General features: G+C 45.1%; 1 protein-coding gene across 1 annotated transcript; it reads left to right on the top strand.

Moving 5' to 3' along the window:
- The first annotated feature begins 33375 nt into the window (after positions 1 to 33375).
- On the top strand, positions 33376 to 53239 carry MARCO (macrophage receptor with collagenous structure). Its single transcript, XM_065880922.1, has 13 exons — positions 33376 to 33529; positions 33596 to 33727; positions 34633 to 34785; positions 36166 to 36210; positions 41046 to 41144; positions 41252 to 41287; positions 41770 to 41868; positions 41962 to 42024; positions 49373 to 49417; positions 50345 to 50443; positions 51202 to 51246; positions 51734 to 51910; positions 53109 to 53239. Exons 1-13 carry the CDS (start codon positions 33376 to 33378, stop codon positions 53237 to 53239), a joined length of 1278 nt encoding a protein of 425 aa, XP_065736994.1.
- The last annotated feature ends 18850 nt before the right edge of the window (positions 53240 to 72089 follow it).

The following is a 72089-nucleotide window of genomic DNA, read 5'->3' as shown; positions in this document are numbered from 1 at the left end:
AATGTGAACACTCATTTCCCTTTCCTGGGCAAGTGATTCTATAAAATTGACCACTTTGAAAGTGAGTCTAGGAAAATGCAATTACTTCAGCTCCCTCCACCCAGCCTTTAAAAACTCTGCATCAGCACTTCACTTCCTTTCTTATTCATATCCAGTTTGCACAATCATTGTTAGATAACTCCTTTCTGTGATCAGAAATGACACAAGGGAGACAGTAATAGCCTGGGAATTTTGTAGACTAATAATACAGCTCCTTGCATGTATGTTTTACATGGTTTCACCATACTCAGGACAGACTTTAGAATCATGAGACCCAAGACTTCAGCCTCATCTAATGAAAAGCACAGGGTCAAACCAAATGATGGAGGCAAAGTTGTATTGTTTATTTCACATCTTCCTACTCAAAAAATAGTTTAAAAGGAGGGAGGGGCAGAGTTTGGCTTCAGATGACTATAAATGCCTTCATGTGTACATTCAATTTCCCAACAAGGGCAGAGAAGTGAGGAAGTACAGCCTCAGCAAAGACCTTCGGCCTCCAGTCTCTCACCTCTGCAGAAATGTAGTCGGTTGACGGTCTAGGGTCTCTGTTAAAGTGTCCAATTTTTGGGAAGATGAATGTCCAGCATCAGTAGCCACTGTTAATATCCTGGGACTAAGGTTAAGGACCCTGAAGAATGAATCTCAGATGGAATTGGTCATAAAATTCCTTAGAGTTTTCACAAAACAATATTTTGTGCTGGATAAAAGCAAACCACAGGTCCCCACAAAGCCTTTCTGGATCACCATTCTTTTGATCCAATCTAACAAGTTAATAAGAGAATAAAAGGGCCTCTGACCTGCCCTTTCCTCCTGCCTCCTTGCACATATCACAGGGGAGACACACAATTCTGAGTGCTCCTCACAAGCTGTGTGGGAGCCCCTTCTCAGCATCTCGGTGTTTCCCAATCATTTTTTCATTTCTTCACTCTGAGGTAAACTGGGGTTAAAGCAATGGGAATGTGTGGTTCCTGCTCTTGGGGAGCTCACAGCTTAGGGAGGAGACCAATAAGCACAACTACTGGAGTTATTTATACTACCCACAAATCTCTGCAGAATGTACGTTGAAAAGGTGGGTAGGAAGTGTAAGGGTCAGTCCTACTCAATGGGCTTCATAGACCAGGTGCCCTTAGTTGAGTGATGGTCATTTGTCAGATGAGATTTAGGAGTGGGGAAGTCTCTTCAAGCTAAACAAACAGCCTTGGTAAACTGTAGTAATTCAGGACGACCAGAGAAACATGGGTAAATGGAGGAGAGGGCAGTAAGAGTCTAGGAGGTAGACACTGGCACAAGTATAGAGGCCCTTATTTGCCAAGCAAATAAGGAACTTGACCTTATTATTTTCCAAAAGTCTAAACACTAGGGCCTCCTGAAGGTCTAGATTGCTGATTACATCTCTGCAACAGTCCGCAATATTCATTGCAAGCAACAGAAATGGAAATCTGATTTAAGCTGAGAAGGAAATTACTGGAAAAATACTGGGAGCTCATAGAATTGCTGATAAGACTGCAGAACCAGGCCTAGGAGAAGGTCAGGGTCAGGGATACAAGCCAAAATCATACTACAGAACCCTTCCCATGAGGATTCACTTGCTGTTGCCACTCTCCTGCTGCCTGTGCTGCCAGGGAGGGCTGAGATGAAACCCTTGGCATTGCTGCACCTACAGTCCCTTCTCTGGTGTGCAATAATCCCAGCTTCTCCTTTAAAGGAACATGGAGGGTGTGCCTGTTTGGCCACATAACCATGCTTGGCTGCCAGTGAGGCTGGGAATTCAAGTAACTAGACTCATCAGCCTCTTTTAGTAGAACATGATTTCTGCCACCTCTTGACTCTCCAAAGGTGGAAAAGACCCCAGTCACTGAAAAGATCTCAAATGCAGACAGTCTTAACTAAGCAAATGGAAAAATGCCTCATCCAGAGTCTTTGGAGCATTCTTGACTTGATAGTAAGTCATGATTTACAAGAGGGAGGGGCCACCCCTGAGTCATTTCCTAGGGGCTATTTAAAAGGGACACTCTACTCAATACCATCCGATGTTTTTTCTGGGTTTTCATTGTTTTTTTTGTTTAAAAATTTTTTTGTTGCTACTTTACTATTGAAAAAATTGTTCCTTTCAGAAATAGGTAAAATTGAGAACTGTCAAAAAAGTATCGATAATCATTGGATTTGAATTGGGTTACTGGGGAGTGAATCAACCATATTAGTTCTGAAAACTATGAGCTTCCCCCCTCCTTCAGCTTGATGTCAGGCTGGCTGGATCCTATAAGGCTAAGGCCTTTGAAGGGGGTACCAGACCCAAAGCACTGGGAATCCAGAAACACGGGGCACATAGACCTGAGAGGTGAGCAGAAAGAGGGTCAGAAGAAGGTCCTGGATGCCCTTTGTGAAAATCTAGGGGAACCTGGGTCCTTTAGGTATACCCAATAAAAATCTATATCAAATCTAGCCAACTTAGCAAGAAGAAATTTATTGGAAGACTGTCAGGGACTTCCAGACTTGACTGAAAGAACTGGGCTTAGAAAAGAGAGAAACTGAGGCAGTTTGAGATGGTAGGTAGCAGGGCAGGGCTAAGGTCAAGTAGCAGGAATGGCCTGCTCAGGACAACACTGCTAGGAAGAAGTAAAACCCCAACTATTTTTAAGCTAACGTTCCTCCAGCTGTGATTTAAATACCAGAAGGGAATCATGCTATTGGCCTCGCTTTCTTTGCTTGCCTACACCTTGGCAGAGTTACTGCAGGTCCCCTGATCACATTGGACTGAATGACAATAGACAAAAGGTAATACAGATGAAAGAAGTAGGGGGGCTCCAGAAAGGGAAAATTGGTGTGGACGGCTCCCACACCCATACTTGTCTACTCTAGCAATCCTGAGCAAGTATCTGGCACAGTAGTATCTGGCACAGTAGTTCTGAGTGGCTACTGTGCCAGCAAGTATCTGGCACAATAGTTCTGAGTGGCTGGAGGGACCTGAGAACTCATCTCTTCTCCACTTGCATCTGAGCTTAGCTCCAGGGGAATAGTCAAATGAGCACTGATTTCACCCCTCCTGACTTCAGCCTATATACGTTACCCTGCTCCTGCTTCAGCTAATGTGGAGTCAAAGTGAAACAGAATTCTATTTAGTTATGTGAAACTAACCATTCACCGTGAGGCAGCAGTCATGTATCATCTGTCTACTCATCTGTTAGTCACCTCAAACAACAACTCACTGTTTCCTTTCTTCCTGAAGCTCTCCAGATGCTCTCTGAGATTGCAAATGAATGCCTCCTCACCCAGTGTTTACAGGCCACATGGCCATTCAGCCCTCCCAGTGCCAGATGTTTGCTGCCAGGGGTGTCCAGAAATATAAGTCAGAAGGAGAAGAGAAACCTAAGCTAATGTTCCATCCCTGGGTATTCTTTCACAGGCTCCCACTTCCCCATGACTTTTTAGGTTCAGATCACTCCACTCATTCCTTGGGTCTCCCAGGAAGTCATATGACACTGACCAGCTAGTAAATGAACCCTGCTTCTACCCAAAGGCAATGTCCTTCTGAACCTAGACTTCCTGGGGACTGTAGGGCAAGGACAAGACTTGAGGGTGAAAAAAGGGGAAGATAGGCTCCCATCCTCCAGATTTATTGTGTGTAGGGCCTGTTACACAGCAAGAGATGTTATTAGGTTATTCTGGCCAGTCTGAGTTACTTTTTTTATTGTGGTAAAATATATATAACAAAATATTTATTTTAACATTTATAAGTATATGTAAGTTTTGGTATGTTATACTTTTGTTTACATTCACCTCTAGGTATTTTATAATTTCCCTTGTGATTTCTTCTTTGACCCATTGGTTGCTTAAGAATATGTTGTTTAATTTCCACATATTTGTGAATTTTCTGGTATTCTTTCTGTTACTGATTTCTAACTTCATCTCATTGGGGTTGGAAAAGATACTTTGTATGATATCTATCTTTTAAAATATGTTGGGACTTGTTTGTGGCTGAACATCCATGTATTCTAGAACATGTCCATGTGTACTTGGGAAGAATGTGTGTCCTACTGCTGTTGGATAGAGTTTCTACATATGTCTTTTTTTTAAAGATTTATTTATTATTAATTTATTTATTTTATTTCTTTTTGGCTGAATTGGGTCTTAGTTGCAGCACATGGGATCTTCATTGAGGCATACGGGATCTTTCACTGCAGTGTGGACTCTTCATTGTGGTGCATAAGCTTCTCTCTAGCTGTGGCATACAGGTTTTCTCTTCTCTAGTTGTGGTATGCAGGCTCCAGCGTACATGGGCTCTGTAGTTGTGACACGTGGGTTCCAGAGTGCATGGGCTCTTTCGTTTGTGGTACTTGGGCTCTAGTTGAGGTGCATAAGCTCATTAGTTGTGGTACATGGGCTTAGTTGTCCCATGGCGTGGGGGATCTTAGTTCCCTTCCCAGGGATCCAACCCACTTTCCCTGCATTGGAAGGTGGATTCTCTACCACTGGGCCACCAGGGAAGTCCCTACATATGTCTTTTTGGTCTAATTGATATACTGTGTTGTCCAAGTCCTCTATTTCCTTACTTATCTTCCTTCTATCTGGTCATTCCATCATTGCTGAAAGCGGGGTTTTGAAGTCTCCAACTATTATTGTTGGATGATCTATTTCTCCCTTCAATTCTGTCCATTTTTGCTTCATATATTTTGAGGGTCTGTTATTATGTCTGCAAGTGTATATTATATATATTCTTGCTGTATTGAACATTTTATTAATATATAATATCCTTCTCTGTCCCTTGTAATTTTTTTAGATTTAAAGTCTATTTTGTCGATATTAGTATACTCACTTCACTTCTCTTCTGATTACCATTTATAGGGAATAACTTTTGCCATCCTTTCACTTTCAATCTGTATTTATCTTTCAATCTAAAATGAGTCTCTCTTTTATTGTTTGTTTTGTTGTTATCTTTGGTTTTTATTTGCTGTTTGTTTTTCTGTTTGTTTTCATTTGTTTTTGTTTTTATTATTTGTCCTGGGTTTTCTTGTTTGTTTTCTTTTTCTTTTTTTGCCATGCTTCATGGTTTGTGGGGTCTTGGTTCCCTGGTCAGGGGTGAAGCCTGAGCGCCTGTGGTGGAAGCACTGCTATCAGAGAACTCCCAGCCCCAGGGAATATCAATTAACATGAGCTCTCCTGGAGGTCCCCATCTCAACATCAAGACTTGGCTCCACCCAATTGCCTGCGAGGTCCAGTGCTGGATGCCTAAGGTCAAACAACCAGCAAGACAGAAACACAGCCCCACCCATCAGGAGACAGGCTGTCTGTAGTCATACTAAGCTCACAGACACCATAAAACACACCTCCTGATGTGGCCTGGCCCATCAAAACAATAGCAAAGACTCAGCTCCACCCCCCAGAGCACAGGCACCAGTCCCTCCCAACAGGAAGTCTACTAAGCCCCTGGACCAACCTCACCCATCAGGGGACAGACACCAGAAGAAAGAGGAACTACAACCCTGCAGCCTGTGGAAAGGAGACCAGAAACATAGTAAGTTAGACAAAATGAGACAACAGAGAAATATGTTGCAGATGAAGAAGCAAGGTAAGAACCCGCAAGACCAAATAAATAAAGGGGAAATAGACAATCTACCTGAAAAAGAATTCAGAGTAATGATAGTAAAGGTGATCCAAGATCTTGGAAATAGAATGGAGTCACAGATGGAGAAGATAAAAGAAATGTTTAACAAGGAACTAGAAGAACTAAAGAAAAAACAGTGATGAACAACACAATAACTGAAATGAAAAATACACTAGAAGGAATCAATACCAGAATAAATGAAGCAGAAGAATGGATAAGGGAGCCTGGAAGATAGAATTGTGGAAATAACTGCCATGGAAGAGAATAAAGAGAAAAGGATGAAAAGAAATGAGGACAGTCTTAGAGACCTCTGGGGCAACATTAAATGCACCAACATTTGAATTACAGGGGTCCCAGAAGAAGAAGAAAAAGAGAAAGCATCTGAGAAAATACTTGAAGAGATTATAGGCTAAAACTTCCTTAACATGGGAAAGAGAATGGTCACCCAAGTCCAGGAAGAGCAGAGAATCCCATACAGGATAATCTGAAGGAGAAACACGTTGAGACATTTATTGATCAAACTAACAAAAATTAAATACAAAGAAAAAATATTAAAAACAGCAAGGAGAAAGCAACAAATAACATACAAGGGAATCCCCATAAGATTATTAGCTAACCTTTCAGCAGAAATTCTGCAGGTCAGAAGGGAGTGGCATGATATATTTACAGTGATGAAAGGGAAAAACTTACAGCCATGATTACTCTACACAGCAAGGATCTCATTCAGACTCAACAGAGAAATCAAAAGCTTTACAGACAAGCAAAAGTAAAGAGAATTCAGCACCACCAAACCAGCTTTACAACAAATGCTAAAGGAACTTTTCAGGGCAGGAAACACAAGAGAAGAAAAAGACCTATAAAAACAAACCCCAAACAACTAAGAAAATGGCAATAGGAACATACATATCAATAATTACCTTAAATGTAAATGGATTAAATGTTCCAACCAAAAGACACAGGCTCACTGAATGGATACAAAAACAAGACCCATATATATGCTGTCTGCAAGATACCCACTTCAGACCTAGGGACACATACAGACTGAAAGTTAGGCGATGGAAAAAGATATTCCAGGCAAATGGAAATCAAAAGAACGCTGGAGTAGCAATACTCATATGAGACAAAATAGACTTTAAAATAAAGACTATTACAAGAGACAAGGAAGGACACTACATAATGATCAAGGAATCAATCCAAGAATAAGATATAATAATTGTAAATATATATGCACCCAACATAGGTGCCCCTCAATATATAAAGCAAATGCTAACAGCCATAAAAGGGGAAATCGATAGTAACAGAAAAATAGTGGGAACTTGAACACCCCACTTACACCAATGGTAGATCATCCAGACAGAAAATGAATAAGGAAACAAAAGCCTTAAATGACACATTAGAACAGATAGACTTAATTGATGTTTATAAGGCATTCCATCCAAAAGCAGCAGAATACATGTTCTTCTCATATACACATGGAATATTCTCCAGGATAGATCACATCTTTGGTCACAAATCAAGGCTCAGTAAATTTAAGAAAATTGAAATCATATCAAGCCTCTTTCCAACCACAATGCTCTGAGATTAGAAATCAATTACAGAAAAATATAAAAGGTAAAAAACACATGGAGGATAAACAATATGTTACTAAATCATCAATGGATCACTGAAGAAATCAAAGGGGAAATCAAATAATACCTAGAGACAAATGAAAACCTATGGGACGCAGCAAAAGCAGTTCTTAGAGGGAAGTTTATAGCAATACAATCCTACCTCAAGAAACAAGAAAAATCTCAAATAAACAACCTATCCTTACACCTAAAGCAACTAGAGAAAGAAGAACAAAGGAAACCCAAAGTTAGTAGAAGGAAAGAAATCATAAAGATCAGAGAAGAAATAAATGAAATAGAGGTGAAGAAAACAATAGCAAAGATCGATGAAACTAAAAACTGGTTCTTTGAGAAGATAAACAAAATTGATAAAGCTTTATCTAGGATCATCAAGAAAAAAATGGGAGAGGATTCAAATCAATAAAGTTAGAAATGAACAAAGAGTACTTACAATGGATACCACAGAAATACAAAGGATCATTAGTGATTACAACAAGCAACTATACACCAGTAAAATGGACAACCTAGAAGAAATGGATAAATTCTTAGAAAGGTACAATCTTCCAAGACTGAATCAGGAAGAAATAGAAAATATGAACAGACCAATCACAAGTATTGAAATTGAAACTGTGATTAAAGATCTTCCATCAAACAAAAGCCCAGGACCAGATGGCTTCACAGGCAAATTCTATCAAACATTTAGAGAAGAGTTAACACCTACTCTTCTGAAACTCTTCCAAAGAATTGCAGAGGAAAGAACACTCCCAAGCTCATTCTACAAAGTCACCATCACCCTGATACCAAAACCTGGCAAAGATAACACACAAAAAAGAAAATTACAGGCCAACATCACTGATGAACATTGATGCAAAAATCCTCAACAAAATACTAACAAACTGAATCCAACAACACATTAAAAGGATCATACACCCTGATGAAGTGGGATTTATCCCAGGGATGCAAGGATTCTTCAATATATGCAAATAAATCAATGTGATACACCACATTAACAAATTGAAGAAAAAAGCCATATGATCATCTCAATAGATGCAGAAAAAGCTTTTGACAAATTCAGCACCAAAGAAAAAGAAAACTCTCCAGAAAGTGGAGTTAGAGGGAACCTATCTCAACATAATAAAAGCCATATATGACAAACCTACAGCTAACATCATACTCAATGGTGAAAAGCTGAAAGCATTTCTTCTAAGATCAGGAACAAGACAAGGATGTCCACTCTCGTCACTTTAGTTTGGGAAGTCCTAGCCATGACTATCAGAGAAGAAAAAGAAATAAAAGGAATCCAAATTGGAAAAGAAGAAGTAAAACTGTCACTGTTTGCAGATGACATGATACTATACATAGAAAATCCTAAAGATGCTACCAGAAAACTACTAGAGCTCATGAATGAATTTGGTAAAGTTGCAGGATACAAAATTAATACACAGAAATCTCTCACATTCCTACACACTAACAATGAAATATCAGAAAGAGAGATTAAGGAAACAATCCCATTTACCACTGTATCAAAAAGAATAAAATACCTAGGAATAAACCTACCTAAGGAGGCCAAAGCACCTATACTCAGAAAACAATAGGATACTGATGAAAGAAATCAAAGATGACACAAACAGTTGGAGAGATATACCATATTCTTGGGTTGGAAGAATTAATATTGTGAAATTGACTGTACCACAGAAAGCAATCTACAGATTCAATGCAATCCTTAGAGAAAATCCAGAGATAAACCCATGCACCTATGGCCACCTAAGCTATGATAAAGGAGGCAAGAATATATAATGGAGAAAAGACAGTGTCTTCAATAAGTGGTGCTTGGAAAACTGGATGACTACATGTAAAAGAATGAAATTAGAACACTCTCTAACACCATACACAAAAATAAACTTAAAATGGATTAAAGACCTAAATGTAAAGCTGGATACTATTAAACTCTTAGAGGAAACTATAGGCAGAACACTCTTTGACATAAATCGCAGCAAGATTTTTTTCAATCCACAACCTAGAGTAAAGAAAATAAAAACAAAGATAAACAAATGGGGCCTAATTAAACTTAAAAGCTTTTGCACAGCAAAGGAAACCATAAACAAAATGAAAAGACAACCCCCAGAATGGGAGAAAATATTTGCAGTCCAAGCAACTGACAAGGGATTAATCTCCAAAATATACAAACAGCGCATGCAACTCAATATCAAAAAAATAAGCCAATCAAAAAATTGGCGGAAGACCTAAATAGACATTTCTCTGAAGAAGACATACAGATGGCCAATAAACACAAGAAAGGCGCTCAACATCACTAATGATTTGAGAAATGCAAATCAAAACTACAATGGGATTTTGATTTGTACCTCACCCTGGTCAGAATGGCCATCATCAAAAAATCTATTGATACAAACAATAAATGCTGGAGAGGGTTTGGAGAAAAGGAACCCTCCTACACTGTTGGTGCTAATGTAATTTGGTACAGCCACTATGGAGAACAGTATGGAGGTTGCTTCAAAAATTAAAGGACTTCCCTGGTGGCACAGTGGTTGAGAGTCTCCCTGCCGATGCAGGGGACACAGGTTCGTGCCCCGGTCTGGGAAGATCCCACATGCCGCGGAGCGGCTGGGCCTGTGAACCATGGCTGCTGTGAACCATGGCTGCTGAGCCTGCGTGTCTGGAGCCTGTGCTCCGCAACAGGAGAGGCCACAACAGTGAGAGGCCCATTTACCACAAAAAAAAAAAAAAAAATTAAAAATAGCACTACCATATGACACAGCAATCCCACTCCTAGGCGTATATCCAGAGAAAACCATAATTCGAAAGGATGCATGCACCCCAATATTCATTGCAGCACTCTTACAATAGCCGGGATATGGAAGCAACCTAAATGCCCATTGACAGAGGAATGGATAAAGAAGATGTGGTACATATATACAATGGAATATTAGTTAGCCATAAAAAGGAACGAAATAGTGCCATTTGCAGAGATGTGGACGAACCTAGAGACTGTCATACAAAGTGAAGTAAGTCAGAAAGAGAAAAACAAATATATAATATCGCTTATATGTAGAATCTAGCAAAATGGTAGAGATGAATGTATTTGCAAAGCAGAAATAGAGTCACAGATGTAGAGAACAAACTTACGGTTACCAAGCGAGAAGGCGGGGTGGGATGAATTGGGAGATTGGGATTGACATATATACATTACTATGGATAAAATAGAAAACTAATGAGAACCTACTGTATGGCACAGGGAACTCTACTCAATGCTCTGTGGTGATCTTAATGGGAAGGAAATCTTAAAAAGAGTAGATATACTTATATGTATGACTGATTCACTTTGCTGTACAGCAGACACTAAGACAACATTGTAAAACAACTATACTCCAATAAAAAAATTATTTGGTCATAGGGCATAAAAATTCATGAAATAAAACATCTCAAGGACAAAAAATAAATTAAAAAATAAAATAAAATGAGTCTCTTGTAGACAACATATAGTTGAATTATGTTTTTTTTAATCCATTCTTCCAAACTCTGCCTTTTTATTGGAGAGTTTAATCCATTTACATTTAAAATAATTACTGAAAGGAGGAATTTATTTCTGCCATTTTGCCATTTGTTTTCTACATGAACTACAGCTTTTTCCCCTCATTTCCTCCATTACTGCCTTCTTTGTGTTTAGTTGATTTTTTATAGTGAAACATTTTGATTTCTACTGTCATTTTCTTATGTGTAAATTCTATTTTCTTTTAGGTTACCATTACATTCAACATCCTAAAATTATAACATTCTAATTAGAATCTATCCCAACTTAATTTCAACAGCATACAAAGACTCTGCTGCTGTAGTGTTGTGTGCTGTCTCACAGAGATCCTTATTGAGGATTCCTTGAAGTCACTTCTGTCTTGCTGCTTTCAAGATTCTTTTCATCTTTTGACAATGTGACTATAATGCATATCACTATGGGTCTCTTTGAGTTTATCCTACATGTTTGTTGAGCTTTTTGGATTTGTAGGTATTAATATATTTCAGCACATTTGGAAAGCTGCCAGCCATTATTTCTTCATATATTCTTTCTGCCATTTCTCTTTTCCTTCTTCCCACAATGTGTATGTTGGTCAGCTTGATGGTGTCCCACAGATCCCTTAAACTCTGCTTAGTTTTTCTTCATTCTTTTTTTTTTTTTCTGTTTAGATTCAGTAATCTCAATGATCATATCTTCAAGTTTTCTGATTCTTTCTTCTGCTTGCTCAGATATGTTTTTGAAACCCTCTAGTGTACTTTTCATTTCACTTATTGTACCTTTCAGCTCCAGAATTTCTTTTTGGTCCATCTTTATATTTTCTACCCCTTTGTTGATATTCTCATTTTGTCCATGCATTGTTTTTCTGTCTTTGTCCATGTGTTCCTTTACCTCTTTGAGCATCTGTAAGAGAATTGCTTTAAAGTTTTTGTATAGTCAATCTGATATCTGGGCTTCCTCAAGTATGTTTCTGTCCATTTATTTTGTTCCTTTGAATGGGCCATATTTTCCTATTTCTTTGTATACCTTCTGATTTTTTTTGGTTGATAGCTGGGACATTTGAATCTTATAATGTGGTAAATCTGTAAATTAGCATCTTCCTCTGGATTGCTGGCTTTTTTTAATTAAAACATTTTTTTTTGTTGTTTTAGTTTTTCAGAAATTGTTCTAGGGTGTCTCTGTGCTGGGGATCAGCCTACAGTGAAAACCTAAGGTTTTCTCAGCTCTCTTTTGAATCTGCCTCCTTCCCTGGACTTGCTTTCTAAATTCCTCCATATATGGGGTTGTTTTTGAATGCCCAAAACAGCAGGTACTGCTCCTGTAAATCTCCTCGAAGCTGATTCAGCTGGTGAGAGTTGAAACAAGGGCATACAGCCTTCATGCCTTCCCTTTAGTAATCTGAAGGAGCAATCTGTAGTCAGAACACAGAACCCCATTTTTGGAGGACAAGGTCCTTATTGCACACTCTGGCTCTATCAAGTCATGCCAGAAATGTGTGTTGCTGTCCCTACAAATGCCTGCCATGGGGTGAGGGGCAGGTAGGAGATGATTAGCTGTCACCATGTTGATGGCTGAAATCAGTAGAAATGAACTGCAATTTATCAGCCAAGCTGTTGCATTGAAGCTGCAAATATTCAAATAAATTTCAGAGTTACAACATAGTCACTTCACACTGTTTCTGTCAGTATAATTGCTGTTCAGCTGGAGAGATAGATTCCTGCTAGTTTCTGCTCCATCATCTTCCCTGACATCATGCCTGACTTATTTATTTATTTTTTTGTGGTACGCGGGCCTCTCACTGCTGTGGCCTCTCCCACCGCGGAGCACAGGCTCCGATGCACAAGCCCAGTGGCCATGGCTCACGGGCCCAGCTGCTCTGTGGCATGTGGGATCCTCCCAGACCGGGGCATGAACCTGCGTCCCCTGTATTGGCAGGCGGACTCTCAACCACTGTGCCACCAGGGAAGCCCTGACTTATGTTTTAAAAGGATAACTCTGGCTGCTATATTGAATGTGGACCATATGGTAGTATGGACACCAGTTAGAAAATTATTGAAGTAGGGATGAAATGCAAAGCATGATTAATATTATTAATGCTGCAGAACCTTATGTACGAAAGTTGTTAAGAGAGTAAATCCTAAGGGTTCTCATCACAAGGGAAAAATTATTTTCTATTTCTTTAATTTTGTATCTATAAGAGATGATGGTTGTTCCCTAAATTTATTGTGGTGATCTTTTCATGATGCATGTAAGTCAAATCATTATGCTGGATACCTTAGACTTATACAGTGCTGTATATCGATTATATCTCAATAAAACTGGAAAGAAAAGAATACTAAATACTAAGTTTGAATATTATATTAATATCTTGTTTCTTCACAAAAAACAAAGTTAGTGAAGTAATTCAGGAGAGAGATTGTGGTGACTTGCACCAGAGTGGTAGTGGGGAGATGATGAGAAGTTTCGAATTCTGGATCTATTTTGGAGGTGAAGCCAAAGGATTTCTTAATGGATTGAATGTGGAGAGAGAAAGAGTGTGAGAGAGAGAAAGGAGTCAAGGTTAGTGTCAGGTTTTTTTTTTTTGTGGTACACGGGCCTCTCACCATTGTGGCCTCTCCCATTGCGGAGCACAGGCTCCGGACGTGCAGGCTCAGCGGCCATGGCTCACGGGCCCAGCCACTCCGCGGCATGTGGGATCTTCCCGGACCGGGGCACGAACCCGTGTCCCCTGCATCGGCAGGCGGACTCTCAACCACTGAGCCACCAGGGAAGCCCAGTGTCAGGTTTTTTGATCAAAACAACTGGAGTGATAAATTTGCCATCAACTAAGATGAAGCAAAATCTGTAGCACATAGAGCTTGAGATATCTATGTAACATGTATGTAGATATAGGCATCTGAAGTTCAAGAGTGAAGTCTGATCTAGAAATATAAATTTGTGAATAATGACACATAGGTGGAATTTAAACATGAGACCAGATAACTTCACCAAAGAAGTGAGTATAAATGGAAAAGACGACAAAGGATCAAATCCTGGGGCACCCTAACATAAATAGGTGAAGAAAGAGAACAAATGAGCAAAATTAACCAAGAGTGACCAGTGAGGTAGGAAAACTATCAAGAAAGTGCTGTGTCTTAACAACTTATTGACCAGAGACACCTTAATACGTCTTTTGTAACCCAAACTTTACTGACTAGAGACATTTCTCTATTCACTTACATAACAAATCTCTGGCCACAGGCACTAGTTTCTGCAAAAATCCGCCAGTCAATAATGTGTTAAAAGACAACATAAAAGATTATTTCAAGGAGGAGAGAGTGAGGAACCCTATGATGTACTTCTGATAAAAAAAAAGGAGAACTAAAATTTGACCATAGGAGGGCACCATGTAGAATCCATTAGTGATTTAATGAAAGTAGTTTTGGTTAAGCGATGGGGATAAAAGTTCCATTGGAGTGGATTTTAAAAGCATGGAAGGAGAGGAATTACTGACAATGGGTATCAACAACAATTTTGAGGAAGTTTTCCACAAAGGAGAGCAAAAATTTAGGTAGTAGGTTGCATGAAGTGGACCAAGAGTAAATGTTTCAGGATGGAAAACTAATAGTATGTATGTTCAGCAGTTGGGAACAATCCAATGGAGACTGTATCATTGATGTTGTAGAGGAGAGAGAAGGAAGGACTGCTGCTGGGAAAATACCCGAAAGTAGGTGAGAGGTGATGGGATTTAGTGCACAGGTTGAAAGAGTGCTTCTTGACAGGAGCTTGGACAGTTCATCTAAGTCATAAGAAGGCAGGAAGATGGCATCTTGGTAGAGATGCCGGCAGTGGTGGGAGTCTGGTGTTCCACTTCTGGTTGCTTGAATTTTCTTAAGAGGAGGGCAAGGTCATCAGCTGAGAGTGAAGACAAGAGATGAAGTGAAGATGAAAGAGTTGTTTGGGAGAGTTACTTGAATAAAGAACTATAGTCTTATCGCCAGACGGGATTAAGGTTCATTTGCAGTCTATGTCACAAGATTAAAATGAGACCAGCACCATGATCACATCATTTACTCCAGTTACATTCCGTTGCACAGAGGGTTGGATCTAACCTCTGCCATGTTTTTTGTCAACTGAGTACAATGAAGCAAAACAGGGGCAAGGGAGTTGAGGGTGTGTACCAGGGGTGATTAAAATGACTGACCATAAATTTAAATGGGAGAAAGGACATGAACTGGGGAATGGACAGTGGAAGAGTGGCAGAAGAACAGATCAGAAGTCCTAGAGGCAAAGGACTGTTAGAAATAGCATACTGAAGGAAGAGCTGTAAAGATCTGTGCTGTGGCCAGAAAGTAGAACGGATGAGTGATTATGAAGGATTTACTATGAGTAAAAATGACAACGTAGGGTATGACTGACAGCATGTGACTAATACAGGGGAAGAACCAGATCATCGGAGAGGGTATGAGTCTGTTTTCTTACCAGTGCAGAGCTTGGGACAGAGTAAAAACTCAGTGAACATCTGTTGAATGAATGGGTGATGACTGACAACCACCTCCAGGCAATTCTGACTGATTTCCTATCTTCTCTGTTCCATCCCAATTGCTCTCAGTCCAGGATTTCTCAGGCAAAATTGTTTCAGATCAATGATAATTAGCACAGGTGACCCTTGGTACAACTTCTAATAGTGACTCTTTTTCTTTTAGTGCATATTTAACATTTTCTTGTGCAGAGTCTTCCAGAATCCAGGGTGGTTCCAACTCTCACCTGCCCCTACTTCTCCAACTCCCAAAACCTTCTCTGGGAAAGGAATAATATTGCTTGTTTACATGTCAGTATGAATAATCTCCAAGAAAGGGATACATTTAAATTGGGGTAATAAAATGTTTGGCCCCTGTGAAAACACTGTAGGTGTCCGGAAGACAGAGGGTGGCATCTTTGGTCAGGAGAATTTGTGTTTTTTAAATCAGGCCAGGGATACACAGCTGCCTCGCTGGCCTTTGTGCTGGGTGTTCCCTGGGTGGGAGTGCTGGGTCAGTGGGAAAGTCCCACCATAGACCAGTCTGCTTCCCTTTTCTTCCCTCTATTCTAAGAACACAGGCTGTAGTCCTGATGCAGCAATCCCAAAATGTGTGTGAGCATCCCTCCACAGGGAAGAGAAGGTGTGGTGCCTCAGCGAGGCCTCACACACACTTCACCCCATCTACACCCTCCAATGGCTCTCAAAGGACAAACTTCTGCGAGGTGGGCCAAGGTCCAACAATAATAATTTTGTCATCTTTTTTCTTTAATTTATGTTTTAATTAACTCTACTTAGGTGTAATTTACATACTGTATATATATATATATATATATATATATATATATATATATATATATATTCAAGAGTAAAATTTGATGAGTTTTGTAACTAACACCCTCATCAAGGCACAAAACACTGCCATCAACCCATAAATTTCCTCTGTGCTCCTCTGCAGTCAATTCCCCCCTACCTCCACCCCTGGAAACTGTGGCTCTGTTTTCTGACACTGTAGATGAGTGTGGCTTGTTCTGGAAACGTATATGACTGAAGTCATACAATATGTTCTCTTGGAGTCTAGCTTATTTCACTCAGCATAATGGCTTTTGTGATTCACCCATGTTCCCGCTTCTTTATTACTGATTAGTATCCCATTGAATGGGTATACCTCAATTTATTTACCTGTTCACCAAATGATGATCATTTGTGTTGTTGATTTTTTTTAATTTTTAAAATGAATCTGCAGTAATTATGCTTCATTAAGTACCATGAATGAAATTATTAAGTAGGTGCTAGGCTAGGCCTGGGAGACACTGACCACTACTGTCATGCACGACTGGCAAGAAAAATAAAGTCAATAGATAGAAATGTTTAATATTTGCCTCCTTTACATTTTCTTCAGCCCAGGTCTCTCTTTCCATTGTCTCCACTGATGAGCTTAAGAAGACGACAGAACAAATGGTCAAACTGCCCGTGAGGTGTGACAGGGACTCGAGGACCATTCCAGAGTCTTGGCTTTTCTGTTCGCTGTGAGGTTTTGTTTGCTTGTTTTGAATACTTTGGTTTGATTTTTGCATCATGTGTTAACATGGTTGCCCCAGTTTTAAGTGGGAATGGGTTTACTCAGGAGTTCTTGGTGATCTGCCAGGTGGCCTATCGACTATGTTAGTTTACAGAGAGTCAAGCTCTGTAGAGGCTACCATGAGTTGGGTTGTGCTTGCCTAGGACTCCAGCCCCATTACCCCTGTCTAATGAAGCCAGTTTGGAGAACATCAGACCTTGATAGAACTACACCAGAACCCCTCTGAAAATGCATTTAAATTCTCCGATGCAATTATATGCACTCCAAAAGAAAAAGAAAGCCAAGCCCTGCATTTCTTGAACAGCATGGTCCCCAAATGCAAGTCGACCACTTCATCTGGTGCTCAAGGGAAGCAACAGCCAGATCTGTGTTCTGGAGATAAAAGTGTCTGAGTGGGACTTAGGAAGAAACTGTGCAATATTCTCCAAATTGTGTGTTTTGCACTTTATGGGAGACTTAAGGTATTTTTAAGGGTGGCATCGACAATGCAGGAGTTTTTACATTATGTGCCGGCTTGGCATAAGAGGTTATTCCCCTGAAAGCCATTTTGTTTACACTTAGACTTTTACTATTTCGTTTGATCCTCACACGCACCCTATGGACAAACAGGGAAACTGTTGGTATCCCATTTTGCAAATGAGGATGCTGAAACACAGAGTAAGGAGCAGGGCTGGGACCAGGTGAGCGGGTGACCAGAGTCATTGCAAAATGCAGCATGGGATCTTTGTGGTTTATTTAAAATGTTGATTTTACAAACACATGAAAGAATGCTCAACATCATTAATCATTAGAGAAATGCAAATCAAAACTACAATGAGATATCATCTCACACCAGTCAGAATGGCCATCATCAAAAAATCTAGAAACAATAAATGCTGGAGAGGGTGTGGAGAAAAGGGGACACTCTTGCACTGCTGGTGGGAATGTGAATTGGTTCAGCCACTGTGGAGAACAGTATGGAGGTTCCTTAAAAAACTACAAATAGAATTACCATATGACCCAGCAATCCCACTACTTGGCATATACCCTGAGAAAACCAAAATTCAAAGAGAGTCATGTACCAAAATGTTCATTGCAGCTCTATATACAATAGCCAGGACATGGAAACAACCTAAGCGCCCATCATCGGATGAATGGATAAAGAAGATGTGGCACATAAACACAATGGAATATTACTCAGCCTTAAAAAGAAATGAAATTGAGCTATTTGTAATGAGATGGATAGACCTAGAATCTGTCATACAGAGTGAAGTAAGTCAGAAAGAAAAAGACAAATACCGTATGCTAACACATATATATGGAATTTAAGGGAAAAAAATGTCATGAAGAACCTAGGGGTAAGATAGGAATAAAGACGCAGACCTACTGGAGAACGGACTTAAGGATATGGGGAGGGGGAAGGGTGAGTTTTGACAGGGCGAGAGAGAGTCATGGACATATACACACTAACAAACGTAGTAAGGTAGATAGCTGGGGGGAAGCAGCCGCAAGGCACAGGGATATTAGCTCGGTGCTTTGTGACAGCCTGGAAGGGTGGGATGGGGAGAGTGGGAGGGAGGGAGACGCAAGAGGGAAGACATATGGGAACATATGTATATGTATAGCTGATTCACTTTGTTGTAAAGCAGAAACTAACACACCATTGTAAAGCAATTATACCCCAATAAAGATGTTTAAAAAAATAAAAAAATAAAATAAAATAAAATAAAATGTTGATTTTGTTTTCTTGATGGGCTTTTTGCATTCATTTTGATTTTTAAAAATTGTGTTAAAATATTACTTAGCTTGATTACTGAATCTTTTGCATACCACGCTAGCGCCTCATGTGCCTAGTCTGGCCCTGCTGACTGGATGGATTAGCTTGAATCCTATGAAGTATGTATTTATCAACTATCAAAAGGGGTGAATATCAGTAATTTCCGATTGTTCAACTGCATGGATCCTCCCAGGATGGAGTCCCGAGGGCTCACACAGGTCTCCGTGCTGCCTGTGACTGCTCTACTATTCTGCACAGCAGTCCTCAGCCTGGCTGTGCATTAGACCAACCATGAGGCTTCTTATTAAAACCAGAATCTCCGGCTGGGGTTAGGGGAATGGCATGTGTGTTTTCAGAAAGCTCATCTGGTATGAACTTCTGGATTATAGCCCTTAGATTAAACTAGATTTAAACCAAGCTGTAGAGGCAGGAAGTCCTGGGTTTTCATTGTGGTGTCATCACTTTCTAACCACAAGATCAGAGGCAAGTTACAAGTTATTGGGAGTTTTGAGCAATGTATATGTGTTAATCCTTCTACGAGCTATTACTTTGTGCTGAGGTTCAGAGAAGCTAAGGCAATCACCCAAGGTCACACAGCAAGTTAATGAAAGAGTTGGGTTTGGGTTCCAAGTCTCTTTGATCCCAGAGCCAGAGCTAAATGACGAAACCTGACATCCACTAAATGCTCCCTCCGAAGAAGGCTACACTCGGTAATTAACACACAGCATTTTCCAAAGTGTCCCTTCTGCACCCCCATGAGTGAGGACTGCCCTTGGTCAGAGCTGAGCTGACCAGGCGGAGAGAGGAGGCACCCCTTTGTCAGGGGATTTCCTGCCGACAGGGGAGGCCCTTACAGTCCCTGCCCTCTTGGGGGGTACCCCCACCTAAACTTGTGACTGGAGCTGCCAGCTGCCTTCATTTCCTCACTGCCAATTCTCTCCTTTAACTTCTTCTGTCCTGGCTTCTGCTCCTATAGCCCTCAGCCCGAACCGGTGACTTCCTGAATGTTGAAATGTGGGCACAATGGGGGCCCCTGCCTTGTGGGGCACTGCCAGTAATGCTCTTTCCTGACTTTCTTACCCCTTTACTTTCTGCCATGCCACAGGCCAAAGAAAGCGACTTGACCTAGCTCAACCTCATCTCCTGCCACCTCACCTCTCACGTCCCAAATAGCCCAGTGGTCCATGGTCCACAAGCATCCGGCCACTGTGAGGCTACACTTGCCATCTTTCCCACTTGCAAGGCCCTCACCTTATTCTGCTCTACAGGTGACCTTCCAAGTCATCCCTTTAAACCCAGATCTGATGGAAAAGCTCCTTGTGGCGTTCCCAGCCCTGCCTTCTCTGCCTCCGGGCCACCTCTGTCCTCCTAGATGGTCCAATCACCAACAGCGATTTTCTGGAATTCAGTTGTATCCACGATCATCCTGCATACTAGACTGAGCTCCTTTAAGGCAAAGCCTGTTTCCTTCATCTCCCTGGACACAGTGGGTTCACAATGTCTCTAGTGATAGCAGCACCATGGTGTCAGTACTCATCCTGGCCACCTTATACCACTTAAATCATTTAATGCACACAAAAATCATTACCACCTTCCTTATTTTACAAACAAGGAAAGTGAGGTGCTCAAAGCTAACATGACTTGCCTGTGGTCACACAGCTGCTTGCAGGAGGTGGAATTGGAACTTAGGCATTCAAGATTTTAGAGTCTGTCTCTTAACTACTGTGCTATACAACCTCCCTGGTGGGGAGTGCCTGGTGTAGGGGGCAGAGCAAAGGGGTTTCTCTTAAGTAGCTCAGATCTTACTGGGGCCAGAGCAAGCACACATGTGCATGCACACAGAGAGAACACGGGAAAGCTATGAGAGGAAACATACTTAAACACTAAAATGTATGGGGTAGAGCCAGGCGCTTCCAACTTGAATGTGTACATACACCACCTGGGGACCTTTTTAAACTGTGGATTTGAATTCAGTCTTTGTGGGGTGAGACCTGAGACTCTGCATTTATAAAAAGTTCCCAAGTGATGTTGACGTTGCTGGTCCGTGGCCCACACTTTGAGTAGCAAGGATGAACTCTAAGGGTTGAAGCAGGTCAGAGGAGGCAGGTTTCACTGTGGGTTGGAGAGGTCCCACAACAATAAACCGGGTCTGGGATGATGGCAGGGCCTGGACAGATGGAGAAAGTGCGGGGGGTCATCGGCTCTGCTCTCAGGGGCCTGGGAGCAAGGAATGGGTTCAAGGACCTGTGACTTGTGTCCCAACTCCCCACACTCCCTTTAACAAGCAGCTGCACTAAGCAGGAGCTCCACATGTGAATAGCCCGTGTTTGAGAAATACCTAAGCCTGATCATGTCAGGAAACATTTTGCAAATTCAGAAATCAGAGCCAAGGGAAATGCTGTGTGCTCCACCAGTAGCAGCAGTAGTTAAAAGGGAACAATCTTTCCCCGAGTGGTTCCTCTTGTGGGGAGCATTTCTGCTGGCTCCAGGACTTTGGCCATCTATAAAACTTAGAATGGAAAATGAGGAAATTCTCAAGGAGAAAGAGCTCTCAGCTATCGCCAGAGAAAGAACGACTCTGGACCAAACCATGCTGTCTACAGTGGAGACCTTTGAAGTTAATGGTAAAGTACTAGTCCCCAGTAATGACATTGCCTGTGATGTAGTCTTTCTCTTGGCGGCATAAGAATAGACAAGTCCATTGAAAGTCTAGGTCTGCACCTTAGAGAGTCAATAATACATTTCTGGAATACCTCCATGCTTCCATTGGAAATTTGTATAATGCTAGTAATAGATGCTGTGTCTTTAGCATACAGGGATTTTTTTAGCTTCGTGACTCCTTTAAACTGTATTTAAATATTTTCCCTTCAATTAATGCTAATGCTTATTATATGTCCCTCCTTTTTATTAGTGTCTCATTCTGACACACAGATTATGTTTGTGACGTGTGTGATGAAAGGACAATGCAAAACAAGAGGGATGAAAAAGTTCCACAAAACTGAAGCCAAGTGTCATATTTATTTAATGCAATTCTGTTAAAACTCTTTAAGATGTCTTCTGTGAAAACTCATGTGTTCCTCGAGGAGTGTGTTCTCCATTTAGTATGGGCTAGGGTATGTTACAGCTTCATAATTAGTCTGTCTTAGATTAAACTCAGATTTTAAAAATTCAGTCAACTGTTGTTTTATTTTCTCCTTCAGTGTTACACAGGTGATGCATTTTTTTAAATCTTCTAGAATTTGTAGCATTCAAAGTCACTGGTGAGTGCTTCCCACAGGAGATCTCTGATTTCCCATTTCAGAATATCCTCTTGGAATTGTCTTCCAAGTTGATCAGTCTTTCCCACTCCCACTCTCTTTTCTGGAGACTGTATGTGCAGGAACAACTGCAGCTCTGTCCCCTGACCTGACTGTCCCTCTCGCCCAGGGTCTGTTTGTTCAGGTCAGTGGCTGGAATTATGGGGGTACAAAGATTAAGGGTCCAGCGTTCTGCCTTTAGGTGTTCACAGTGGGGTAACAGAGAAGGCAGGAGTGCAAATGACTTTAATAATTGTTGGTTATTCAGAACTTTGGAGAAGGCAGTGTTCTGGACACATGCCTTCTTAAGATACTAAAAATGTTCAAGCAAAGTCAGGTGATCAAACAGATTTGGCACCTATTCCATGCTGGACACTGCACTCAGCACTGAGAAAATAGACATGGATCAACCCGGCCTCTGGCCCCAGGGAGCCCACAGTCATGTTGGATGGAAGGCGGCAGAGAGAGCCTATTCATAACCCATTTCTATACAGTTCATTACTGGCTGTCACTGAGATTTGCACAGGACTTTATGGACAGATCTAAGCTGATGTGGGACCCTGGAGGGCAGAGCTGAGACCTCTTCTAAAGTTTAATGGGATAGCAAGGATTCGTTAGAGAAAGGAGATGGAGGCTGGAGCCGGGGTAGGGCACAACCTGCTTATGACACCTTCCCAAGGAATATTCAGAAAAAATACAAATAGCTCCATATTGTTGGGTCAAAATCGGGTGGGGGAGCTCAGTGGGGATTGAGACTAGGACCAATTAATTTGGACTTTATCCTGAGGGTGTCTACTGAAGAAAAAAGAAAAAGCACAATGTGAGAGATGTGAGTTAAGTTTTATTTGGGACAAAATGAGGACTCTAGCCCAGGAGACAACATTTCAGATAGCTCTGAGAAACTGCTCCAAAGAGGCAGGGGGGAAGGGCAGTGTTATATATGACTTTAGTGAAGGGGGGCTGTTCAGTCAAGCACACATGTTGGCAGAGGCTCGTTGCTAGTCAAAAGGAGCAGATGTCACTGTGATGATTTTAGCGCTTTTCTAAATACGAGGAGATGCAAGGATTGGGCTCGTAAAATCTTCTCCTGAAAATATCTAACTCTCTGCAGACCTGCTCTGTCAGTTTTTCCCAGAGCGCAGAGAGCCTCATTCCTGATCTCCACCCTGAACGCCTTTCAGGGGTTGTTGAAGGTCAGCCGCTGCAGCGGCTCCTGATTTAATCCTTGTAGGGGTAGATGGCAAGTGCCAATTTGTAAGTGGCAAGGGCAATGGGGAGCTTTGAAGAGACTGAAGTTGGGCTGAGAGGCAGTGATCTGCACTTGAGGTTACTCACCCTCATAGATGGGCGACGAGCTGGAAAGAGTAACCCTGAGGACAGAGACGAGCTTGGCAGCAAGAGATGATGTGAGGCAGTAGGTGTGTGGAAGGAAAAGAGAATGCTCTGGAGAAATTTTAGAAGTCAAATCAGGGACCTCCCTGGTGGTCAAGTGGCTAAGATTCCATGCTTCCAATGCAGAGGGCCTGGGTTCAATCCCAGGCCAGGGAACTAGATCCCACATGCCACAACCAAGATCCCACATGCAGCAACGAAGATCTCACGTGCTGCAACTAAGACCTGGTGCAGCCAAATAAATAAATACATATATTTTTTTAAAAAGTCAAATCAGTAGGACTATAGTGGGGGGACAAGAGAAGTGAGGATGATACAAGGGTCAAGGGTGAATCCCAGATTTCTGACTGGGGTTATAGATACCACGAAGTAAAAATCTAACCCCAGACCAAAATCGCTCCAGTGTGGATGGGACACTTTCCTAAATGCATTCACAACTTCTACCTCCTCATACAAAGAACATATGGAACTTACTAGATGAGTGCCATCATGGACAGCACTCACTGTGAGGGCTCTGTAACACAGTTACCCCCTCAGGGCTTTACTGAGATGAAAAAACTACTTACTTTAGCACTAAATGGCTCCAGCCTCGTTTACCTGTCTATCTATCTGCCTATCTATCTATCTACCTACCTAGCTCTCTGTAGGCTGAAGATTGCTTTAGTTTTCTGAAGAGGCGCCACAGACTGCTGGCTCTTGCTGCCCTGAAAGTCCAACAAAACCCCAGGTCTTCCCTTATGAACCAGTATCAGCCCCTCTCCCCTTCAACAATGGAGCATTTGAGCCTGAACGAGAGAATTCACATTTGTCCCTGTGGACCGTATCTTTCTGGGATGCGTTCCTTTCACCTTCTTGAAAATATGAGCATTTGTCTGGCTCAGGTCTTCCTGTCAGTCTCCTGATGTGTCTGGTTTCTCAAGTTCTGTTACCACATCGGCAACCTCTTGCCCATCTGTGGAATGTAATCTGGCCCTCTCACCCAAAGCCCTCAACTATTTCAGGTCTCACACATTTCTTCATGATATTTCTTCCCATCAATTTCTATCTGAAGAACATCCTTCTTGACAGAGAAGATCCCCAAAAATACAAATTATGAAAGAAAGTTATGGGTTTTTTTGTCGTTTGTTTTAATTAACACTAAGCATTGGCCCCAACATTGGACCTAGCTGTCCCTTCTTCCTGCTCTGAAGTTAATTTTAAATATTCTCCTAACAAACCTTAACCCTGGAGTCTATGCAGGGTCAGCCTTGCTGATATGACTTCTTTCATTTCATGTCATTGTTCTGACTTTACTTTTTGTCATGTCACTTGTTCTTAGAATTTTTTAAAAATCTGACTTTACCCAGAGGTGTTTTTTCACTTTTTATTGTTAAATAATTGTAAATTGTAAAAATCTGACTTTACCCAGAGGTATTTCTTCACTTTTTTTGTGTGAAATAATTGTAAATTTTTGCAATCGAAAGTTGCAAAAACCAAATGTACAGGGAAGTCTTTGTGACCTTGACCCATTTTCCCCCAGTGATAACATCTTGCATAGCTCTAGTACAATATGACAACCAGGAAACTGATATTGGTACAACCCCCAGAGCTTATTTAGATTTCTTTAGTTTTACACGCACTCATTCGTGTGTGTGAATGTAGTTCTCTACAATTTTATCAGATGTGTATACTTGTGTAACCACCATCAAAATCAAGATATGGATCAGTTCCATCACCACAAAAATCTCCCACATGATACTTTTTCATAGACGCACATACCCTCTCTCCCCGCTCAGCCATCCCTATCCCCCAGCAACCACTAATCAGTTCCTCCTTTCTATAATTTTGCTATTTAAAGAAAGTTATATAAATAGAATTACCCAGCATGTAACTTTTTAAAGACTGGCTTTTTTTCACATAGCATAATTCCCTTGAGATCCATCCAAATTGTTGTATGTATCAGTAGTTGGTTCTTTTATTAATAAGTATTATTAATGAGTATTATTGTATGATATGAATGTACACAGTTGGTTTAACCGTTCACCCATTGAAAGACATTTAGGTTGTTTTTCCAGTTTTGGGCTATTACAAATAAAGCTGCTATGACCATTTACATAAAAGTTTTTGTGTAAGCACAAGTTTTCATTTCCCTGGGATAAATGCCTGAAAGTACAATGGCTGGACTCTAAATATATGTTTAGTATCACAAGAAGCAGCTGATCTGTTTTTCCAGTGTGGATGCACCATTTTACATTCCCACCAGCAGTGTACAACTGATTCACAATCCTTGCCAGCAATTGATATTATTACTATTTTTATTTTAGCCATTTGGATAGACACGTGATAGCGATACATCATTGTAATTTTAATTTGTATTTTCCTAATAGCTAATGACGTTCCTAATAGCTAATATCTTTTCATGTGTCATTTGCTGTTTGTACACCCTCCTCAGTGAAATGTCTCTTCATGCCTTTTGCCAGCGTTTTAATTGGATTGTTTGTTTTTTGACTAATCTAAACTAAAACTAAACATTTTGAGAATTCTTTATATACTCAAGATACAAGTCCTTTGCCAGATACATAATTTGTAAATATTCTCTCTCAGTCTGTAATTTGTCATTTCATCCTCTTAACAAAGTCTTTTGCAAAGCGCAAGTATTTAATTCTATTGAGGTCCAATTCATTGATTTTTCCTTTTATGGATTGTGCTTTTGGTGTCGAGTCTGAGAACTTTTCACTTAGCACTGGGTCCCAAAGATTTCTCCTATGCTTAATTCTAAGAGTTTTACAGTTTTACATTACAATATCGTGGTTCATTTTGTGTTGATTTTTTAATAAGATGTAAAGTTTAGGTCAAGGTTTGTGTGTTTTGCTTATGGATGTCCAATTGCTTCAACACCATCTGCTGAACAGTCTCTTCTTCCTCCAGTAAACTACTTTTGCATCTTTGTCAAAAATCAGTTGGGCATACTTGTGTGCGTCTATTTCTGTGTTCTTTATTCTGTCCCATTAATCTGCATGTCTAACCCTGCACCAATACCACACTGTCTTGATAATGTAGATTTATTGTAACTCTGAACATCAGGTAACATTATTTCTCATAAGTTATTCTTTTTCAAGATGATTTTAGCTATTCTGGGGCTTGTGCCTTTCCATATAAATTTTTGTATAAATTTATACCATTGAAAACCTTGCTGGGATTTTGTAGGAATTATATTACACCTCTAGATCAGTTTGAAAATTGACATCTTTCCATCTTTATGTTCAGTCTTACAATCTGTGAACATGGTATATTTCTGCATTTATTTAGGTCTTTTTTTTTAATGAGGATTCTGTAAATTTCAGCATACAGATCCTGTATACATTTTGTTAAATTTAATATCTAAATATTTCATTTTCTTTGGAGCAATTGTAAATGCCATTTTTTAATATAAATTTATGTATTTGATTTATATATTTTTGGCCGCGTTGGATCTTTGTTGCTGCACGTAGGCTGTCTCTAGTTGCGGTGAGGGGGGACTACTCTTCATTGTGGAGCACGGGTTCTTGGCTCAAGGGCTTCAGCAGTTGTGGCATGCTGGCTCAGTAGTTTTGGCTCGCGGGCTCTAGAGTGCAGGCTCAGTAGTTGCGGTGCACGGGCTTAGTTGCTCCACGGCATGTGAGATCTTACCAGACCAGGGTTCAAACTCATGTCCCCCTGCATTGGTAGGCAGATTCTTAACCACTGCGCCAATGTGTCCCACCATTGTGTTTTAAATTTCGATTTGCACTTGTTTTCCAGTTGTATACAGAAAAAGAGAGTGAGAACAGACATCCTTGCCTTGTTCCCAACCTAAGGAGGAAAGTTTTCTGTCTCACCATTAAGACTGTAAGCTTTAGATAGCTTGTTGATTCTCTCTATTTTTTTTAACTTGAGGATGTTCTCTTCTTTTTTAGTTTGCTGACAGGTTTATTATAAATTTGTTATTACGAGAGTGATAATTATGACAATTTATTATGAATTAGATTTTGTTAAGTGCTTTTCCTGCATCAACTATATGATTATATGATTTTTCTTCTTTAGCCTATTGATAGGTGGATTACATTGATTTTCTAATATTGAACCAGTCTTGTATACCTGGAAATCCCATTTAGTCATGGTATGTAAATCCTTTTTTTTTTTTAAATAAATTTATTTATTTACGTATTTACTTTTGGCTGTGTTGGGTCTTCGTTTCTGTGTGAGAGCTTTCTCCAGTTGCGGCGAGCGGGGGCCACTCTTCATCATGGTGCACGGGCCTCTCACTGTCGTGGCTTCTCATTGCGAAGCACGGCCCCAGACGTGCAGGCTCAGTATTTGTGGCTCACGGGCCCAGTTGCTCCGCAGCATGTGGGATCCTCCCAGACCAGGGCTCGAACCCGTGTCCCCTGCATCGGCAGGCAGACTCTCAACCACTGCGCCACCAGGGAAGCCCCTGTAAATCCTTTCGATGCATTGCTTGATATGGTTTACTGCTATTTTGTTGAGATTTTTGGTATCAAATTTCATGAGAAATATTGATCTTTAGTTTTCTTTTTGTACTTCCTTTGTCTGGTTTCCATATTAGGGTAATACTTATCATATAAAATGAGTTAGGAAGTGTCCTCTACTCTTCTGTTATCCATAAGAGATTGTTTGAACTTGGTGCTAATTCTTTTTTTAAAGGTTTGTTAGGATATTTCAATAAAATCACCTGGACGTGGATATTTCTTTTATAGGAGATTTTAAATTACGAATTAAATTTATTTGAGGGGCATAGATATTTATATTATCTGTTTCATCTTGGTCGAGTGTAGTGTGTGATTTTTGAGGAACTGTTTCGTTTCTTCTAAGTTGTGGGCATAGTTAGTGGTAGTATTTTCTTATTTTGTTTTTAATGGCTGCAGCATCTGTGGTGATATACCCTGTTTTATTATTGATATTGGTGATTTGTGTCTTCTTTCTTTTTATCTTTGTCCGTCTTGCTAGAGCTTTATAAATTTTATTGATTTTATTCAAAGAACCGGATTCCTTTTTACATCTTTATTGGAGTATAATTACTTTACAATGGTGTGTTAGTTTCTGCTTTATAACAAAATACATCAGTTATACATATCCATATGTTCCCATATCTCTTCCCTCTTGCGTCTCCCTCCCTCCCACCCTCCCTATCCCACCCTCCCTATCCCACCCCTCTAGGTGGTCACAAAGCACCGAGCTGATCTCCCTGTGCTATGTGGCTGCTTCCCACTAGCTATCTATTTTACGTTTGGTAGTGTATATATGTCCATGCCACTAAAGAACCAGATTTTTGTTTTTTATTTTCTCTTTTGTAGCCTTATTTTAAGTCTCATTGATTTCTGCTCTGGTGTTTATTATTTCCTTTTTTTCCTGGTTGTTCAGGGTTATTTTCCTCTTCTTTCCTGGTTTCTTGAGGTAAGAACTTAGTTTACTGATTTGAGATCTTTCCTCATTTGTAATGTAAGATTTTAGTGCTGTAAATTTCCCTTCCAGTGCTGCTTTAGATGTAGCCCATAATTTGGTATGTTGTATTTCCACTTTCATTCAGTTCTGTTTAAAATTTCTTTTTTCTTTGAGACTTTCTCTATGACCCATGCATTATTTAGAAGTTTAAAAAAATTTTCCAAGTGTTTGGACATTTTTCTGTCTGTATGCTATTAATTTCTATTTTTATTCCATTATTGTCAGAGAACATCTGTAAAATTTAATTTCTTTTACATTTTGTTGAGGTTTGTTTTATGACCCAGGATATGGTCTTAGTAAATATTCCATGTATGCATGGAAAGAATGTGTATTCTTCTGTTGTTGCATGGAGTATTCTATAAATGTTAATTAGATCCTGTTGGTTGGTGGTGGTGTGCAGTTCTTCTATACCTTTGCTGATTTTCTATCAATTGCTGAGAATGGGGTATTAATGTCCCCAGTTATAATTGGGATTTGCCCATTTCTCCTTTCAGTTGTATCAATTCTGTTTCATGTGAATAGAAGATCTACTGCTTGGTTTCTTATAGACAGCTTATAATTGGGTCATGCTTTTCCATTCACTTTGCCAATTTCTACCCTTTACTTGGTATATTTAGACTATTTACATGAAAGTAATTATAGGTATGTTAGGCTTAAATCTGCCATCCTATTTTGTATTTTCTCTGTTTCTTCTGTTTCCCATTCATCTGTTTCTCTTTTCTTACCTTCCTATGGGTTACTTGAGCACATTTTTTGAATTCTATTTTTAATTATTTATAAGATTTTTGTGGTGCATCTCTTTGAATAGTTTATTTAGTGGTTTCTCTGGGCATTACAATATACATACATAACATATCACAGTCTACTGGTATCAACATTTTATCACTTTGAGTAAAGTGTAGAAATCTTATTTCCATTTATGTCCTTTTATTATCTTCACTTTCTAAAATGAATTGCCTGAGGTATTTCCTCTGCATACACTGAGAACCACATCAGGCAGCATCATAATTTTTGTTTCAACCATCAAATGTGATTTTTTAAAATCATGAGGAGAAGTATGGTCGAATATACAGCCCTGTATTTTACCCATTCTTCTTTCCTTTTTCTTGTTCTTCCTTTCGGAAGTGCCAAGCCTTCTCTTACTATCATTAACACTCTATTTGAAGAACTTCCTTTAGCCATTCTTTAAATGTAGGTTTACTAGCAATAACTTCTATTAGTTTTCCTTCATCTGAGAATCTCTATTTCCCATACCTTGCTAAAGCATGCATTCATAGTTGACAATTCATTTCTTTCATCACACAAAAAATATTGTGCCACTCCTAGCTGATCTCCATGGTTTCAGATGAAAAATCTGCTGATATTCCAAATTAGTATCACTTTATAGGTAATGTGCCATTTTTCTCTGGCTGCTTTCAAAATTTTTTTCTTTTTCTTCAGATTTTAAATTTTCTTTATGTCTAGATTTTTCAGATTTTTGCCTATGTGTCTTGGTATGGATTTCTTTGAATGTACCATGTTTGGGATTTGCCCAACTTCTTGGATCTGTAGGTTTATGTCTTTCCCAAAATTTGAGAAATTTTCAGCTACCATTATTTCTTTGATTATTTTTTCAGCTTCACACTTTTTCTGGGACTTCAATGATATAAGTATTATGTGTTTTTTTTTTTCTTTTTTATTGATCCACCTGTCTCATAGGCTCTGTTTATTTGTTGTTGTTTTTGTTGATGATTTTCTCTGTTTTTCAGATTGGGCAATTTCTATTGTTCTATCATTTAGTTCTATCTATCTATCAGTCACTGAAAGAATTAGTGATTCTTTCCTTTATCATATTTATTACACTATTGAGCCAATGTGGTGACGTTTAAAAATTTTTTTGTGTGTTTTGAAATTATACAATTTCCATTTGGTTCTGTTATATATCTTCTATTTTGTGACATTTAAAAAAAGTTTTATTTGTAATTATTCATTAAAACATTTTTGTGATGGCTGCTTTAAAATCCTTATTGAATAATTCCAATATTTGTGTCATCTCAATGATTTTAGGTTTAGGTTTCTTACATAAACAATTTAGATTTATTAGGTAGATTCTGGTTCATTTTGTGGGCTATGGTTCCAATCACAATTTAATTTTCAGAGCCCTGACCATGCTATTCTAGTCTGTTTTGTTCCCTGTGCTATTGGTGTTCTTGCCCCTTGCTTGTGCTGCCTGCAGGGGCAGGAGACACTGCTCTACATTGCCCAGTGCTACTAAGGAGAGGGTGGGAGACCTCAAACCCACAGGACAGAGACCACTTCCCTGGGCCTCACCAGTAGCTCAGTGCTGGGAATGTGGGGAGAGGGGCTCTCACTTGATTTCCACTAGTGTTACAGTAGGAGAGAAGTACACCTACCAAGCCATATTCTGCCACTTGGTGAGGGGTTGGGAGATGGAAGGCCTGGGAACCCTAAAATTTGTGTGCAGCCTTTTTTCTTCACTGACCTCTTTTATGGAATTGAAATTTTATTTCTCTCTGGAGCCATATTTTCACTGTGAGTCAGACAATAGAGCTGTCAAATTTCTAAAACCTGTTTCCCTAAAATCTCTATCCAGAATAACCATAGTTTACTCCAAGTAAGCTCATTCTTATTCACCTGAAGCTGTTTTTTTTTTTTTTTTTAATTTTCATTCTCTCATCTCAAGCAACTCTTGCTCATTGGTCAACCCCAAACGAGGGTAGGTATTTCCTTGACAGTTTATTCTAACCACTAAGAGATGAAATGATCAACATAAGGGTAAAGAATTTATCAGATCCTCTGCTTTGTATAGAGTGAGTTAGACAAAGCTCACAGATTTGAAGTTCCCAGTTTCTAAAATACCTTGCCTCTAGGCCAGGTGATAGCTCTGAATTAAAAAGCATTCTGGGCTTGAACTACTCCCATCACACTACCATGTCTGTTTTTCCTCTCATCATCCTTACTCAAATGCCTTGCACCATGGTCCTACCATGTAATTTGAAAATATCTTTATCTTCCGTGCTGGCCTTCACCTCCACCTCTGACCTCTATGGTACCTGTGTCTCTGAAGCATAATTTATCTTTCTATTCCCATCGCATGCTATGTTTCATCATGTTTGGTTGCTGTCTATGAGATAGTATTCACCATCCACCATCTTCTATTAAATGTGAGGCTTCCTCTGTATGTTATCCATCTTCACCATCATGACTATATGGACACCTGAGGTCCTAAGTTGCATCCTGATGCTCTCCCAACACTTCAAAATGTTCAACTCTGTACAAGTTCTGCACCCAAACCACTCATTCATCCATTCATCTAGCCCGTCACCATCTTTCCAGCACACCATGTTGGTGCTGGAACACAGCCTAAGAAACTTCCAGGCCATATGGAGGATACTGAAACATATATATAGTTCAGGTGCTCAGGGCCACAGTGGATAAAAATACAGTGATGTGGGGAAGCAGAGCAAGGTCCCACCCAGCCGAGGGGAGTCTGAGCATCTATCTTGGAGCAGGAAAAGATCTACTGTGCTCCCAAAGGATGAGTACGAATTAGTTATGCAGAAAGAAGGGAGGGAGGTTGGGTATTCAGAGGAGATACTCTGCCTGAAGTCTCAAGGGTGTAACCACAGTGGTCTGGCCTGACCATTGGTCAGTGTCAGCGGGGAAGTGAGGTATGGAGGTGTGGCCATAGGAGAGCTGGCTAGAGGCCAGGCTACATGAACCAGCAGGGGGAGCTGTTTGCCCTGAGGGCAGTGAGCTGAAGGGCAGAGGGCAAGGGAGTGACTGGAGCAGGTTGTGTGTTGGAGAACTCACTCAAGCTGCTGTGTGGGCCTAGACTCCAGGGGTGCATGGGGGTGGGGGGACCACCCCGTGCTAGACTGAGCATAACCACGTGTCTTCAAGGAATACGAGGCAACTATTAAAGAGAACAGTTAAATCTCTCTCTACTGAGAAAACTGGAGGGAAGTCCATGGAAAACTCCTTCACTGCAGAAAGCGCAGGTGCTATAATTGATATGTACTGTAATATGTAATTATAACATGATGTCATTAGAGTAAAATTAAAAGGAAAAAAAAAACAAGTCTATCTAGGAGGATGTGAGTTTGTAAGTTTCTGAGAGAAAGGGGAGATGGAAGGAAGGCCACAACCCAGAATGCTAACAAAGCTTACCTCAGCGGGTTAGGACCTCAGGGGATTAATTATAAGATTATTAATCCTTGAAATGCTCTCCATATTGTTTGATGAATTATATTAAGCACGTTTTACTTTTGTAATTAAAAAGAAAACAAAGGCCTAGACGTGATTTCCAGCTCTTGTCTTATAACCTAACAGGTTTTCTCCACTGTTCCAAACCCCCTCATTGTTTGTAAAACAGGAACAATCATCCTCCTCCCCGAATTTTGAAACTGAAATATGCGAATTCATCAATTTCTCTGATGTACATCTATTGAGTGACCCTGTGGCAGGTTCCATGCTGGGGCTTCGTCGGTGAGAAAGGCTGACAGGACTGCGCTCTTCCAGCTAAGGATGTGTGCACAGGGGTTTTTTGCCCGGCCACATAAATGAGGGGCTGACAATGGCACTTCTTGCCTTGTGGCAAGGAGAATCAAGGGGAAGATGATCTGGGGGTCGTGGGCCTTTGTGTCTTTCCCCTCGTGGGACCTCATGGGCAGCTCCCTGCTCATACAGAGGGGATTCGGGCACAGACTGGGGGCCCCCCAGCATCCTGGACAGGATGCTGTCCAGACGAGTGTGATCTCCAAGGACCAAGGTCTGCAGCAACCAGCCAAAGGCCGGGTCTGAGTCACGGAGCCCTCAGACCCTCAGACGTCTGCAGCAGCAGCCGTCTGCCTGGGTTGTGTTTCAGATCCAAAGCCCAAGAAGAGAAATGGGATAAACTGCTTCACGGTCTTGCTGTTCATCTACCTGATTCTGCTCACCGCAGGTGCTGGGCTGCTGGTGGTGCAAGGTAAAGCATCTGGGTCCTGTCTGGTCCCTCCTGGGGTGACAGTGTGGCCCGGCCTGACACAAGGCACAGGTTCACAGGAGAGCCCTTGGGGCCACTGCTGCCTATCTGCTGGGAGAGAGTTCTCAGGTCCCTGGGTGGTCTGCATGGTGGGGGGAGAAGGGGGGAAGCAGAAAGGGGAGTGTGTGTTGCATGTGTGTGTGTGTGTGTGTGTGTGTGTGTGTGTGTGTGAGAGAGAGAGAGAGAGAGAGCGCAAGAGGGAGGGAGGGAGGTAGAGAGAGAGGGAACACATGTGTGAGGCTCTGTGTGTCTGAAGCAGTGAAAGATGCAGTGATCTCACAAGGATGTGCCTCGTGCCTCTCACATCAAGGATTCCCTGCCTCTGAATGGGAAGTAGCTTTGTTGGTCAGAGTGTTTCATTTTAACGTGATTTGACTTTCAAAGTGCTCCCAATCCAAATGGTGAGGTCGTGAAGCAATTCCATCAGCAGATAGTGAAGTCCCTCAAGAATGCCATGTGGCCAGTTGTCATGAACACACGTCACACGCATATGAAAGTTACACATGATTAGGCCAGATCAGCATATTAGCGGCCACGCTTTCATGTCCAAGCATGCACAAAGCTCCTAACCGCATGCAGGTTATTCGTGGGCGCAGTGGTTATACAGGGTGTAGGTACGTTCTGTGGACGTGTAACGTCATATCTGAGTGTGGAGTGCACACATGCAAGATACAGACAAAGTTCTGTGTGCTCACTCTAGGTCCTCACGGTACACTAAACACGTGCTTACCTGTTCAGGACGCAGAGTTATGCACATGTGACACAGAATGTCAGGGTTATGCTCAAGTGCCTAGGACTTTAATGAAGTCCCTAAAAGGATGCTGCAGGCATGGCGGTGGGGTGTCCAGTTCTGAATCTGCAGAAGCGGCTCCGGGCCCTGGAAGTGCCCTACAACAATCAAACACTGGTCCCCGAGCATCTCCTGCAGGCCCAGCTCATCCGCGTCCGCACCAGACAGGAGCACCTACTACGACTGGTGGACAACTTTACTCGGATCCCAGGTTGGCCCCTCCCCCCTGGGCTGGGACTCCCCAGAGAGGACGGGAAAGGGGGAGCGTCTCGTGTGCAGACCAAGGGGCCTTTGGACCTGAATCCCGTTCTCTGGCCTCGTATGAGAGTGTGGAGGCCAAGACAGGGGGTGAAGGCCGTATGGGGAGGGCATGAAGTTACAGGCACCCTGGGTGGCTGCAGACAGCTCTCCGGGAGACAGTGGGGTCAGGGACCTAGGAACCAAGGATGCTGTCCAGACGAGTGTGATCTCCAAGGACCAAGGTCTGCAGCAACCAGCCAAAGGCCGGGTCTGAGTCACGGAGCCCTCAGACTGATCCAGAGTGTGCAGGACAGAGCCCAGGGCGATTTCCAGGACCACTCCCAAGCAGCAAACTAATACTGGTCTGTGGCTGGAGAGAGTAACAGTGGGCACCAAGCCAGTCTGGCCAGTGCCTGGACCTTCGAGGGGAGAGGACAGCGGGCCTGTCCTTGTAGAGGAGAGAGCCCTGGCTCCTCCCACCATGTGAGGACATAGCAAGAGGCTGCAGTCTGCAGCACAGAAGACCTTCCCCAGAACCCAGCCAGGCCATCCCCTGATCTTGGGCTTCCAGCTTCCAGAAGTGGGAGAAGTGAATTTCTGATGTTTAAGGTCCTCCCACCCCGGTCTGTGGTGTGTTGTTATAGCAACCAGAATGGACCAAGGCAAGACAAGGAGCCCTGTCCCGGCCACCCAAGCCTTTGGGAGGCTCTGGTCCACAGAGCAGCCCTGGCAAGGGAGAGATCTGACATAAGTGGCAGCGGTGGTGGGTACCATTTATCAGAGCACGGGTGTGCTTTCCATGCTGGTCTCCACGTGGCGGCCTCAGGACAGCCCTGCATAACTGGTATATGAACCCCATTTCACTGATGAGAAAGCTGATTCTCCAAACAACGAGAGGCTGTGCCCAGGGTCACCCAGCTAAAGTGGCACTGCTGCTGCTCGAACTCAGGTCTGTCTGGCTCAGCCTCCCTCGGGAGTCATCATCCGCACGGCTGTGTTTTGCTTGTTGGGCCAGGAGCTCCTTGGAGGAAGGAGCTCTGTCTTTTCTTGTGTTCCTTCCACCCAGTTTGGCTGGTCCTCGGTGCTCAGTGACACTCGTTAAGTGAATGATGGTGTGAGTGGCATTGTCACCCCCCACCCTTGTTGGTTGGGGCTTTGGTGCCTCTGCCCCTTCTCCTCAAGTCTTCCAGGTCCAAAGGGGCCCTCGCCTCCCCCGTCTGCCAGGGCCACCAGCGGAGAAGGGGGCCCCGGACGAGATGGAGCCGCAGAAACCTGCTTCTGTCTATAGATCCCATGATCCTTTCTCTCATCCTTTGTGCAGGCTACGTTCTGAATTCCTTCTCCTTTCCAGGCCCCCCAGGACCCCAAGGTCCACCAGGAATCAAGGGAGAGGCAGGTGAGCAGGGGCTGGGTGTGTGCTCCAGCGTGCACAGAAGGCTGTCTCGGAGCAGGCACACATGCCATCCCCAGAGTCTGAACACCCGGTGGGGTCTGTATGTGAGGGAGGTCACCTGTAGTGAGACCCTAGATGGGCTGGGTTACTGGGAAGTACCTGCATCCCGGGGAAGACACCTAGGTGTGGCTGGAGGGGTGTGGACACTCCAAGCCCCTCCTTGGTGCTCAGAGTACAAGCCTGTGAGCCTCACCGGGAAGAGTCAAGCTCTTTGGTCCAGACTCCAGAGTCTGACGCATCTGCCTTCACCGTAGACTGGCTCTGTGACTTCGGAAGCATTCCCTTACCTTTCTGAGTCTCAGTTTCTTTGTCTGTAAAATGGGGACAAGAGTGCCTCAGAGGGTTACTAGGAGGTTAAAATAACGATTCAAAGCACATGATGGTCTCTCCCTTTTAGGTTGTGGCCTTAACCTGCCCAGCTGCCTTACAAATGGCCACGGCATAGCTGGGTCAGAGAATGTGACGGCTTGGCTGCCCCCGGGGGGAGGGGGCCTCCATCACTGTTAGAGTCCGCTCTGCTCTTCACTTAGACTCTCAAACCTCCAATCCCTGGAGGGGTTGAGGCTGCTGAGTTGTAAAGGTGCAAAGACAAACGTTACTGGAGGAAAAAGCAAAATGAGAGGATTTGCAAGAAAGGGGGAAATAAACAAACCAAGAGCCTCTCAGCCTCCAGGTCACCGAGACAGAATGAAAAACACCACCAGTTACAGAAGGGAAACTTGATAAAGGGAAACTCATTTTTGAGTAACTAATTTTTTGGAAGGACCTTAAGAGAAGGGGGAATCCCAAACAACCTAGTGCTCTAGGTCACCAGCAGGGTTTTTCCGGGGAGCTTTTCAGGGGGAGGACGAGTAGAAGGAGAGTTTAGGGACACACACAGGCACTCGAACACCCACGGGCTCACACACACGTGTGCACACACATTTATGCAACACAATCACACATGCACCAGCGTACTCGTGCACGTGCTCACATGTGCACATACACTCACATGCATACATGCCCACACACGCACTCACCGCCCAGCCACAAACTCACTCACACACGCTCACTCAACCTTCAGAGCCAGAGTGGGGCAGGGTCACTCAGAGGGTGGTGGGTCACCAGGCATCCCAGGGGCACAGCTGTGGTCCCTTTTGTCCAGGTGAGCCAAGGACAGGAATGGGAAAGCTAAGAGCAAAGTGAGAGGGGGAAGAATTTCCTGCCAGGTACAACGTGTGGCCAGTGGGGACGCAGGCAGTGCTGGGAGCTCAGAGGAGAAGGTGTGGGACCGAAATGGGGCCTGAGGTGGGCCTGGGGAAGGAGGGGAGACCACTGGCAGTGAGGGCTAAGGGGCTGATTCCAGAAGGAGGACTTTAAGCATCTAGAATCTTCCCTTGATGGCCAGCGCTCTCTCTAGAGTAGTGCTTCTCAAGCTACGGGTCATGGATAAGAACCATTTGAGGTGCTTGCTTAAAATGCAGGTCTGTGTTTTAGAGATCGTGGAGGGTTCTGACCCTGGACACGTAGGGGACAGGCTCTGAGAAGCACGGCCCGAGCTCTCCGGCTGTGACCGAGCACCTCGTGTGCTCCTGGTCTCTTGGCCTCCCAAGAGACCACCCTCAGGGTGGCTCTGGGCGCAGCAGGGGAATGAGGCTGTGGAACCAGTAGGCTTGGTCGCCATCCCTGCTCACCTGTGTAACTAGACACGTTACTCGGCCTGTTGAGGTTTAACCTCTTCCTTTCAGCAAAGAATGGCAATTACATTAAAATAATAATAATTACATTATACATGCTTTGCAGGACAGCTATAAGGGTTGGAGATCATGTGTTCAAACTCTGCTACGTGGTAGGTAGTGTTAGTGATCCTGTAAAGTGGAAAGGGAAGGACTGCAGTTCTAAGATCAGACAGATCTGGGTTCTAATACAGCTCTAGCTGTGTAACCTCTCCGAGCCTCAATTTACTCACCTACAAAAGGGGGATAATAATAGCAACCATCAATGAGGATTGATTACAACAGGAATATAAGACAGAAGATCGTGATGCTGTACCTGGCATGTAGGAAATATTTACATTAGAAGAAACGGAGGGTGCTTGCCATCGGGAAGAGAGAGCCCTTATAGGGATGTGTCAGCCATCCTCCAGTATTAGAGAGGTTCCTGTGGAAGAGAAAATAGACTTGCTCTCAGTGGTACCCCACAGAAGAATGGAGGCCAACGGGCAAAGGTTTCTGGAGAACCAATTATGCTGAGGTAAGGGAGGAACAAATAGTTAAGACTTGGGCTGCCACACGATGAAACGGGCAGATGGGGGCTGTGGGGAACTGGGGCTGCAGAATTTTCCTTGGTGGGACTGAAGGGAGATCCTTGCACCAGGCAGGTGGTTGGACAGTTGACCTGTGAGGATGATTCCAAAGGTGGCCCTCCGCATTTCTCTATGGCCCAGACTTTCTCAAGGTGACCCTGCCACCCCCAGAGAGGGGATGACAGCCAGGCTTTTGCCTGTGGAGTCTGAGCCGCACTGCTTCCCATCCCACTCTCACCCACTGCCACGCCCAGACTCAGGCCTGGAAGCAATGTGGCTGGCGAGGGGAAATGATCAGTTTCACTTCTTCAGAAATCAGGACTCTAACCTACCCCTCCTCTTCCCAAATTTCTTTTCCCAAGGTCACCAGATCTCTCTTACCCACTGCTTGCCCAATCCACTGTCAGCGGACAGGGCTAGCAGACCAAGTGGGACCCGCCCCAGCGGTATTGAGGTTTTCTGCTCTTTGCCCCAGCAGATGGGTAAAGCCACATTGATGAGGTTCCAGGGGACACATCTATTTCCCTCACTCCATCTTTAGCTGTGATGACGGGCAGGTTCTGAAGTCAGACGCAGCTGTGATTCCTCAGGCGCCTCCAGACTCTGGTCCTTTCACCGGTACTACTTTGCTTCCCAAGGTTGTAACTTTTGAGAGAGACACGGAAGTCATAGCAATACAGACTCAGGCCCAGACCAGTCTCAAGAAATCTCATACAGGGAATCCTCTGGCGGTCCAGTGGTTAGGACTCCGTGCTCTCACTGCAGAGGGCCTGCGTTCAGTCCCTGGTCAGGGAACTAAGATCTCGCAAGCCACGTGGGGCAGCCAAAATATAAGAAAAAGAAAGAAAGAAACCTCATAGAGCCACACAATTGCCTTAGCGTGATGGCCCTGGCTGGCCCAGAGCCATAGGGCACCACCAATTCCTCCAGGGAAATAATTCCTAGCCTTGTTTAAGAAGTGCCATTTGTCATGAAGGACCTAGGGGTAAGACAGGAATAGACACAGACCTACTGGAGAACGGACTTGAGGATATGGGGACGGGGAAGGGGGAGCTGTGACAAAGCGAGAGAGAGGCATGGACATATATACACTACCAAACGTAAAACAGATAGCTAGTGGGAAGCAGCCGCGTAGCACAGGGAGATCGACTCTGTGCTTTGTGACCACCTGGAGGGGTGGGATAGGAGGGTGGGAGGGAGGGAGATGCAAGAGGGAAGAGATGTGGGAACATATGTATATGTATAACTGATTCACTTTGTTATAAAGCAGAAACTAACACACCATTGTAAAGGAATTATACCCCAATAAAGATGTTAAAAAAAAAAGGAGCGCCATTTGGCCCTTCCACCCACGTGGATGCTGTGAACGACCAAGAACTTGTTTGCTGTTTGCACCTGAGTCTGTTGTAAGGGACTTCAGTTGTAAACATGTTCTTCATGGCTCTTTCGTCTTCCATCAAGGAATAATTATTCTTCAAGTATCCAAACCGCCTCAAAGAAGCTAATTCCCAAGACTTGCACCTAATGTCACTCAAACCTTAGACCCAGAGAGTTCTGTATGACAGTTGCTTCTTTCCCTCCACTCCAGGCCACTCTGTCTACTTTTTCTAAATCACTAGAGAGGAGGCTGGCCCCCTTCTGAGTCCTCTCCAGCTCTGAAATCATGAAAATAATGGAATGGAGCCCTTGAACCAAATTCCATCCCAACAAGCTGGTCCCAGCCCCTGAAGGAGTTGCTTGGGGTGGAACTCTGCTGATGGTGGGACCTGGCTGGCTTCCTAAGCCAGTGGGTCCCGATGAGCAGGCCCTGTGCGAGGAGGCTGGCAGGTTTGGGCAGGGGTTGCCGAGCCCTGCCTAGGGAGGAGCCTCCCTCGATTGATATGCGCTGAGCAGTGGCAGAAAGGAGAGGGAGACACGGAGAATCAGGAGAGGAGAGACTGGGGCGAGCCCGGAATGCTGATGACAGGTGGGAACTCTGAAACCTTGGCCACCAGGAAAGCCAGGCTCTGGACCGCTAGGGGGATAAGTGCCGCTGCAATGTTTCCCTCTCCGGCAGTGCCTCAAAGCTTCTGTTCTCAGCACTTGGGGTCTGCTTTATGGAATATTCAGATTTCAGTTTGGGAAGTTTGAGACAGTAATTCCCCAAATTCACACACTGAAATAAACCAGGCAGTGCTGGATGAGCCTGGGCTGTGGTCCCTCCTCCAGGGACCAGGTCACTAAACAGGGCCCTGAGAGCCCAGCTTCTGGGACTTTCCACTGCGCGTCAGCCAGGCCAGGTCACCTCATCCATTTTTCAGGAGTTTATGTCTGGCCTCTGGGCAAGGTGGTGTGCTCCTCGCGGGCAGCCATTGTATCTTCGACTTCTGGGCACCCAGTAGGAGTTCAAGGAGTCTGAGTTTGGAATTGGGGTGGGACAGGATGTGTCAGAGATGGACGTGGCAGCTGGGTTTGCCCTCTTCCCATGTCTGGCCACAATCCCTTGATTTTTCAGGAAGAAAGGGAGACATAGGCATGAAAGGAGACATGGGGGTCATGGGACCCCCTGGAGCCCCGGGGCATAAAGGTGACTCAGGGATGCCCGGTTCCCCAGGTAGGAGTCTGCACCGTCAGGTCTGTTGTCCTGTGAGTATTCCCTTTTTGTCCGGTGGACTGAGCTAGAGGGGAAAAAAAATCCTTAAAAATCCTTCTCTATTTTAGGTGTGGCTGGAATTCCTGGACTCAAAGGAGATCAAGGTAAGGGTTGTGGGAATCGCTACCGCCGTCCCTGGGCAAAGTCAAGTTCAGGACCTGACTCTACTATGTCTTATTTCATTGTAGTGTTAACCCAGAGCCTCTGGGGTTTTGTAAAACCTGGCCTGTCCTAAGAGGAACAGAGCAGCTTTGGAGGGCAGGCTTAACTGATATTCTTTTTTAGAGCTTCATTCCACCCTGCCACCCAGGGGTATGAAGCAGAATGCTCACACCCAGAGTTCCTAGTAAGTCCATAAACCTCAAATTCTGCAGCAGTGAATGGAAAAAATTAATAAGTTGCTGAGGCTGTAATTTTCCTCCCACTAATAGGGCTAGTTCAAGGCTCCTAGAGTTTAAGCTGCCCAGGGAACATATGAGGTGTTAAGAGATGCATGTGCCATGCAGAGAAGAGGTGTGTTGAAGGGGTAGTCAGCCCGGCCCTCTGCCAACCACTCCCAGCCTTTCATTCATGACTTAACTTTCAGGACAACCCGGAGCCAAGGGTCTTCCAGGCTTTCCAGGAACTGCGGGATCCCCGGGTGCCAAGGGTGAGCCTGGCAGCGCTGGTCCCACTGGGCCAATAGGTGAGGTCCTGGGTCCTGTGGTGGGCGTGGGGACTGATGTCTGAAGATCCACCCAACACAGACCTTACACCCTCCATGGTATCTGTTGTCCAGGACCATCAGGGAGGCCCGGGAGTCCAGGAGCCGAAGGTGTGAAAGGAAGCAAGGGGGACACAGGTAACAGAGGGCGTGGGTAGGCGGGCAGGTGGAGTCGCTGGGTGTCAAGGACGGACAGAGAGGAAGACTGCCTCCCAGCAGGTCCACCAGAAGCAGGCAGAGGGTCTCCTGTGTTCTGGCCCCTGACGCACCTGGATTAAAAAGGGCATTTTCCTCTGCCGGAACCCTTTGAGTCCAAGGCTCTGGGGCTGTTTTTCTCTGCCCAGAGTCCCTGAGAGGCTTTGAATGCCATGACCAAACCTCCACCGTCAAAGAGGAGAGCAGGGGATGCCTCGGCCGCACTGTCTCCTGGCCTGCATTCCAGGGGTCCTCGTAATGCCCTCTCTCTCCCACTGACCTGCGGTGGGGTCCCAAGGGTCAGGGCTCTGGATTTGGACAACAGCTATCGAGAAACCCTTCTTGCACATTCTCCCAGGGGGGCTCAGGCCGAGAGGAGTGACCCACGGTTACCCAACTCACAGAGACTAGCTCATAAACCATCCTGCCAACCTAGTCAAGGTTATAAACTGTTAACGCCAATTTAGTCTAGGTTATAAACCATCATACCAGTGTGATCTACTTTAAAGAACTGTGTGTTTTCTAGTCACTAAGTAAGTCCAGGCACCCACGATGGTCTAGAAAGTCTGGTCCACTGTGTTAGGTACTGGACCCCCATGATGCATAAGACCTGGTTCCTGCCTTCAGATGTGCAGACTGGTGCAGGAGATAGGTAGATGGACTGTTGCCAGATGGTGTCAGGCACACCGTGCTGTGGGTTTTGCATGGAGAAGTGCCACATGCCATTTAGAAAGCCAGGTGCAGGCCAGGAGGTATTGTGGCCAGTGCAGGGTTGTGAGAAAGGGCTGTGTATCTTCCAAGGATGTCTGTGGACAGTCACTGCCAGAGCAGAAGGTCATACTTGAGTTAGACAACCCGGATGCCTTCACCCCAGAACCATGTTAGAGACCTACACCAGGGGCAAGCCCTCTCAGTTTTCATTGAACAAGTGGTCAACGGATTGATTTTTTAAAACAAACGCGACTTGACCCAAATCCTTCAAGTTCACAGTGGCCCCTGGTGGGGTTAGCAAAAGGTAGGCAGTGCAGGAGTGGTGGAAGAGCTCGAGCTGAGTCTTGGAGGATGAGTAGAGCTTAGCCACGTGGGGAGAGGAAGGCAAGTCCAGAGAGAGGGAACCGAGCAGGTGAAGTCTTGGAGGGCGAGGGAGGGCTCTGTAGGTGCATGTCCCTGGAGTCCAGGTCTAGGATGTGGTAGAGGCTCAGGAGCTCTGGCCAGAGAGCTGGGCCATGCCACCTCCTGAGCCTTGGACTCTTTGGAGTTTCCTTGATGCTTGTCAGCAGCCCTGGCACAAGCAACTCCTATATCCTTGCCCTTCCAATGCATCCAGCCTCGGAGCTGATTTCCTTTTCACAGATGGTGGGTAAGTGCAGGCAGGGGCTCTGCTACCTGATGCCATATAAATGCCACTTGAAGGCCACCAGCAAGTCTGGCCTTCCAGAAAGGTTCCATCTGGGTGTGGTGGTCAGGTGACCCCGATTAATTGGCTGCCTCTTTCTGATTTTATACTTCCATCTTCCCTGACTCCAGATCTCAGGGTGCCTGACTCTGAGGCTGTCTTACCACTGAGTTTTCTGCCTGGCTTCATGGAGATGTTGGCTCTTCTCCCTCAGTTATAAACTGGGAGCCCCGCCACCCGACCCCACCACTGCCAGGCTAGTGATTCTTGACTAAGCAAGAGTACTGGTGACAAAACATGATTTTACCCACAAGGGGCACTGCACCCACTCCCCAGGCCCCTGAGCCTGTGTCTCCCACTGAAGGTGGAGAATCCTGCCTGCACTCTGCATCCTGGGAGGGTTTGCATAATAAGAGCAGCTCCTGACGTGATCACTTTAACTCCATTATAGAGTCCCTGTATATCTGGTGAGCACCTTTATGGGAACCTCCATCAATCAGGCCTAGTGGGAAATACCAACCAGGCAGATTCTAAGGGTTATTCCTTCATTCCAGCTGCCCAGGTAAACATGGTGAATAACATTTTCAATTTGGGGCGTGTGATGATTACCACAAATTCCAAATTGCATATGTTTCCCGCTCAAACCCAAACGTTTGTCTCGATCAAGTAGCTGTTGGTCTACATAGACATCTCAGGAGGGAATTCCCTTAGGACCATAAACTGACTAGCTGTAGCCAGGGCTGTATTTCATCCTGAAGTCATTAATGAACTTTTGGAAAGGTCACATTCTGCAGTGGGAGAAGGAAGAGTGGGTGGTGAGTGGGAGCCAGACCATCTCCTCCTGGAAGACAATGCGTACTTGTCAATGTCAGGATGTTGGTATTCCCCAAACTAGAGGTACTGAGGTGTTGGTTCAATTTTGATCATATGAAGCCAGTTTTTCAAACTGATGTATTTCCCATTTTGTAAATAAAATCATTAATCTCACAGGAGACTATCTAGCAGTACGGGATGAAAACAGAGAAATTCTGGTGCCTTGGCTTAACCTAGGTAACAGCTAGATCCCGTTATTGTGCATTAATTACCAAAAGTAAGAGGTCTGTTTAGTACTAATGATGCCTCCAAGCCAGGCACTGTGTTTGGGCCTTTCCTCCCAGGACCTTAGTTCATCCACACAGCTGAGTTTCATCATCCCTACCTTACAACTGAGGAAGCGAAGGTAAAACCTTTCCTCAGGGTCTCACAGTTAATATACACTGAGTCCAGGAGTTAATCCCAAAGTCTGATTCCAAATTTGTGCTTTTCTAAATTTTGTTGTGTAGAATAACATAGAGTATAGGACTCAGAGAAATCAGAATTGCCCGCACCTCTCACCCCACAGTAGATGGGTAAATCCTAGCTTGGTCACCAGATCTTCTCGCTGCTGTGAACGCTCTCTAATCACACTCCAACCCATTCTGGTGGAAGGTTTCCCCACGTTCACACCCCTTGAGAAAGATTAAAGATAAAGATGGCAAAGAGGAGACTCCTTCCATTCTGTTGGGAACATAGACTGCATAGTTGATTTAAGCAGGACATTATCACCGAGAAGAACTTTCTGTAATGGTAGTTTCCTTCACTGTTCATAAAACAAGGTTTTATCAAACCCCGAAAACTTAGTTTTTTCTAACCTTTGATCTTTCAAACGATTGCAGAATCATTTGACTTTGGGGAAAAAAATTGCAAAAAAATCCACAGCAAAACAAATTTTAGCTCTAAATCCTTTGGCCATTTTGAAAAGGAAAATTTGTTTGGAAATAAGGAAGGACTCACTTCAACTTGTGATCATGGCATTTCTCTTTCTACCACCTCACCTCATGAAATGAAGTTAGACACAGCCAAAACACTGAAGCTCCAAAATACCAATCCGATCAAAATTTCTACATCGCAACAATCTTCATGTCTAAAATATAACAAGAATCTGAATTTTCTGTGTCCTTTTATGTTTCTCTTGAGGCAAAGCCAAAGTGCAAATAACTTGAAATCTAGTTTCTCATCTGTATTTTAAGGTGCGTTTTACTTTAAAGATAAGTAACAAAGAATAATCAATAATAGCAATTAAGCCCTATATCATGAATATAATTTCTCAGTTGATTTCATTCCCCATGTCTAAGTATTGACTTAGTCCAAGAATTTATTAAATTCTACCAACTCATATTACTAAATTGTCACTTAGAGTTTTCCTCGTTTTCCTCTAAGTTTCTTAGAGACATCTGAAGAAGTCTACATGCGTCCCAAATTTGGGTCCCCTACCTACCATCTTACTTCTTGTTATACAGCTCAATGTGTTAGGTATTAAATTAACCCAAAATTTGCCAGGCTGCACTTAGCCTGTAAGTTGGGATGGTATTTAAGGAAGTTTCCTAACGTACTGGAAATTTCTACATTAAATCAGAGTGAGGAGGCCTGTGCATCAGTTTGGACTTGCCAACTAGCTAGGTGATGATGGGTTGGTACATGACTTCCAGAGCCTTGGTTTCCTCCTCTGTGGAGTGTGGGGAGAGTTCTAGAATAATACCCAGGTCCCTGCCAATCTGCCAGCACTCTGGGTTTGAAACAAGCAATTTTCCCTTCAAGCAGGGACCTTCTAAGATTTTAGGCAGAGTACCAGCTGAACACAAAACAATAGGAAGGCATGTGCTTTCTAACTAAACTATTTTCTTGGGGGAAAATTGTTTCTATAAATAAGCACCTTGCAAATAAATATTTTGAGCCCTTTCAGCGTGATGAGTCTGTGACACCCAGGGAATCCCAGTTTGCTTGTGGTTAAGAGGACAAACCCCGCATTCATTCCCTTCCAGTGAAGGTTTACAACATGAACTTCTAAATTCTATTTTTCAACCATTTCTCCTTCTCCCTGATCCAATCAGGATGCCGCCTTGATTTATAGTGAAGTCATTACTGGTCCCTGGATCCATGCATAGCCACTCAGCGAACACCTCTCAAGAGTCCAGTCCTGGAGAGAAATCACACCCCCCAAAAATCACACAAAACTCAATTCCAGTTTCCTTGCCTTGAAGAGGGGAGTTTTGAAGACATACACCTACACCTATTATACATATCTCAGAGGGCATTTTATCAAGGGCCAGTGGGTTACGAGAGAGCTCAGACAGGGGAGGGGCCGTGAGTTCCTCAGAGATAGGAAGGCTGCTTGGAGGACGCGGGCTGTCAGCTGGTCCCTGAAGATTGAGTGAGATGTGTTTAGGGCAGTGGTTACTCAAACCATGATCCCTGACCAGCAGCATCAGAAAGACCCAGAAACCTGTTAAAAGTGCAGCGTCTCAGATTCCCAGCCCAGATGCAGTGAATCAGGAACCCCGGGGCGGGGTGGGGGGGGGCGGGACGGGGCTTAGCACGTTGTTTTTAACAAACCCTGTGCTGGCGATTCTGACGCTCACTCTAGTTTGATGACTCATTTAGAAGTAAGAGATGGCCTAAGGCCACTGGGAGTCTTTGGAACGAGGTGGAGAGCCCACGTGAAACTCCAGGAAGTAGTGAGCTGGCATGCTGGTGGCACACAGGCAGCCACAGTGCCCAGTGGGAGGCCAACCCTGGGTCCTAACCCCAACGTCACCACTCCCTCCCTGTGTGACGTGGGATAAATCACCTAGCGTCTCTGAGTGTGGACTCCCTCCTCTGTAAAGAGGGAAATGGCACGACCTCGCTGGGAAGCTGAGAGATGTACGTGAAGCTCCTGGCGTGGTGCCTAGTGCAGGTGCAGGCAGCAGCCGAGGTTGAGTCCCCAAGAGGTGGGGGGCAGGGAGGGAGGGTGTGAGAAATGAGGTGGAAGGGTCAGGCCTTGGGGACCATGGCCCTAGTGAACAGGGGCTCCCCTGGGGCTCCTGTCTGTATAGGACATTTGTTGTTCTGGTGCTCTGGAGACTTCTTCGGTGGCAGAGAGGCAATAAGGGGAGATCACAGTGCCAGGTGTCCCTCAACCTTGGGTCTAGGGACAGGCTCTTAAGGTAGAGATCTGTGCAATATGGGACACTTTAGGATGTGGCAGAGAGGGTCAAGAGTCTAGATATGAACCATTTTTCTATTTAATAACCAAAGACATGTTTCTGAATGTGGTTTCTCCTCCCTCATCTTGACACCTGCAATTCAGGTGCAGGTAAGCAGAGAGGACACATCTACTGCCCGTGCTGGGCCACCTGAGGTCAACAGCAAACATCTGGGGGCGGGGGCTTGCTGGGCAGCAAGCCTGGAGCTCCTGCGGGGGCTTCGGCCCCAGTGTCCCAGGCGCTGTCCACTGGAGGAGAGACAGACACGTGCCGACGGGGCCCCGGGGTCCTCGTGGCACCGCTTGTCAGACACGAGGTTTAGTACGTGACACAGACAACTTCATTTCAGTCTGACAGAGGATCAGAGGAGAAAGGTGAGGCTAAGGGAGAGGGAGCCTGGCTCAAGGTCACAGAGGCAGACGCAAGCCCAGGCTCTCTGACTCTGGCCCCTGTGCTGCCTTGGAAGGAAGTGCGTCAGCCACGGACGAGGCGGGCAGAGAAGGCTTCAGAGGCAGCAACATCTAGCATCTTAGCAGCTTTCACAGCCTTGATCCCATTCTCCAGGGGACCAAAGCAGTGAGGCTTTCCAAACCGAGGGACTGGAGTGGGCACAGCTGGCTGGGGCCTGTCTGCCAGGGCCAACCTCGAAGTTCCCTCCAGCTTTTAGAAGATGCTCTCTGAGCCTCATTCTGGTCCTCAACTCAAACATGAGGGGCAGAACTAGTTGCCCTCTCAGATCTTTCCAGGGCTTCCCGCCTCCCTTGGTGCCCAGGCTTGTAGCAGCAGCTCCTAGCTCCTCGGCCCTCGGGCTCTCCTCCCCAGGCAGCGCCCAGCCTCAGACGAGCCCTCTGAAAGGCTGCCAGGAGCCAAGACTCCTTGCTCATTATTCCAAAAAGGGATCCTGAAGAGGCCCACCAGGCCCCTCGCCTGCCCTCCACTGACCAGCACACAGTATGTGCTCAGGAAAGCCAGGAACTGAAGTGGAAGGCAGGAACTTCCTCCAAGCAATTGGCAATGAGGGTAACCGAGTTCCTTGTGGTCTCTAGTGATCATCAAATGGGTGGGTTCTTGGTTAAGACTGAGCTGGTGTGGTGGGAGGGATACCAGTCAAGAGCATGGTGGGAGTGCATTCCCACTGTTACCCTCTAGTAACTGTTACTTCATGGTCAATAATGAGCTTTAGTTTCCCCAAGTTTGTGTAACTGTCTTGGAGAGTCCTGTTTCTCTGAGAGACCGTGGAGTTGCTAAACCAATAAATTATTATCCCACAATAAATTATGACCCAGCATGGTGCTGGGGATAGTGGGTCTTCCATGTAAGTTAATGAATAAAGAGATGAATGGGAGGAAGGAAGAAGGATGTTTAGCTACACTGGGGGCCACAGTGAAATAAACCAATAAACGCTGTGGAATATCTACTGAGGGTGAGGGCCCCCCCAAAGCTCCTAGTGGCCACTGAGTCTCCTCCACAGTCTTTTAGAAATAAAAATAACTTTATTTTCAAAATATCTCTCAATTCTTTTTCAATAAAATGCAACAGAAAGGAATGGGATTGTATTTAGACACCAAGTCAGGTTATTTCTGGACAAGGAAGGCCAGCCACTGAGTCCGGGGTCTGTCCATCTAACCTAGACTTTCATCCAATACATTTCTATTTCACCCCAACACACGTCCCCATTTATCTGCAGTCTGTCTACATTTATGCTCTGCTAAAGAGGGTTTAAACAATCGTGGAGAACCAATGTACCTTTCCTTCTGCATTAATCAGACAGAAGGTAGAGGTTGTCTGAGATTAAAAGCGTCTAATACCTACATTTTATTATCTTCTCCCATTTTTTGTATTTTGATCTTAGGACTTCAAGGACAGAAAGGAACAAAAGGAGAATCAGGAGTTCCAGGTAAAGTGCCGGCTTCATTTTCATTTCTCACAGCAATGACTGGAAGGGCTTGTGCTCCAAGGGTGGGTCTTGTCGACCCTGAAATCAGGGCGGTAACCTCAGTAACCTTTCCCCAGAGCGTCTCCGCCTGCAGGGCTCTATCGCTCGAGCCTCAGACTCTTTGGGTGACAAACCTGGGGAAGGGGTGTAGAGAGAGGGGTGGGGGCAGAGGGGGTGGAGGGTAAAGAAAGCCGGGACAACTGCCCCTGGTGGTGGCTTCAGGCCGCACAGCCGCCGAGGAGCTGGGCGACCTTCCTCTCCAGTTGCCAGGTTGGTTGCATGGCCTCTATCTGCCTGTCCACATCTGCTTCGGTCCATCTCCCTCTACCCTTTGGCCCTCAAGGCACCCCCCTCTTCCTGTTGCTTCTCACGGGGCTGTCATCAAGGTCCTCGTGGGCCCCCACCTCAGCTAGTGGTTGGTTACTGCGTCCTGCCCACGGCATTTCTAGTCTTCTCGCCAGCCCTACCCTGAGAAGCCAAAGCGACACTCCTCAGACACATTTCCTGAGCAGTCTTTCTTCCACCTGAGCTGGATATTCTATCCCTATTCTAACTTACTGAAGGAGAAATTGAATCCTAGAAATGTTCTAGCAAATTCTCCCAGAATGGCTAGAACGTCCACACAATCATGCCATCCAATGAGGAACAACAGCCTTGGAATACTGTCAGCGATTTTCACCCACTCGTCCTCAACCAGAGTTTACACAGGAGTCGGGGGATCAGGGCAGTGCCCTGCCCACCCGGGCTGAACATTCGAACAGCCCATTGATGGGGGCAGGGCAGGAACCTGGTGGTTTAGGACAACTCATGTACTAAACACCAAGGCCCTTGGTCCCCCTTGGAAAGCAGAGCAGAGCATCTGATGGAGGTGGTCTCTCTCCTCCGCAGGCCCTGCAGGCATGAAGGGAGAGATGGGAAGCCCAGGCCTGGTCGGCCTCAAGGGGGCACCTGGACCAGACGGCCAAAAGGGAGAGCCGGGAGCGAAAGGTAAGGCCTCGGTTTCTGATGTGAGGGTTCTAAGGAGAGGCCTGTCATAAGGTGCTGGGAGTTTTCAGAACCAGAAGGGTAGAAGTTTAGTGGCTCTGTGGCCAAGTCCTGCGCTGGGATCGCCCTCAGCGCTGAGCTTACAGAGGAGAATAAGGCCCGGCCGGGCACTCCGAGTGGCAGGCCAGTGACCATGCGCTGGCACCACGCCCAGTCAGGCCCTGGACCACACAGTCTCCATGACTGATGGCAGGAGAGACTTCTAACTCCATGTCTCTTGACTGTTCCTCTCTAATAGAGCTTAAATCCTTCCTGCTGTGGCTCAGGCCCATTTCTTCTTCCTTTTTTTTTTTTTTTTCCTTGCGGTACACGGGCCTCTCACTGTTGTGGCCTCTCCCGTTGTGGAGCACAGGCTCCGGATACACAGGCTCAGTGGCCATGGCTCACGGGCCCAGCCACTCCGCGGCATGTGGGATCTTCCCAGACTGGGGCACGAACCCATATCCCCTGCGTCGGCAGGCGGGACTCTCAACCACTGCGCCACCAGGGAAGCCCCAGGCCCATTTCTTCTTGCTCACCCATGGGATCCCACGGCACATCCAGTCCCCATGATGCCAGGTGGCTGGCAAAGCTGAAGGAGGGAGCCTGACCCTCACCCCTCCACCCTCCTGCCCGCCCCTCCTCCCCACTGCTGGCAAAGGAGGGCAAGGGGGTCCTGGCTTGGCTTCCTTCGAACTGTGTGGTTTTTCTCCTCATGACAGGATCTTCTGGGCCGAAAGGAGCAAAGGGAGAAAAAGGTCAAAAAGGTAATTGCTATTTCTGTTCTCTTTAATGTGTGTTTCAGAGGTTACTCTGTACTTGAAAATTGTAGGTGTGCCAGGGGGAGAGGCCTTGGTTGTCAGAGAGATTCCTCATTTGGGGGGAAAGCTAAGGGCTTGTCCCTTGAATAAGCCTGCCCGTGGCACAGAGCCACAGATAACACCTTCCTCCCTCCCTCCCTCCTTTCCTCCCCCTTTTTTATCGACAACACAAGGCTAAACATGGTAGGCTGGATTTGCAAGGCCAGCTGCAGAGGGACCTGCCCCCATGGCCTCGCACCTGCAGGCCCAGGTGCACAGAGCCGCTGGTTGTGCTGGTGCCAGCATGTGGGATCTTCCCAGCTGTGGTGGCAGCCAAGCAGGAGGCTTCTTTTCCCTAACTATAAGACTTCCAGAAATGAAATGGTAGAGCCTACATTCACACAAAGCCCTGGGCTGCTTCCCTCACCTCTCCCATGTGTGTTTTGTCATCCAGGCGAATCCCCGGTATCCGTCCGGATTGCTGGCTCTAGGAACCGAGGCCGGGCTGAAATTTACTATAATGGTGCCTGGGGGACAATTTGCGATGATGACTGGGACAATTCAGATGCCACCGTCTTCTGCCGCATGCTGGGTTTCTCTTCGGGAACTGCCGTTTTCAACGTGGGAGCTGGTAAGTGAATCGATCCTCAACCAGGAGCCTCTTTCCTTGAGGTGCTGATGTGGGCTTTCTCTCCCTGGTAGGGTGTTGGCAACCATTGGTTGCAAGTGACTCAGCTTGGTTGCGTTAAAAGAAAAGGATTGGTTCAAGCAACTGAAAAGTTCTGCAGCCCAGGGCCCCAGCTTACATCCTTCAGACTTGGCAGCCCCGGGAGAAAGAAGGCTCTCTTCCCCAAAGGGACAGCAAAGGCTTGTTTGAGTTGCTGTCTGTCCAGCCCTAAAGCCAGAATGCCATGTGTCGGAGGGTGTTTGTGAGGGACACTCTCTGGACAGCTGAGGGGCTGGAGCTGGGAGAACAGAGAAGGATGCAGGGCGGGCAGCACAGCAGTCATCCCAGCTCTCTGGAACCTGACAGTCTAGGTGGCCCAAGCTTGATCATCTTCAAGGAGAAGGTGGAAGGGAAGAGAAAACGAATCAGAGCAGGGACCTCCTAAAATCAGTTTTGGAAAGATGTCCTGGGGTGCTAGAGACTCAGCTATGTCTTGCAGCAAAAGGTTTAGACTTTCAACAAAAGAGTTAAGCCCCAGGCCTGAGACCATTTCTGAGCTGACCTGGCAGGGACACTAGGCCCGTTTCTCCTGCCCCCACCCCAAAATGTTCTCTGCCCTTACCCCTCCCCACAACCCCACCAAAATGCATACCTACTTTTCAATCTGAGTCCAGTTGGATTACAAAACTCCTTTAAAATACACATTCTCCTCAAACAGATTAAGCCTCTATAGATGGTCACACTGTAGTGTAAATTATGGAAATCAAATAATCCGGTAATTCCTCGGAGCTCCTGATCTGAAATCAATTATATCAGAAGGAAGGGGGTTTGAGGAAGGTGTGAGTGCTTTAGAACACGTGAATGGCCTGTTTACAAAGGCATTTAAGGAAGAGACAAACCCTAGAGATCCCTAGGAGGGGATTTCAAATCATGCTTGGGTTACATATTAAATACTCGGATGAGACTTTTGTCAAAGGGTAGAAAGAAGAACTGAGGCAGAGCCATCGTAAGAGAGCCGACCAGCCATCAGCAGGGTGGGCCTGTGCCCACGTGGGAGAAATTGGCAGTCTAGCTCCCCGTGGGAGACCCTGAGGACAGACAGGCTATGCTGCTCTGACCCTAATCCCACGCTCCTCTCCCTCCTTGCTTTTGCTGTGTCCAGGCACTGGGACCATCTGGCTGGACAACGTTGCGTGTCAAGGGTCGGAATCGACCCTGTGGAGCTGCAGCAAGAGCAACTGGGGCTCTCACAACTGCAACCACAGTGAGGATGCGGGTGTGGACTGCAGATGACCCCACAGGCCATTCACTGCTCTGCCCCCAAGGCGTCCACAGCCAAGACGCTCAGCCCACGAAGGGAGGCCGTGCTCTCTGAGGGGCTTCCTGGGGTGGCTGACAGCCTCTGAAGTGGGCTTGCTAATAAAGCTCAAAGCGCTACCTGGCATCGCCCTGCGCCGTGGCTGGAATCACTAGCTTGTCCCTCCTGCCCACTCCCTGCACACAGCCTTTCGCTGAGTCCTAACGTTCCCTGCACCCCCATTCCCACGCACGGGGACAGTGGAGTCCCAGCTCAGAGCCGGGGAGGCTGAGGGTATGGGAGGGCTGAAATGCAATGCCGAAAGCGAGGCTCACCTGTAGACAGAAATAGTCATGACCAGCCTTTCAATCAATCCGATGTAGCATCTCTGCACAGCAGCGGGCACTCCCTCCAGCACTGGAGCTGCTTGGCAGCAAATGAAGAGGCCGCGTGTAGCTGGCACCAGGTTGCATGGAAAATAGGAAATGTACCATTAAGCATGAAAATTTGTTCTCATTAGGATGTGAGCTCCATAAATGAAGGAACTTTTTTCTGTTTTATTCACCCCTGTAGGGGCTCAGTAAATATTTATGGAATGAACGACTGAATTAAACCAAGAAGGTAGAGCAGCTCACCCTCTCTGAGAAATTTGGCCTCCCTCTCCCTTTGCAGTCTTCCCCTGGGATACATATTCTCTGAGTGCAATCACATGCTCTCGCCCTCTCCCTCCAGGTGTTGTAAATGGCTCAGGTAAATATGAAATCTGGGAGAGTGGGGTGCATGGGATACGGCTCTGAGGCATCGCCATTCACACTTGACCTGTAAGGAGCTCAGCCTCAGGGCGTTAGGAGACTTGCCCAGGGACACTTGTGAATGGTGGGACCGAGGAGGAGCGGTGGAAGGGCTGGGAGATGGAGTGGACACCTCAGGGCTTTCTGCCTCAAGAGCTCAACCAGCCACCCAGGACCCAATATGCAAGTTCAGAGGCTGCACTCAGTACCAAGGGCAGAGCTGCAGGGGGACGTGAGGGCTCTCTGGCCCTCGGCAGAGAGAGGGGCATGGGACAGGGGGTTGAAACCTGGGTTGAAACCAGGTCAGAAACCTCTATAATGATGCAGGTTTTCCTGGCACTTCGCGATAGGGGAGTGGTAGGTCAGTCAGGGAGGAAAGAGGACATTTTAAGCCCTATCAGGGGGTGCGGGGATAAAATATTTTGCAAATGGTAACTAATGTGTCTTATCAGCCTCCTTATCTCTCCAATCTTACTGCCTGTTCCTTGTTTCCCACCCCACCCCCATTCCCCCACCCCCGGAAAGGAAGGAAAGGGCAGGTACGGCCTGAAACAAAGATGTCATCTCTCCCGTCTGAACCTCAGAGCTGACTTCCTGAACCTCTTTAGAAAGAGGAGAGCCGTGAAAATAGAGTTGAAAGCAGAAATAGTTTTCTAGTTTTTTCCATCTAGCTTATCAAAAGCCAAGCCTGGCTGACTTGATTATAGTGTTTTAAGTGCAGGAGGTCTGAACAGAGCCATCAGGAAGGGAGGGTACCGTGAAAGCTCCCTGCCCCTCACAGGGGAAGGTGGGAAAGGAGACAAGGAGACAAAAATAGAGGAGGGTCCTCCCTGGAGTCTCAGGCCCAACTCTCCCACCTTCATCTCCTCTCCCAGGATCTGCCTCCTCCAAGAATGATGCACTGTGGGACTGGTTCCTGCCTGGGGGGCCCCTTCCATCATCCTTAGGGAGGTGTCAGTAGGCATGCTCTCTCTCTCTCTCTCTCTCTCTCTCTCTCTCTCACACACACACACACACACACACACACACACACACACACACATCTTTCCACAGGAACAAACGACAGTTTACAGGCACAGAAGAGACAAAATCCTTGCAGAGAATGGACCATCTCCCCCCCCCCCCACCACCACCACCATCACAGCAAGGAAACTGATAGACACGGCTCAGCACACCCAACATTTCCCTTCCATGGCTTTGGTTTTCATCCCTTAGCTGTTGATTCCCCAACCTATACTTCCAGTGAAGACCTCTCTCCTGAGCTCTGGCCACCTGTATGTCCACCAACTGCCTCCACACGGGTATCTTGAAGGCCAGGCAGCTAAATCCTGCCCCCATCTCAGCCGATGGCTCCCTCCATCCAGGGTCCAAGATAGAAACTTTGTGTCAAATGCCATGCCTCCACCAGGCACCAAGTCTCACTCATTCTACCTCCCAAACCTCTCCATCTCTGCCACCAAGATGATCCAGGCCCCAGCCCCAGTGGCCTGGGTGCTTGGAACTTCTCCTAATTAATCTCTTGCATCTACCGTGCTCTACCAACCACCTATTTGTTCTGCAGGCAGCAGCCTGAGGGATCTTTAGAAATGATACAGCTCACCATGCCACTCCCTGCCTATAGCCTTCAGTGGCTCCCCATTCCCTTAGGCAGTGGGTCAAACTCACCATCACGGCTTACAAGGATGTGCCCCTGACAATCTCACCTGGTCCTCCAGCAACCTTAATGTTTTGTTTCCCCTCTATCACATCCAGTCCTTTGTTCATGCAGTTTCTCTTATGCAATGCCTCTTACACAACAGACTCATTTTCTGACTGGCTCCCTGAATAAATGAATGACTGCCTGAACAAATGAAGGAATGCGAAACAGAGCGCTTAGCTTCTTGTATTGGGATTGCTTCATAGTCTTTCCTCAGATGGGAGACACGCCCTTGTTGCACATTGTACTCTAATTTTTGTGACTAAACACCCCTGCATCCCCACCCACTAAACAGGTTCCCCCAAACAAAGGAATGGTTTTCTCCAGAGGCAAATCTAATCCGAGGCCTTTTACAAGATTAGCTTTCGAAACAAAATCGTGGAGCCCAACTATTACAAGGTGTATTGTAAATTTTAAAAGTTCTTATCGGGCTTCCCTGGTGGCGCAGTGGTGGAGAGTCCACCTGCCGATGCAGGGGACACGGGCTCGTGCCCCGGTCCGGGAAGATCCCACGTGCCGCGGAGCGTCTGGGCCCGTGAGCCATGGCCGCTGAGCCTGCGCGTCCGGAGCCTGTGCTCCGCAACGGGAGAGGCCACAACAGTGAGAGGCCCACGTACAGCAAAAAAAAAAAAAAAAAAAAAAATTCTTATCTTCCTGCTGCCTCAGCATCGCCACAAACAGGCCATGAGCACCAGCCCAGGTGACCAGGTGCACCCGTGTGATAAGCTGGGCCCTGCCACAAATTCCCCTTCCTCCCTTCCTGTCGCTGTGACCTAATGACATTCAAACGCACCAATGAAATCCCCTCACACTGTTTGATTGTGTACCCCACCCACCCCCTCTCTGACAAAGGCCCTCACCCTCGGGTTCTTACCCTTTCCCAGCTCCCTGCCTGCGTGGCTGACCCACCCCCTTGGTGCTCTCTGTGGGTGGCTCCCTCTCAGCCTGCAGCGACTCTGTCTCACTAGGACCTGTGAGTGTAATAGACTTTGTTTTCCCCTCCTGGGTCCCCTCTTGAAGCTGCACCTGACCGACCAACCCCTAAAAGGACACAGCACACCAGAGCATCGTATGATACAAGCGGTATCATTTGCATCTCATACATAAGCAAATTGAGTCACTGAGAGGTTCAGTACCGGGTATGCTGGTCCCAATTCACCACCTTTCTATTCACGTTGCCTTTGCGACGTGACCACAGCTCTTCTAACAGGAACCAAAGCTGTTACTGCTCCACTCCCTCGCTTGGAATTCCTGCCACGATATGAAACCAAGCCCAGGCTAAGCTGCTGGGGGAGGAATGAGCATGTGAAGAAGGACCCAGTTACCTCAGCAGAGGCCATCCTCCGCGAGCCAGCCAACAGCTGGCCCCAGTCACGTTAGCGAGCCCAGCAGAGACTGGTCAAGCCCATACCAGAAGGACTCACTGCCCAAGCGACCCATAAGCTCATGAGTAATCACAGATGGTTGCAACTGAAAGCCACTAGGTTTGGGGGTGGTTTGTTAGGTAGCAATAACGGCCAAATAAAACTAAACACAGCCAGTGAGAAGTAGAGGGGGATTCACACAGCCCGGAGAGTTGCTGCCTGCACCTCCTCCTGGTGGGTCCTTTGCTGAGCTCTCAGGCCGAGGTAAGCTGAGGAAGTCCCTTTAGAACCGCAGAGACCACAGAAAGTAGCCGCAGTGTGTGGCACGCTGGTGCTGTGGCTGATAGGCGGCTGATGGTGGGACTGAAGAGGAACTGGGTAAAACTAGCAGGAGCGCATCCTCGATGGTCAGAGAACAGGCTGGGCGGCTGGGGCCGCCATATGTTGGGCATGACCTCTGTGTGACACTACCGCCCACTTGAAATAACTCTCCTCCCTCCTGCTTCCCTTTTCTGGGCACTCTGTGCCCTGTCTGAGGCCAGCAGCACAGACACCAGCACTGAGCATACTGGCTGGGCGCGATGGAGATGGCAGGGTCCTCTGCGTGCAAGACTCCCATCATTTCCCAGCCTGGAAGGGCAAGCACAGAGAGTTTCCCAGCATCCAGCTGGACAGGTGCAGCTTGGAACTGAGGTTCTGGAGCCTGACTGCCTGGGTTAGGATCTGGCACTGCCACGTAGTAGGCCCTTACCTGTACAATCAAGTTACTGAAACTCTCTGGGCTTTCCTCATCTGTAAAATAAAGACAGTAACAGTTCCTCCCTGTCAGAGTTCTTGTGAGGATTAATTGAAAAGGTAAGTTAAAAGAAAGCGTCTTAAATGGTGCCTGGCACGTGGTAAATGCTTGGTCTCGGTTATTATGATCCTTCAAGACCCTTCACAGCCATCCCTCGCCCCCAACACTGCCCCACTGAGCCCCCTGCACCAGGCAGTGGGTCTCCTCAGGGCCCACCCGTCTGCATCAGGCTTGTGGAGAGGATGGGCCAGGATGGTATGTCTGTGGGTCCTCCAGAAGCCCACACATATGGAGCTGGGAGTGGGAGAGGTTTATTGCGAGGAAGGCCTGTGAAAGATGCAAGGTGGAGGCAGAGTCTCAGACCGACATGTAGCCATGACAGAGTCTCAGCCAGCTCTACAGGGAGACAGGAGCAAAGATGGCCCCTCAGAGGAGTGCCGTGTTGGGCAAGAATAGCCAGGCCCTAGTCCCTCCTCCCAACTCAGTCCCCTGGCCGGGGTCTGCCCCAGAAGTGCAGGGCCTTGGCCCAGATGTGGGGGTGGATTTGGTATGATGCTGCCCTGAAGCTGGGCACTCCTACAGCTGAACAGCAGGTTCTCTCTTGAAGCCAGAGACCCAGAAGCACCGCTATGGCGGCTACAGATGGTTTGCTTAAAAGAGGGTAGGACTTAGGATCAGATTCAAAGCCAGCACCAATGACCAGTTGTGTGGCTTTGGGGACATCACATAACCTCTCTCAGTTTCTGCTTCACATCCATGAAATGGGAATATGATGATGATAATAAAAACAAAAATAAAATATTACCTTATGTGGACTAGCTTGTGTGCTCTTGACATGCACTGGGTACTGACTAACAGCAACATTTATTAGAACAGCTCCTGGCTCCAAACCTGTTCTTACCATGTCTCCACACCCACAATATCTTCCCTTCTTCCATCCACTACTCCAGAATCCTCCCCACCCTTTAACACCCAGCTCAAATTGTACTTCCTTTAGGAAACTTTCCCTGATGGCTCTCACTCCAGAGACATCTTTCTTTTCTCTTAATCCCTTTGGCCCATCCATGAAAGGAAGGAAAACTCAGTGCAGAATCTGATATTTTAAGGGCCTACTGCGGGGTATGCATCATGCTAGCTGCATTATATTTTTGTGTTGGTGACCCATGACCTTACTTACTCTTCACAGCAACATTGAGTGGGATGTTCTGTTATTATCTCCATTTTACAGATGGAAAAACTGAGGCTGAGAGAAATAAAATGACTTTCCTTTGGTCTTTAGAACTCATCTCCAGTTCTTCTAGTTCTAAAGACTATTTCATTTGCACCATGCTGGACTCAAGAAGCTTTCAGAAAATTTGTATTTTTGCAACATAGGAAACTGCATTATTAAAATTGTACACAAATAGCACTCACCTGATAGGGTTGTTCTAAGCCTATGAGACTGAGGAGGGGCTCAGAACTCAAGGAATTCATTCATTCAAACACTCTTCAGTTTTCTTCAGTGACAGGGTAATCAGAGGTGAATTATTTCAAGTCCCAGGAATACAAACCATCAAGTCACAAAAGAGAGTCAATACACTAGTAAACATATATTTTTAAAATGTTCATCCTCACTTATAATAAAAGAAATGCAAAAAGAGGGAGATCATTTATTTGTGCATCAAATTGGCAATTTAAAAAATCCTTGGTGTTGGTCAGAGAGGAGAGAAACTATGAATAGAAATGAAAATAGATTTCCTAGGGCGGGATGGGAGGGTGTTGAAATTTGGCAAGATGTGACCTGAACTTTCTGAAATAGAAAAAGGGGCTGATGAGAAATGCCCACTGTATCAGTTAGTCATTGCTGCGTAACAACTTACACCAAGATTTGGTAGGTTACATTATTTATACTAACTCCTGCATCTGCAGGTCAGCTGGACATTGGCTGACCTGGGCTGGGCTCAACCTGGCAGCTCTGCTGCAAGCTGTGGTCCAGCTGAGCTTGGCTCCTCTCTGTGGGTCAGGCTTAGGGCTGCTCCACCTGTATCCTTCTAGAACTTGCCTTATTGTGAAGGCAGCGGCATGAAAGAGCAAGAAGGAGCATATGATGCCTCTTAAGCCCTGGGATCAATGGTGGCACACTGTCACCCACATTTCACTGGCCAAAGGATGTCACGTGGCTGAGCACAAAGTCACTGGGCAGTTGAAGCTCCCTCCACCTCTGGCGGGAGGACAGCAAAGGGGCAAAGGGCATGTACTGGGGGTGGGGTGGGCAGGATGCAGAACCGGGGCTACTGAGGCACCTGCCAACCCACTGGAGTGGATCAAAGTTCTTTGGAGCATTGTGTATACCGCCGTGGAGTCACACAGTTGCTCTGGTACTGTCACCTTATGTAAATTCAACTACCTGACTTCAGAAAAATTAAAAGAAAAATGGCAGTTTAAATAGTGGCCCAAAGTTCTATTTTGCACATATCTTTTTAAATAGATGCTATACATTATATACTGACACATACTCATTACTATACGTGTCTATGCGTATGGAAGACTATACTTCATGAGCGACTTAAGTGGTTTTCAAAGATATTTGAATATGGTGGTGGACCTCGGAGATATTGTGGGTTCAGTTCCAGACCACTGCAATAAAGCAAATATCACAACAGAGTAAGTCACATGAATATTTTCGTTTCCCAGTTCATATAAAAGTTATGTCTACATTCTACTGTAGTTTATCAAGTGTGCAACAGCATTATGTTTAAAAAACAATGTACATACTTACTTTTTTTTGTATTTGGTGTGTACTTTTTAATTAATTTTTATTGGAGTATAGTTGCTTTACAATGTTGTGTTAGTTTCTGCTGTACAGCAAAGTGAATCAGTTTTATGTATACACGTATCCACTCTTTTTTAGATTTCCTTCCCATTTAGTTCACCACAGAGGACTGAGTAGAGTTCCCTGTGCTATACAGTAGGTTCTCATTAGTTATCTATTTTATACATAGCTATGTATATACGTCAATCCCAATCTCCCAATACACGCCATCCCCCCTTCCCCCCTTGGTAACCATAAGTTTGTTCTCTACATCTGTGTAAGTTTGTTCTCTACATCTGTGACTCTATTTCTGCTTTGCAAATTAGTTCACCTCTAGCATTTTTCTAGATTCTACGTAAAAGAGATATTATACGATATTTGTTTTTCTTTTTCTGCCTTTCTTCATTCTGTATGACAGTCTCTAGATCCATCCACATCTCTGCAAGTGGCACTAATTCGTTCTTTTTTATGGCTGACTAATATTCCATTGTATATATGTACCACCTCTTCTTTATCTATTCCTCTGTCGATGGACATTTAGGTTGCTTCCACGTCCCGGCTATTGTAATAGAGCTGCAATGAACATCAGGGTGCACACATCCTTTCAAATTATGGTTTTCTCTGGATATATGCCTAGGAGTGGTATTTCTGGGTCATATAGTAGCTCTATTTTTAGTTTTTTAAGGAACCTCCATATTGTTCTTCACAGTGGCTCTACCAATTTACATTCCCACAAGAGTGTAGGAGGATTCTCTTTTCTCCATGCCCTCTCCAGCATTTATTGTTTGTATCAATAGATTTTTGTTGATGTCCATTCTGACCAGTGTGAGGTGATACCCCATTGTAGTTTTGATTTGCATTTCTCTAATAAGTAGTGATGTTGAGCAGCTTTTCATGTGCTTCTTGGCCATCTGTATGTCTTCTTCATAGAAAATGTCTATTTAGGTCTTCCGCCCACTTTTGGATTGGGTGGTTTGGTTTTTTGATATTGAGCCACATGAGCTATTTGTATATTTTGGAGATTAATCCTTTGGCAGTTGCTTTGTTTGCAAATATTTTCTCCCATTCTGAGGGTTGTCTTTTCATTTTGTTTATAGTTTCCTTTGCTGTGCAAAAGCTTTTAAGTTTAATTAGGTCCCATTTGTTTATTTTTGTTTTTATTTTCATTACTCTAGGTGGTGGATTGAAATAACTCTTGCTGTGATTTATGTCAAAGAGTGTTCTGCCTATGTTTTCCTCTAAGTGTTTTATAGTGTCCGGTCTTACATTTAGGTCTTTAATCCATTTTGAGTTTAGTTTTGTGTATGGTGTTAGGGAGTGTTCTAATTTCATTCTTTTACATGTAGTTGTCCAGTTTTCCCAGCACCACTTATTGAAGACACTGTCTTTTCTCCATATTCTTGCCTCCTTTGTCATAGCTTAGCTTGACATATGTGTGTGGGTTTATCTCTGGACTTTCTATGCTGCTCCATTGATCTATATTTCTGTTTTTGTGCCAGTACCATCCTATTTTTATTACTGTGGCTTTGTAGTATAGTCTGAAATCAGGGAACCTGATTCCTTCAGCTCCATTCTTCTTTCCCAAGATTACTTTCACTATTCAGTGTCTTTTGTGTTTCCATACAAAGTGTAAAAGGTTTTGTTCTAGCTCTGTGAAAAATGCCCTTGGTAATTTGATAGGGATTGCATTGAATCTGTAGATTGCTCAGGGTGATATAGTCATTTTCACAGTACTGATTCTTCCAATCCAAGAATATGGTATATCTCTCCATTTGTTTGTGTCATCTTTGATTTCTTTCATCAGTATCTTATTGTTTTCTGAGTATAGGTGCTTTGGTCTCCTTGGGTAGGTTTATTCCTATGTATTTTATTCCTTTTGATGCAATGGTAAATGGGATTGTTTCCTTAATCTCTCTTTCTGATCTTTCATTGATAGTGTATAGGAATGTGAGAGATTTCTGTGTATTAATTTTGTATTCTGCAACTTTACCAAATTCATTCATGAGCTCTAGTAGTTTTCTCATGGCATCTTTAGGATTTTCTTTGTATAGTATCATGTCATCTACAAACAGTGACAGTTTTACTCCTTCTTTTCCAATTTGGATTCCTTTTATTTCTTTTTCTTCTCTGATAGCCATGGCTAGGACTTCCAAAACTATGTTGAATAACAATGGTGAGGGTGGATATCCTTGTCTTGTTCCTGATCTTAGAGGAAATGCTTTCAGCTTCTCACCATTGAGTATGATGTTAGCTGTAGGTTTGCTGTATATGGACTTTATTATGTTGAGGTAGGTTCCCTCTAAGTGCACTCTCAGGAGAGTTTTTTTTATCATAAATGGGTGTTGAATGTTGTTAGAAGTTTGTTCTGCATCTATTGAGATGATCATATGGTTTTTATTCTTCAATTGGTTAATGTGGTGTATCACATTGATTGACGTGTATATTGAAGAATCCTTGCATCTCTGGGATAAATCCCACTTGATCAGGGTGTATGATCCTTTTAATGTGTTGTTGGATTCGGTTTGCTAGTATTCTGTTGAGGATTTTTGTGTCTATATTCATCAGTGATATTGGCCTGTTATTTTCTCTTTTTTATTTTTTTTTTTTGATATCTTTGTCTGGTTTTGGTATCAGGGTGATGGTGGCCTCATAGAATGAGCTTGGGAGTGTTCCTTCCTCTGCAATTTTTGGAAGAGTTTGAGAAGGATAGGTGTTAACTCTTCTCTAAATGTTTGACAGAATTTGCCTTTGAAGCCATCTGGCCCTGGGCTTTCTTTGGTGGAAGATTTTTAATCACAGTTTCAATTTCAGTACTTGTGATTGGTCTGTTCATATTTTCTATTTCTTCCTGGTTCAGTCTTGGAAGGTTGTATCTTTCTAAGAACTTATCCATTTCTTCTAGGTTGTCCATTTTATTGGCATATAGTTGCTTGTAGCAATCCCTTATGATCCTTTGTATTTCTGTGGTGTCTGTTGTAACTTCTTGTTTTTCAATTCTAATTTTATTGATTTGAATCCTCTCCCTTTTTTTTTCTTGATGAGTTTGTCTTAAGGTTTATCAATTTTGTTAATCTTCTCAAAGAACCAGCTTTTATTTCATTGATCTTTGCTATTGTTTTCTTCATCTCTATTTCATTTATTTCTCCTTTGACCTGTATGATTTCATTCCTTCTACTAATTTTGGGTTTTGTTTGTTCTTCTTTTTCTAGTTGCTTTAGGTGTAAGGATAGGTTGTTTTTTTTATTTTACTTTTTTTTTTTTTTAATTTTTTTTTTAGGATAGGTTGTTTATTTGAGAGTTTTCTCGTTTCCTGAGGTAGGATTGTATTGCTATAAAATTCCCTCTTAGAACTGCTTTTTTTGCATCCCATAGTTTTTGGATTGTTGTGTTTCGCTGTCATTTTTCTCTATGTATTTTTTGATTTCCTCTTTGATTTCTTCAGTGATTCATTGATTATTTAGTAACATACTGTTTAGCCTCCATGTGTTTGTGTCTTCTACAGTTTTTTTCCTGTAATTGATTTCTAATCTCATAGTGTTGTGGTCGGAAAAGATGCTTGATATGATTTCAATTTTTTTAAACTTACCGAGGCTTGATTTGTGATCCATGATGTGATCTAACCTGGAGAATGTTCTGTGTGTACTTGAGAAGAAAGTGTATTCTGCTGCTTTCGGATGGAATGTCTTATAAACAGCAATTAAGTCTATCTGGTCTAATGTGTCATTTAAGGTTTGTGTTTCCTTATTAATTTTCTGTCTGGATGATCTATCCATTGTAGGTGGGGTGTAAGTGGGGTGTTAAAGTCTCCCAGTATTATTATATTACTGTCAATTTCCCTTTTAAAGGCTGTTAGCATTTGCCTTATATATTGAGGTGCACCTATGTCAGGTGTGTAAATATTTATAACTGTTATGTCTTCTTCTTGTATTGATCCCTTGATCATTATGTAATGTCCTTCCTTGTCTCTTGTAACAGTCTTTATTTTAGAGTTTATTTTGTCTTATTTGAGTATTGCTACTCGAACTTTCTTTTGATTTCCACTTGCACAGAATATCTTTTTCCATCCCCTCACTTTCAGTCTGTATGTGTCCCTAGGTCTGAAGTGGGTCTCCTGTAGACAGCATATATATGGGTCTTGTTTTTGTATCCATTCAGCCAGTCTGTGTCTTTTGGTTGGAGGATTTAATCTGTTTACATTTAAGGTAATTATCAATATGTCTGTTCCTATTGCCATTTTCTTAATTGCTTTTGTAGGTCTTTTTCTTCTTTTGTGTTTCTTGCCTTGAGTGCTGTTTAACTAGTTTGGTGGTGCTGAATTCTCTTAGCTTTTGCTTGTCTGTAAAGCTGTTGATTTCTCTGTCAAATCTGAATGAGATCCTTGCTGGGTACAGTAATCTTGGTTGTAGGTTTTTCCCTTTCATCACTTTAAATATATCCTGCCACTCCCTTCTGGCCTGCAGAGTTTCTGCTGAAAAAATCAGCTGATAAACTTATTGGGTTTCCCTTGTATATTATTTGTTGCTTTTCCTTTGATGCTTTTAATATTTTTTCTTTGTATTTAATTTTTGTTAGTTTGATTAATATGTCTCAGCATGTTTCTCCTTGGGTTTATCCTGTATGGGACTCTCTGTGATCCCTGAACATGTGTGGTTATTTCATTTCCCATGTTAGGGAAGTTTTCAACTACAATCTTTTCAAATATTTTCTCAGATCCTTTCTCTTTCTCTTCTTCTTCTGCGACCCTCTGTTATTTGAATGTTGGTGTGTTTAATATTATCCCGGAGGTCTCTGAGACTGTCATCATTTCTTTTCATTCTTTTTTCTTTATTCTGTTCCATGTACTTCCACCATTCTATCTTCCAGCTCACTTATCCATTCTTCTGCCTCAGTTATTCTGCTATTGCTTCCTTCTAGTGTATTTTTCATTTCAGTTATTCTGCTGTTCATCACTGTTTTTTTGTTCTTTAGTTCTTCTAGGTCCACATTAAACATTTCTTGTATCTTCTCCATCCATGACTCTATTCTATTTCTGAGATCTTGGATCATCTTTACTGTCATTACTCTGAACTCTTCTTCATGTAGATTGCCTATCTCCTCTTCATTTAGTTGTTCTTGTAGGTTTTTACCTTGCTCCTTCATCAGCAACATATTTCTCTTCATCTTATTTTGCCTATCTCCTTTCCACAGGCTGCAGGGTCATAGTTCCTCTTGCTTCTGGTGTCTGCTCCCTGATGGGTGAGGTTGGTCCAGGGGCTTGTGCCGGCTTCCTGGTGGGAGTAACATGTGCCTGAGCTCTGGTGGGGGGAGCTGAGTCCTGTCCCTCTCATGAGCAGGGCTACATCAGGAGGTGTGTTTGGGGTGTCTGTGGGCTTAGTATGACTTTAGACAACCTGTCTACTGATGGGTGAGCTTGTGCTTCTGTCTTGCTGGTTATTTGACCTGAGGCACTCAGCACTGGAGCTTGCAGGCAGTTGGGTGGAGCCAGATCTTGGTGCTGCCATGGGGACCTCTAAGAGAGCTCACAGTGATTAATATTCCCTGGGGCCAGGACTCGGTTCACCTACCCCAGAGCCTCAGGCTTGACCCCTGGCTAGAGAAAGAAGACCCAGCAAGCCACATGGCATGGCCAACAACAACAAAAAAAGGAAAACAAACAGGCAAACAAAACCCAAGACAAATAACAAATCCAAACAAAAACAAAATCAAACAAAAAATACACAAACAAGAAAAAACAAACCATAAAATCAATGAAAACAACAAAGAACCCAAAACCAAAACAAACAATAAAAACAAAATAAAAAAAATAAGTAGAAAGCAAACTAAAAAGAAAAGCAAACAAGAGCAAACACACCAAAACAACCAAAAAAACAAAAAGGGGCTTGCACGTGGGGAGAGAGTCCGTGATGGTGGACCCACCCCCTGCACACCCCTCAACAATGGCACCTCATTTCCAAGGCAGACCACGCTTCCTCCAGGAGCATTCCTGGCCGTGGAGATCCTTACTCCCATCCCTTCAGTCAGTGTCCGCACAGCCAACAGCAGTCCTCTCCCTGGGTCCGCTCTCCTAACCCCTCACTTTAACACCCAGCCCTCACCAGCATTGTTGGACACCTGGCTCAGGCTGGAGTACCCAGGGCTAACTCCCCAGAAGGCCCTGGCAGGGGTGGGGTGTGGGTCCACTGGGGCCTGTGCAGGTGAAGGAGGCCTTGGCTTGAAGGAGGGGCGAGCCTGCTCAGATGGGCACCCATCCCAGGGCCCATGGAGGCAGTGCCCTCTCTGTCCCAGCTGATCCCCCTTCTCTGAGTGCAGAAACCTCTCTCCTTCTTCAGCTACCCCGCCCCAGGGGTGCTGGTCCCTTCACATTTCCTCTTTTCTTTTTTCCTTATTTCGTCCTACGCAGGTGCGTGGGGATTTTTCTGGTCCTTTTAGGTGTCCAAGTTGCTCTGCTAGTGTTTAGCAGGTGCCCTCTGAGAACTGTTCCCTTTGTAGATGTATTCTTTTTTTTTTTTTTTTTTTTTTTTTTGCGATACGTGGACCTCTCACTGCTGTGGCTTCTCCCGTTGCGAAGCACAGGCTCCGGACGCGCAGGCTCAGTGGCCATGGCTCACGGGCCCAGCCGCTCTGTGGCATGTGGGATCCTCCCAGACCAGGGCATGAACCCGTGTCCCCTGCATTGGCAGGCGGACTCTCAACCAACTGAGCTACCAGGGAAGCCCTGTAGATGTATTCTTGATGTACATGGGAGGAGATGCAAACTCCACGTCCTCCTGTTCTGCCATCTTGACTCCTCCCCACAATGTACGTACCTTAATTAAAAAGACTTTATTGTTAAATATGCTAACCATCATCTGACGATGCAGGGTTGCCACAAACTTCAGTTTGTAAAAAATGCGGTATCTGCCAAGTTCAATAAAGCAAAGTGCAGTGTGCTTTCCCCCTGTGAGCTGAGATTTCTTCTCTTGTAAAGAGAAATTGGAACTAGCCAATGGCCAGTAGGAGGGTATTGGTTAACTAAATGATATACATAACTTGCAATTACAGATTATTCAACTATTATAAACCACATTACAGAGGATATTAGGAATATGAGGAAGTATTCATGATATTTTACAATAAATATGTATGTACGGAAGTTATAAAAGTATGTACAGAAATTATAAAACAGTGTGTACAGAAGGGCCACAATTTAATAAAAAGCTTCCTCCGGGCTTCCCTGGTGGTGCAGTGGTTGAGAGTCCACCTGCCAATGCAGGGGACACGGGTTCGTGTCCCGGTCAGGGAAGATCCCACATGCCGCGGAGCGGCTGGGCCCGTGAGCCATGGCCGCTGAGCCTGCGTGTCCGGAGGCTGTGCTCCGCAACAGGAGAGGCCACAGCAGTGAGAGGCCCGTGCACCGCAAAAAAAAAAAAAAAAAAAGAAAGAAAAAATCTTCCTCCTTCTTCCTCACCATGCCTACCCCAGATTCAATTAAGCACCAAAGACCTCTGAGTTCTCCATCAGATACTTCTGGGGTGTGTTCACTTATCCTTCCCTCCCCAGCATGGCCTGAGCCATAGCGACAGTGGCCTAGATGATGGCTCTGGCCTCTCGCTGCTCTCTCCCCCTTCAATCTTGCCCCTTCCTTGCCAGAACAGCCAGAGTGGCCTTAGCTCTTGTCACTTTCCTTGTTTCAAACACTTCAAAGGTCACCCACTGCCATTACAAGGAAGTCCCCTCTCCCAGCCAAGACATAAGGGGCGCTGGTCATCCAGCCTTTGAATCACTACTTGCCACAAAGTCCAAATTTACTCTCCAACCTGAGGCATTTCATTCAGTCCCTCAGGGCAGCTGTGGTCATTCATGCCCATTTCCTCTGAGTCCCACACGCCTGGATTCAGCCAGCGTGATACCACTCAGCATAGTTTAGCACATGGCCTCTCTCTGCTCTGACAGCAGGAGCTAGCACAGGGCATGGCACACAGTATATATATTTCTATACATTTTTTTTAAATTTATTTATTTATTTATGGCTGTGTTGGGTCTTCGTTTCTGTGCTAGGGCTTTCTCTAGTTGTGGCAAGCGGGGGCCACTCTTCATCGTGATGCGCGGGCCTCTCACTATCGTTGCCTCTTTTTTTTTTTTTTTTTTTTTTTCCGGTACGCGGGTCTCTCACTGCTGTGGCCTCTCCTGTTGCGGAGCACAGGCTCCGGACGCGCAGGCTCCACGGCATGTGGGATCTTCCCGGACCGGGGCACGAACCCGTGTCCCCTGCATTGGCAGGCAGATTCTCAACCACTGCGCCACCAGGGAAGCCCTCTATACATTTTTAAATGTGTATGCTTAGGGAAAAAAATTGGAAGGAAACACACCAAAATGTCTCTGCTTGGCAGTAGAATTGTGATGCCTTTTTCTTCTCTTTTTTATATTTTTCCATGATTTGGTGGTTGTCTGCCATGAGTATATATTTATAAGCAGAAAAGAAGTTGTCACTTAAAGTAAACAATAAACGTGCAATATGCATCAGCAAAGAGTCCAGAATCTTCGCCCTCCTGAGGTCAGACTTTCCGTCCCAGGTTCTCTGTGTGTCACTGTGTGTCACTGGTGCACAAGCACTTGGGAGGACGGGGGTACAGAGTCCAGAGAATACCTTTGCTGTGTGGCTGTGAACAGAAATGGGGCTGCAGCTGGAGCGAGACAGGTGGGGTGCAGGGGAGGACTTTATTTTTTATAAAAAGATAAAGTCCTGTTTGTAAGCTGATGGGAACGACCCAGTAGAAAGGGAGAAATTAATAATTCAGGAGTGAGGACACAATTTCAGGAGCCAGGTCCTTACGAGGACTAGAGGGTTCCGAGCAATTGTTGGGGGTGGGAATCCCCAACAGGAAAGAAGGGGAAAATCTGAATAAAGATGCAGAAGCTGGTGGGTTTGGTGGTGGCAAGATGAGGGACAAAGGAGCTCTCATCTGATTGTTTCTGTTCTTTAAGAGGGCACGAGCCAAGGTCAGCAGCTGAGCGGGCTCAGGGGAAGAATGGGTGCTGGGGACATCAAGGGAGAAAGATCTGAAGCTGGGGTGGGGTGGACTGCACTGCCGCCTTTACTGGAAATGCTAGGAGTCATCGGGCGACCGTCATTGAGGGTTCCCTCTGTGCCAGGCACACATTCTCACTTATCTTCAGAATATCTGCAAGGTAAGAATTCCTGGGACCGCTGTACATATGAGGAGCTGTGGCTTCAAGCTCACACAGCTAGCAAGAGGCAGAGGCCGGACTTGAACCACGTACGGCTGATGCCAAAGACGAGTGGCCCTCCGCACGCACCCCCTGCTGGACGCGCCCTCGCTGAGCCTTGGTGTCCTGCCTCCCCTTCTAACCCTCTGGGCACCTCTTCATCCCAGCGCTCACTTCCTGATCAAGTCCGTTCCCTGCAGGACCAGCAAATTTGGGGGCTCTAATACGTGAATGAGTGCCGAAGGTTTAACGTCCTACCAGAAGAGTTTGCGGGGGGGTTCTTCACGAGGGCCCCCTCTGTGCTTAATCCAATGTGGCTTCTCCTTCCACCTGCCACAATGCTGCTCCCAGCCTCACCGCCTCACACTTGCATTTGCCCCTGTAATCTGGCCTCTACCTGTCCCTTCTGTGTGTGAGGCGCTGTGCTGGGAGCCGCTGACACAAAGATTTAAGACCCAGTTCCTGACCCCTGAGGCCAGGGTTCACGGAGGAAACCATGAGTGAACACATCAGCACAGAGTGATGGGCTGGCCCGGCCCAGGAATGTGGGGGCCAGAGGGGTCTCTGCTCTGAACGCCCCCAGGCCAAGGGCCAGGCTGGGATCCCTTCCCTACCACCTCCCCAAATCTCTATGGTAACATCTTAAAGAACACACACCAAACAGCTGCATGGTATCTCCCCTCTAAATATGCTCAAAATCATACCAAATAGCAAATGAAATTTGCATGTGTGTTAAAATGAATGTTAAAATGGCATTTTCCTGGATTTTCTGATTGGAGTCCTCTCATAAGCTGATGGGAGCTCTTCTCTGGCCCTCGGCCCCTTTTTGTCTGGGTCTGGGAAGAAAACAGCGGGTGCACTGTGGAGCAAAGTAGGTGCTTGGTACCACAGGCTTGGCGACGCTCCAGGAACTCGGTAAACACTGGGCGATGACTGACCTTTGCAGGCGGTGGCAGGGCTGCGAGCGGAGAACCGTCTGGGGAAGCGTGGGTTTCAAGCCTCCTGCCCCACAAACATAACCTGGCCGCCTGCCCCTCCGCGTGATCTGCTGGACCCCGCTTCTGCTCAGGGCACAAGGCCTGGGGGGCATTTACCTGCAAACCGGCGGCGGCTGGGGAGGCCGCCTTCTCGCTGAGGACACGAGGGGGCGCTGCAGGCCGTGCTCAGCCCGCCAGGAGCCGGCCTCGGTCTCTGCCCGGCGCCGCCGGGGGCCGGACCTAGAAAGACTGGTCCAGGCTCCAGGGCCGGATCCAGCGCGCCGCTCAGAAAAAATCCACCCCCCTTCATCTGTGCCCAGTCCGGGCCTCCGCGAAACTCTCTCCTCGTTCTCTCCCCCTGATGCGCAGTAATAACCAATCTACCGCTGACCCTGGACAGAAGCCGTTCAGGGGGTCCTTAGGATGTTGGGAAACTCCCATTCACGAAGCACTCACTGTGAACTGGTACTGGGTGAGGTTCTTTAAATACGTTAATTCTTCAGAACAGTCTCATGAGATGCTATAGCTCCCATTTTACTGAGACGCTCAGAGAGGTTAGGTTATTTGCCCAGGGTCACCAGCAAGCTGGTATGCAGCAGGGCTAATGGTCCAAACCCAAGGCTGACCCGAAGTCCATGTCCTTCCCCATCCCTGCCAGTGCCTTCCCATACCCACACCCCAGGGTAAAGAACCTGGGCAGGAGGAGGGGCCACCACAGCAGGTTTGATGGAAGGTTTTTTGAAGAGCTTGGGGGAGACAGAGCTCTACAGCGGAAAAAGCACCAAACTAGTCAGGGGACCTGAGTCCTAGTCTCTACTCAGTCAAATATTAGCTGGTGACCTCCAGCCAGGTCCTTCCCCTCCAGCGCCCATTTCCTTGTTTGGAAAATGTGGCGTGGAACTAAGTCATTCCCAAGGCCCCCGGCATCTCCAACAGTTTGTGCGCGGAGGACTCCCCGACTTTGGGCTTCCTCCAAGGGCCAGCCAGAGAGGTCAGAAAAAAGCCAAGAGGGAGCCCTTATGCAAACAGTCTCGGGGTTATGCCATCTGTGAAGTGAGGTCTGGGTACCAGAGGACCAGAGCCCCTGAAAAGTTGCCCCACCCCAGGCCTGCCTGAGGGTGGCCAGTGGTCTGGGAAGACAGGGGACCACATACCCACACCAGCAGGTACTCACCCAGGGTCTTAGTAAGCCCCACGGCCGCTGGCATCAGGCGGTGCCCCCAG

The sequence above is a fragment of the Phocoena phocoena genome, chromosome 7 (genome assembly GCF_963924675.1).
Source record: "Phocoena phocoena chromosome 7, mPhoPho1.1, whole genome shotgun sequence".
Classification (NCBI taxonomy): Eukaryota; Metazoa; Chordata; class Mammalia; order Artiodactyla; family Phocoenidae; genus Phocoena; species Phocoena phocoena.
Note: the sequence above shows the minus strand (reverse complement) of the source record. Positions and strands in the feature narration are given on the sequence as shown.

Bases quoted from the DNA above. Each gene is read 5' to 3' on its own strand.
- MARCO (XM_065880922.1), top strand. From the start codon at position 33,376: ATGATCTGGGGGTCGTGGGCCTTTGTGTCTTTCCCCTCGTGGGACCTC. The intron at 41,869-41,961 runs GTGAGGTCCTGG...TCTGTTGTCCAG, and splicing joins TGGTCCCACTGGGCCAATAG to GACCATCAGGGAGGCCCGGG. The intron at 50,444-51,201 runs GTAAGGCCTCGG...TCCTCATGACAG, and splicing joins GGGAGAGCCGGGAGCGAAAG to GATCTTCTGGGCCGAAAGGA.